The sequence below is a fragment of the Nicotiana sylvestris genome, chromosome 6 (genome assembly GCF_000393655.2).
Source record: "Nicotiana sylvestris chromosome 6, ASM39365v2, whole genome shotgun sequence".
In the NCBI taxonomy this organism is placed as follows: domain Eukaryota; kingdom Viridiplantae; phylum Streptophyta; class Magnoliopsida; order Solanales; family Solanaceae; genus Nicotiana; species Nicotiana sylvestris.
Genome location: NC_091062.1, coordinates 209,184,216 through 209,242,786, shown reverse-complemented (window position 1 = coordinate 209,242,786; position 58,571 = coordinate 209,184,216). Strand labels below are relative to the sequence as shown.

At 37.4% G+C, this 58,571-nt stretch overlaps 4 protein-coding genes across 5 annotated transcripts; 3 read left to right on the top strand and 1 right to left on the bottom strand.

Moving 5' to 3' along the window:
* Window positions 1–23,461: 23,461 nt before the first annotated feature.
* LOC104233409 (PHD finger protein ALFIN-LIKE 3-like) lies at window positions 23,462–28,224 on the top strand. Of its 2 annotated transcripts, none has more exons than XM_009786800.2 (5): window positions 23,462–23,731; window positions 24,026–24,058; window positions 25,790–26,018; window positions 27,090–27,225; window positions 27,707–28,224. In XM_009786800.2, the coding sequence occupies exons 1-5, from the start codon at window positions 23,617–23,619 to the stop codon at window positions 27,974–27,976; spliced, it is 783 nt and encodes a 260-aa protein (XP_009785102.1). In that variant the 5' UTR covers window positions 23,462–23,616; the 3' UTR covers window positions 27,977–28,224. The 2 variants fall into 2 exon arrangements, with proteins under 2 accessions (XP_009785102.1, XP_009785100.1); XM_009786798.2 differs by having other exon boundaries at window positions 23,468–23,731; window positions 27,704–28,224.
* Window positions 28,225–29,158: 934 nt separating this feature from the next.
* LOC104233411 (threonine synthase, chloroplastic-like) lies at window positions 29,159–31,933 on the top strand. Its single transcript, XM_009786801.2, has 2 exons — window positions 29,159–29,450; window positions 30,299–31,933. Exons 1-2 carry the CDS (start codon window positions 29,209–29,211, stop codon window positions 31,632–31,634), a joined length of 1,578 nt encoding a protein of 525 aa, XP_009785103.1. The 5' UTR covers window positions 29,159–29,208; the 3' UTR covers window positions 31,635–31,933.
* A 1,846-nt stretch (window positions 31,934–33,779) lies between these two features.
* LOC104233412 (large ribosomal subunit protein eL20z-like) lies at window positions 33,780–37,563 on the bottom strand. The gene is made up of 5 exons (XM_009786802.2): window positions 37,368–37,563; window positions 36,111–36,163; window positions 34,715–34,841; window positions 34,447–34,564; window positions 33,780–34,178 (listed from the first exon to the last, which is right to left on the bottom strand). The coding sequence occupies exons 2-5, from the start codon at window positions 36,118–36,120 to the stop codon at window positions 34,125–34,127; spliced, it is 309 nt and encodes a 102-aa protein (XP_009785104.1). The 5' UTR covers window positions 36,121–36,163; window positions 37,368–37,563; the 3' UTR covers window positions 33,780–34,124.
* Window positions 37,564–40,096: 2,533 nt separating this feature from the next.
* On the top strand, window positions 40,097–51,962 carry LOC104233413 (U-box domain-containing protein 35-like). Its single transcript, XM_070147849.1, has 10 exons — window positions 40,097–40,597; window positions 40,725–40,816; window positions 41,882–42,003; window positions 42,943–43,143; window positions 43,601–44,213; window positions 49,923–50,006; window positions 50,117–50,545; window positions 50,623–51,375; window positions 51,484–51,607; window positions 51,703–51,962. Exons 1-9 carry the CDS (start codon window positions 40,429–40,431, stop codon window positions 51,529–51,531), a joined length of 2,511 nt encoding a protein of 836 aa, XP_070003950.1. The 5' UTR covers window positions 40,097–40,428; the 3' UTR covers window positions 51,532–51,607; window positions 51,703–51,962.
* Window positions 51,963–58,571: the final 6,609 nt, after the last annotated feature.

Below are 58,571 nucleotides of genomic sequence, written 5' to 3'. Positions count from 1 at the left end.
CATAAAAAGAAAAGGAGTAAATTAATTTCCCAACCCAAGTATCTCTACCCGTTTCCTAACCCTTCGGCCTTATTTCCCCACGTTTCTCCCCATCTTCTTCTCCCCCTCTTTCCTATCGTAACCCTCCACCCCCCCACATCCCCAACCCCAACCCCACCCCTCTACCCCTTGTGGGTAGTTAGCAACGAAATTAATAGTATAAAAAGGAAAAGAATTTTCTTTTAGGGAAGCTAAATAAACAGATCTGTTAATGGAGTTAAAGTTTTTAAAGATATTAAGAAGCTATGGGCAAGTAATTTTCGTGTTCATCAGTCCATTGTGGTCATGGGTTTTGCAAAGGAATCCGGTGAGTGGAGAACTAGGTGGTGGAGTCCGCTAGTGATTATTTTTCAGTGATTTTGTCACACCTCCTTTTTGCGCCCCCGCGAGGGTACAAGGAGTTTTTTCTAATTAAAGGACAATCGAAACGAGATTGGTTTATTTATTTCAGAGTCGCCACTTGGGAGATTTAGGGTGTCCCAAGTCACCAATTTTAATCCCGAATCGAGGAAAAGAATGACTCCATATTATAGTCTGCGTACCAGAAATCCGGATAAGGAATTCTGTTAACCCGGGAGAAGGTGTTAGGCATTCCCGAGTTCCGTGGTTCTAGCACGGTCGCTCAACTGTTATATTCGGCTTGATTATCTGATTTTATACAAATATGAACTTATGTGCAAATTTTATCTTTTAACCGCTTTATTATTATTATTTTTAAAAGAATGTGAACATCGCTTAAAACATGTCTTTGGATTGCGTCACATGAAATGCACCCACAATCCGGAACACATTTTATTTGATGTTTTGGGATTTGGATTTGGGTCGCATGAAATGCACACCCAAGCTTAAGAAAGTAAACTATTAAACACGCGCCTAAAGAGACTATCGCGTTATTATTTTGGGAAGGCCGTGAAATTCACTAAACGGTCCTTCCGAATTCTAATTAAACCATACGTTTCGTGAGGGCCCCGCAATCTATACGTTTTATTTGGCGAGGCTCGGCTCGTTTTTATTTAAAAGGATGAACCTATAGTGACTACATTTTTCTATTAGGTTCGTCTCTAAAATAAAAGAAAATCCCTCAATTAATTACATGCTAAAAAAAGACGTAACTTATTAGTTATTAGTTTACGGCTAATGCAAATGGAAAATTGCAATCGAGTTTGTACCAAGAAAGATTGCTTTTATTCAATATTCTACCATTTACTAATACTAGAACATGAGATAGATACACAATAATATCAAAACAGATTAACTATTCTTCGATTAATTTAAACTAACATTATTAGATGAAGAAATTATACATATGCAACCTCATTACTCATTAATCATTCAACTACATCTTTAAACAAAGAAAGGAAAATTATATTCAAACACAAGTCTAAACAGGAGGAATTCAACAGGAACAAAGCCTGATTAATATTTCATTTCGCTTCAAGCCGAGAGTGTACAAATGTGTACCTGGAAATAGCAGTACAAGAACAAAAGAAGGAGAAGTCAGCAGCAGTAATAACACAGCAACAGCAGGTTCAGCAACACCGCAAAACCAGTAACAACCAATAGAATAACCCAGCAACGGATTGAAAAATCAGCAATGCCAAAGTACAATCGCAGTCAAAGCAGAAGAGAGAAAAGATACAAGATGCAGTAGTTTCTGATTTTTGAATAACACTCGCAGAAAAGCAAACGGAATTGTTCAAGTGAAAATTCAAATTGTCTTTCTCTTTTACCCTCAAAAACTCTCTCTCGAGTGTAAAAGTCTGTCAATAATCTCTCTAGAAAATAATCCTCCTAATAATGATCTTCTCGTCCCCTTCTATGTCAAGAATGACTCTTATTTATAGCAAGACTCTTGTCTTGAATTCCCAACCCCAAATATTCCCCCAATGGCATGCTTTGTCCCCACTAATTAATGTTTTCTTTATTTTAAACTTTGTCCCCCATGCCTACATTAAATAAATGCAACAAACCCAACCCATTACAATTTGTCCCTCATGCCTAACATAAACAAATACAATATTCCCCTCCACTACATTATGATTTGTCCCCCATTATGTTAAATAATTATATCAAAACCATCCCATTATATTTTGTCCCTCATGCTTAACATAAAGAATTAAAATAATGTTCAATTACCAAACTACCCCTCCGACCTTATTGCAATTACCATTTCACCCCTGAACGTACTGCAATTTACCAAACTACCCCCATCAGCTCTAAACAATCAATTAATCATAACTTAACCAAAATATAGCCAAGATGACCAATTTCTCAACAATCTTCAATAACAAATCACATGAACATGATGAACAACACAACTCAAAATTAATGGAATGAATTAACCATATTGGGAACCAATCCTGGTTAATTTAGACCATCAATGGATGAGCAAGGATACAACAATACAAACAACAAAATACATGATTCAAACTAAATCAACAAATCAAAAACAAATTCACATTAAATTACCGGATTAAAAATGAACTTCAAACAAAGATGAACATGAACTAAATCTATTTTTAAACAATAAACATGACGGATTAAATGACTCAAACAACATTAATAATTTTCTGGAAAATATAACAACATGAAACAAATTGAAGAGATAATCAATTAAATTTCAATTTGAATCTAACAAACATTAAACTAACAAATTTTTACCTAAACAATAAAATAAACATGAAATAAACATGAAAAACAACTAATTAAATTTCCATTTGAAATCTGAAAATTAATTCAACAAAACACATGAACATGAACAAAACAAAAAATCAAATATCTACCGATTTTAGATTCGAGAAATATCAGAACGAAATACGGACAAACATAAAACTCAAAATCTACTAACCGGATCGAAACGAAATATGTACGGATATTTTGACGAGCCTCGACCAAAGCTCGAACAAATGACGACGAACACAAATTTAAGAAATTGATGCCGAAGCAGTGGTGATGAAACAGAAGCAGCTGGGGGGTGCGTCTGGTTTGCTTGAAGCTGAAAGCAGAAGAAGCAGCTACGAAACAACTTGGCCATGGTGAGCTCAAGCTCGAAGAAGATGAAGTGAAGCAGCAGCGCGGCAGCAGCAGCGCGGCTTGAACATCAGCAAACGTAGATGAAGCAGCTACGTTCAGTTGGAGCTCGACGAAGACGCAGCAATGGCAGCGCTGGAAGCACTAGCCATGGCCGACGAACGCAGCGGTGGGGGTTGACGCAGCAACGATGGTTGCTCATCAATGGCGGACGTGAGGAGGAGGCTGGTTTTCCGGCGATTGGAGGGGTCACTTAGAGGTGGAGGGTGACGAAGAAGACGCGGAGGGCAGCCATGAACGTTGGTGTTTGGAAGGTTTGGAGAAGAAGAAGGAAAGGGAAGGGGGCGGATGTTTTTTAGTTTTTAGGGTTTTTGTGTTCTTTTTTTTGTTTTTGTTTTGTGTTTTGAAAAAAAATGAAGAAGGGTGTTGGGTATTTGGGTTAATGGGGCGGACCGAGTCGATCCGGTTTGAAGTGGATCGGGTCATGGGGAAGGTTGGGCAATTATTTGGGCCTGTGGTTTGAAATTGAAGAAGTGGCCCAATCCGATTTTTCTTTGTATTTTTGTTCTCTTTTCTTCTTTTATTTTTCTAAAACTAAATTCTAAAAATACTTAAATTATTATTAAGAACTAAATTAAGTTATAAAAATGCAAATTAACTCCCAATAACAATTAACGCACAATTAAGTAATAATTAAGCATAAAATTATTCATTTGGACATTAAATGCTAAAAATGCAAAAGATGCCTATTTTTGTAATTTTTAATTTTTGTAAAACAAATTTAATTACTAACAATTGTGGAATTAAATCCTACATGCAAAATGTGACATATTTTTGTATTTTTTATTAATTTAACAAATAAACAAGCACAGACAAATACAAATAATTATCAAAAAATATCACAAAATCTCACAAAATTGCACACCAAGGAAAATCATTTTATTTTGAATTTTTTGGGAGTAATTCTCATATAGGGTAAAAATCACGTGCTTACAGCTGCCCCTCTTTGCCCGAAGACACGAAGGGTTTTCGCGGCAAAGATAAAGCGAGCGATTTTTGCCCATCCGAGTACTCCGTGTGAAGCATTTTTTTTTGAAAAAGATTTAACCGAACCTTTGCTTCAAAGGTTTCCTACATATCTCTGGCTAAAGGGGAATCAGGTTAATGTAGTTCGGGAAGTTTTGGTAGCTGGGACTACCGTGGGACTGCAATGTTACTGCTGTTGCATGTTGTTATCATTGCTTACCGATCTCCTTATTACAGCGTGCTTAAAAGAAAAACAGAAGCTAGGCTAGACTGAAATTTGTTCTTGTTGCCTTGCTTTCTTGTCGGCTTGTGTTTCCTTCGGTGCTTTTCTTCCGTGAATCTGGGAATGATACTGGCCCTTTGCTTTTCTGAATACCAGTTTTCATCATTTTGCTTGGTCCGCTGGGGACATGGCTTTCTTCATTAAGCTTTTCGGCGGTTCCTCTGGGGGGTACGGCTCTCTTCATCAGATTTGTTATGGTGGGAATGATTTAATGTTCACAAGTCGCTTCTTTCAAGACGCGTCTTTTCTTCCTTTTGACTCATGCGCCTGAATTTGTGCTGGGACCTCTCGTTGCAACCTTTTGCTTCCCGGTGCTGGGGATTTTTATTGTTTCCTGCTGGGGATTCCTGTTGTAACCTTCTACCTTCCGATGGGGTTACTGATTTCAAAATCTGCAGTATAAGACTAAAAAGTATTCCTCTTGTTATACAGGTGGGCGCCTGAAACATGCAATGTAAAGACTGAAATGTATTCCTCTCGTTATGTAGGTGGGCGTCTGACATGAAATGTAAAGACTGAAAAGTATTCCTCTCGTTATGTAGGTGGGCGCCTGACATGAAATGTAAAGACTGAAAAGTATTCCTCTAGTTATGTAGGTGGGCGCCTGACATGAAATGTAAAGGCTGAAATGTATTCCTCTCGTTATGCAGGTGGGCGCCTGACATGAAATTTAAAGACTGAAATGTATTCCTCTCGTTATGTAGGTGGGCGCCTGACATGAAATTTAAAGACTGAAAAGTATTCCTCTCGTTATGTAGGTGAGCGCCTGACATGAAATGTAAAGACTGAAATAAATTCCTCTCGTTATGTAGGTGGGCGCCTGACATGAAATTTAAAGACTGAAATGTATTCCTCTCGTTATGTAGGTGGGCGCCTGACATGAAATTTAAAGACTGAAATGTATTCCTCTCATTATGTAGGTGGACGCCTATTTAAACTAAGACTGAAAATATTCCTCTCATTATTACATGTGGGCGCCTATTTAAACAAAGACTGAAAATATTCCTCTCATTATTACAGGTGGGCGCCTATTTAAACTAAGACTGAAAATATTCCTCTCATTATTACAGGTGGGCGCCTATTTAAACTAAGACATGAAAATTATTCCTCTCATTATTACAGGTGGGCCCCTATTTAAACTAAGACTGAAAATATTCCTCTCATTATTACAGATGGGTGCCTATTTAAACTAAGACATGAAAATTATTCCTCTCATTATTACAGGTGGGCGCCTATTTAAACTAAGACATGAAAATTATTCCTCTCATTATTACTGGTGGACTCCTATTTAAACTAAGACATGAAAATTATTCCTCTCATTATTACAGGTGGGCGCCTATTTAAGCTAAGACATGAAAATTATTCCTCTCATTATTACAGGTGGGCGCCTATTTAAACTAAGATTGAAAATATTCCTCTCATTATTACAGGTAGGTGCCTATTTAAACTAAGACTGAAAATATTCCTCTCATTATTACAGGTGGGCGCCTATGAAAATTATTCATCTCATTATTACAGGTGGGCGCCTATTTAAACTAAGACATGAAAATTATTCCTCTCATTATTACAGGTGAGCGCCTATTTAAACTAAGACATGAAAATTATTCCTCTCATTATTATAGGTGGGCGCCTATTTAAACTAAGACTGAAAATATTCCTCTCATTATTACAGGTGGGCGCCTATTTAAACTAAGACTGAAAAATATTCCTCTCATTATTACAGGTGGGCGCCTATTTAAACTAAGACATGAAAATTATTCCTCTCATTATTAAAGGTGGGCGCCTATTTAAACTAAGACTGAAAATATTCCTCTCATTATTACAGGTGGATGCCTATTTAAACTAAGACATGAAAATTATTCCTCTCATTATTACAGGTGGGAGCCTATTTAAACTAAGACATGAAAATTATTCCTCTCATTATTACAGGTGGGCGCCTATTTAAACTAAGACATGAAAATTATTCCTCTCATTATTACAGGTGGGCGCCTATTTAAGCTAAGACTGAAAATATTCCTCTCATTATTACAGGTGGGAGCCTATTTAAACTAAGACTGAAAATATTCCTCTCATTATTACAGGTGGGCTCCTATTTAAACTAAGACTGAAAATATTCCTCTCATTATTACAGGTGGGCGCCTATGAAAATTATTCCTCTCATTATTACAGGTGGGCGCCTATTTAAACTAAGACATGAAAATTATTCCTCTCATTATTACAGGCGGGCGCCTATTTAAACTAAGACATGAAAATTAATCCTCTCATTATTACAGGTGGGCGCCTATTTAAACTAAAACATGAAAATTATTCCTCTCATTATTACATGTGGGCGCCTATTTAAACTAAGACTGAAAATATTCCTCTCATTATTACAGGTGGGCGCCTATTTAAACTAAGACTGAAAAATATTCCTCTAACTATTACAGGTGGGCGCCTATTTAAACTAAGACATGAAAATTATTCCTCTCATTATTACAGGTGGGCGCCTATTTAAACTAAGACTGAAAATATTCCTCTCATTATTACAGGTGGGCGCCTATTTAAACTAAGACTGAAAAATATTCCTCTCATTATTACAGGTGGGTGCCTATTTAAACTAAGACTGAAAATATTCCTCTCATTATTACAGGTGGGCGCCTATTTAAACTAAGACTGAAAATATTCCTCTCATTATTACAGGTGGGCGCCTATTTAAACTAAGACTGAAAATATTCCTATCATTATTACAGGTGGGCGCCTATTTAAACTACAACTTAGGAGGAAATGCGTCTCCTATAGGTAAAAACAGACTTAGGAGGAAATGCATCTCCTATGGGTGAAACTAAACTTAGGAGGAAATGCCTCTTCTATGGGTAAAACTAAACCTAGGAGGGAATGCCTCTCCTATGGGTAAAAACAAACTTAGGAGGTGCGTTTCCTATGGGTAAGACTTTAATGATTTCAAACTAGGAAGTGCATCTCCTATTAATGAAATCTTCACTTAGGAAGTGTGTCTCATATGCGTGAACCATTTCCTTCTTCCTGAATTATTTACTTACATGTGTTGTCTTCCCTCGAAACTGCTGGGGATTATTTTGATGGGGATGACTTTTCCCCCTTTTTTTCCTTACTCACTCTGGGTTGTCTGAAACTCTGTCGAGGATGCTTCTACATCTCGATGATCCGCTGGGGATAACACTGTTGAGGATAACTCTGCTGAGTAAATATGTTATCTTACTCCTTCCAAAATTACTTCCTTTTAAGTAGGATGTTTCATTCCTCTGCAACCTGCTTCCCTTTTTTTCTCTTTTTTTTAATTCTTTTTTTATTCTTTTTTTTTTTGCATAGCTTCTTCCTTCGAAGACTACCTCCCTTAAGACTCGTTTTGCCTTTCCCCGAAAGGAACCGCTGAGGATACCGATTTTCACCAAACTTGTGTTGGACTCCTCGAAACTGCTGGGGATAACACTGTTGGGGAATTATTTACTTACCTGTTGGGGGGTAAAATGTTATCAGCTGGGGATAACACTGTCGAGGATAACACTGCTGAGGGATTCTGATTCCTTCAGAACTAGTGCTTCACTCTTCGGAAGGCTGTTGGGAATGATGTTGGCCTCTTGCTTTTTCTGAGCTCAAGTTTCATCCCTTTGCTGGGGAACAACTTCCTCCATTGAAACTTATTATGTTGGGGGCAACACTGGTTCTAAGACCACTTCCCTTGAGACTGGCGTTATCTTTATTCTTCCCCGAATGGGTACCTGACTTCCAGAAAATTTTCTAAATTGAAGGAAAATTTTCTGCCCCAGTTTGATAATATCCCTTGTGGCATGCATTTCTGTCATCAATGCCATTTCCTTTACCTGTTTCAAATCAAACAAAATTTGTTAGTTTAAAACGCGGTGGTTGGTTGTGATACTCCTACTGGGATGGCTTTTCCCTTTTTCCTTCCTTGCTCTGCGTTCAACAACTTGTTGGGGATGATATTATTTGCTGGGGATAATCCCTTTCTGCTGGGGATATCCCTCTTCTCTTGTGGCATAGTTCAGAAGCTGGCATTTCCCCGACCTTTTAGTCTCGTATGAATTTCCCCAAATCATGTTCATTGCTCTCCTTGATTGTCCTCGTGCCTTGGCCTTGAGGTTTATAACCTTTGGTTTTGGCAAGGATATCCCTCTTGACACTCGTCAATCCTTTTGTCAATTCCCTTTTGCTGGGGATATTTTATTTTTTTGAAACTGACCTCGCGCTTGTTCCTTGCTGACTATACCACTTGGATGTACTAGTCAGATCTCATCTTGCATAATTGGAAAGCTGATGGCATATTTTGAAGTCAATTCACACTTGTTCTGACCAAACGGACTCTATTGGGGAATTTTTCTATGAAAGGAAAAAGATAAAAGGGAACAGAATAAAAAGACAAAGGAAAAAGATGACTCTTTAACAAAAGAAACTATAAATAAAAAAACCTATCAAACGCAAATACCGACTCTAATGGTCATGACATGCATATGTGGCCTATCCTCCGCCGTCAATCATCTTTCAAGACCTTCAATTGACAATTCTCCATCTGGTTCTCAATCTTATTCGACTTGTAGTGCCCGAAGGTTTTCACTATCAAGTCTATCTCATTTTGGTTTTCTCTCAGCTTTCATCGACTTATGGTGTCCGTGAAGATTTTCACCGACAAGACTCTCTCTCATTTATATCACTTTCCAGCTGGGGATTCGGAGTGTTGCCGGTATGACTCTCTCTGCTGGAGTTTAGAGTCCTTTCTGCTGGGGAACAAAATATTATGTTCGCCGGTAAGAATCTCATTTGTCTGACCTGGCATCTTTTGAAGACTGATCATAAGGTCTTTCTTTGGACCGTAATGTGGGTTTTGGATAGGGCTAGAAATAAAGGGTATTAAAGGCTCAAAAATGCATCGATTTTGGGTTATTAATTACAACCTTCGGAACTAGATTTATTTACAACAAATGCAACCTTTGCCCCAGTTCTTTGCTTGGGGATATTTTAATTGATGATTTTTTTTTCATTTTTCAAAACTATGACTGAGCCGTGAAGCGCCTACGTATCCTCTTTGAGGAATCAGGTCAAACGTAGTTCCCAATTTCTTTGTTTTGTTTTTTTTGTTATCATTTTTCTTTTCTTTTCTTTTCTTTTTTCTTTCTCTTTTTTTCGTTTTGTTGTTTTTTTTTTCGTTGATTCCGAACGAGGGGTATGAAAGAAAATAAATAAGGCTCAAAAGGGGTAACAAAGGATAAAGTGTTTAGGTAGCAGAATAAAATGCCTTCGTCATTCCAGTCTTCAAAACATGCCAAGTGCAAACAACACAATTGAACATAGATTTATAGTCTCTTCCGATGGTGCTGGACTTGACAATTATGTTAAACACTTGCTTTTTCATTTGTCATTTCTAAAGCACTGCTGGGCGACACTCTCACTCTCATGCACGACCCTCATGCCAATTTGGCGAATCTTGCATTTAACGGTTTTCTTTATGTTTTACTTGCCCCAGTTCCACATGACTCGGGCTTCAAATAATCTCAAACCGTTCTTATTTCCTTTAAATGCTTTGATCACCTTCCCAGGGTTTTATGATTAACTTTATAGACTAGGCCCAAACTGTGTGCGCATGTCATGTCCCTAGAATCGGCATTGAACGAAAATGACAAAAGGACTAAATAAAAAGATGACTGGAAATAATAAAAGACCGGCTTTTGTATTAAACTTCCGGCGAAATGGTTAGAAAAACAAACAAAACAACCAGAATAAAATCTTAACACAACATCAACGAGACTTAAACAAACTGATACGACAAAAATGGAAAGATAAGAAGGTTTGACACAAGACAATATTCGGATTACAACCCTAAGAATAATCCGGATAACAGAAATGACAACAAAATAAACCACCAACAGCTTCTCTCTTGCTAACCAAGGAACGGAGCGTCCTCCCATTTTATCAAAATTGGCATCTTAGCCACTAAGCTTTGCATTAGTATTGCCAAGACCATTATCAGCTTCCATATCATCAACCTCCGTCAACAAGTTCTCGATAGGGTTCGAGTGCTCCATGTTACTGTTATCGATCACAATCCGCCCTTCTTGGATCATTTTCTCTACTTCCCTTTTCAAATTACGACAACTCTCAATGTTGTGCCCTATGACATTGGAGTGGTACGCGCATTGCGCTGCCGGATCAAAGTTTCTTGCATGTGGATCTGGAGTATATGCGGGGAGCGGCTCAATCAAGCCAGCATGCTTTAGCCTTTCAAACAGACTTGCATAAGATACTCCGATAGGGGTGAGAGCCTTTCCTCGTTTCAGCAACCTTTCGTTCTTGATCCAGATGGCTTTTGGTAGGCTTGTGTGGGTGGGTAGGCATTTCGTGGAGCCGAGTACCTGGAAAGTGAAGTATGGCGGGGAAAGAAGTGGTGTTGGGGAGAGGAGAAGCATTGGGGAGTGATGGAGCTACTCGGGTAGCTGGGAAAGCTGCCATAAGTGGGATGGGATGGAGAGTATGGGGGATCTTCCATTATGGTGTTGGGTGCTTGGGTAATGACAGAGTTCAAAAGGCTTGGCGGTGGAGGGGGTGGTGCTTTTCCAGTTATCCATGCCTGATACATGTCTACCACATGTTGTCTCAACATTTTCACTTCTTCTACCAACCCGTTGTTCCGTTCGACCAATTGTTGTTGGTCATCAGTACCGACCCACTCGGTTCTGCGGTTCTGAGCCATTGTCTTTTGACTTTGCTTTGCAGGGAGGAGAAACCACAACCAACCACTTTTCTATATATGAACACAGCAAAGGGAAGCCATCACGTTAGTGTTAGGGCATTTGACAAACAATCATATATCAGAGATACAATGCACCTAAGCAGTTAGACAATTGTGCCCCTCTGAAAATTTATCACACTTTCCTTTATTTAATTTTTTTTTTAGTGGTGGTCGAATCTTATGGAGATTGCCTACGTATCATGACCCCGCATGAATCAGACCTTGCGTAGTTCGGACCAAATGAAAGGTAAAAGCAATGAAACATTTTTCTTTATCAATTTTCATAATAAAACAAATTGGGTTTCAAGGGTTTGAAAGATGACCAACAAACTCAAAAGTCAAACAGCCCACATATTCTAGTCAAAATATTTACAAACTCAAAAACAAACGACCAGTTGCTTTTCCCATTTGACAAATGCAACCAAATGGTTATTTTTTGCCAATGTGGCCTCTTCCAAATTTCACATGAATTTGAGGCCGGGAGTGTAAACACGTGATTTTTGCCCTATATGAGAATTACTCCCAAAAAATTCAAAAATAAAATGATTTTTCTTTGGTGTGCAATTTTGTGATATTTTGAATAATTATTTGTATTTGTCTGTGCGTGTTTATTTGCTAAATTAATAAAAAATACAAAAATATGTCGCATTTTTGCATGTAGGATTTAATTCTACAATTATTAGTAATTAAAATTGTTTTACAAAAATTAAAAATTACAAAATAGGCATCGTTTGCATTTTTAGCATTTAATGTCCAAATATACAATTTTATGCTTAATTAATACTTAATTGTGCGTTAATTGTTATTGGGAGTTAATTTGCGCTTTTATAACTTAATTTAGTTCTTAATAATAGTTTAAGTATTTTTATAATTTAGTTTTAGAAAAATAAAAGAAGAAAAGAGAGCGAAAATATAAAGAAAGTCGGAATTGGGCCTCTTCTTCAATTTCAAGCCACATGCCCAAAAAATGGCCCAATCTTCCCTACGACCCAGTCCATTTCGAACTGGGTCGACCCAGTCCATAACCCAAAAGACCCAAAACCCTTTTTCTTACATTTTACAACACAAAACAAAAGAAAAAAGAAGAAAAAACCCTAAAAAGACTAAGAAGTCATACGCCCCCCCTCCTATCTTCTTCTTCTTCCTCAAGTTTCTCCAAGGTCATCCATGGATTCCCCCTCAAAGCTCAACCATGGCTTCCCAACGTCACACTCACACACACACACGCACGCCACCCTCACGACCCCGGCTCAACCAAACGACCTCCGAACGCGACCGAACCAACAACCTTCTCCAACCCCGTCGTTGCTTCGTCTTCGACAACCAACAACCAGTCCGTCGAGCTCCACCATGAAAACCCACAGTTGATATTTCCGCGACTGCTTCTGTCTCCGAGCTACTGCATCACGCTCATCATCTTCAACACCAAGCTCCCCGCGACTGCCCGTCACAGCTTCTGCCATCGTCGTCCATGGTGATTGCTTTCATCTTCTCCGTTCTTCGTCAAAGCTCGAGCTTCGACCTCCATCCATGGCTGTCGTAGCTGCTTCTTCTGCTTTCAGCTTCAAGCAAACCAAACAGACCCATCATGTGAGTTGCTACTTCGCTTCATCTTTTCCCCGTCGTCCTCCTCGACGAACAGCTGCTGCCATCCGCCATAGCTGCTGCCGTGATGTTGTTGCTGCTCGTCGCAGCTTCCCTACTGCTTCGGCATTGTTTCATCCATTCTTTGAGTTCGAGTTCGTCGTTGGTTAGTCATTCGTCGTTTCAATCCGGTTAGTAGTTTTTGAATTTTATTTTGTCCGTTATTTTGTTTTGATATTTTTCGAATCTAAAATCGGCGAGTGTTTGCTTTGTTCATGTCTATGGTTAGATATTTGATTTTTTGGTTTTGTTCATGTTCATGTTGTTTGTTAAATTAATTTTCAGATTTCAAAATAGAAGTTTAATTAGTTGTTTTCATATTCATTTCATGTTTGTATTATTGTTTAAGTGAATATTTGTTAGTTTGATGTTTGTTAGATTCAAATTGAAATTTAATTAACTATTTCTTCAATTTGTTTCATGTGTTTATGTATTGTTAGAAATTGTTAATATTGTTAAGTTCAAGCTTAAGTTCATAATTGTTTATTCGTCGATCTTGTTATTTGTCTAAAAAGAATTTAGTTGTGTTAAAGGAAATATATTGATTTAATCGTTTGAATCCGTCATGCTTGTTGTTTAATATAGATTTAATTCATGTTCATACTTTGTTTGATTGTTCTTGAATCCGAAATTTGTATAGTTTGATTTCTTGTTTACCATTTATGATTATTGCTTGAATTGTTCTCATAATCTTGTTTAAAGTTTAATATAAGAATTGTTTGTTGTAATGTTGTTAGAGTTGATTTTAAGTTCAATATGATTGAATTTAGAAATCTTCATACTTTGTTTGTTGTTGTTGTTGAATCCGAAAATAGGATTGTTTGTTGCTAAAATATTGTTCAATCAAATTTTAGTTGTTCTTTGTTGTTCAATTTGTGTTCATGTGATTTGTTGTTGAAATGTTGTTGAAATCATGTTCATGTGCTTTGTTGTTGAAATGTTGTTAAAATCGTGTTCATGTGATATTGTTGTTATGATGTTCATCCGTGTTCATATTGTTGTTTGAACATTGTTAGAAATTGATCATATTGTCTATATTTTGGTTAAGTTTGATTAATTGATGTGTTATAGCTGATGGGTAGTTTGGTAAATTTGTAATACGTTCAGGGGTAGTTTGGTAATTTCAGTAAGGTCGGAAGGGGTAGTTTAGGAATTGTACATTTTGTAATTGTTTATTTGAAGCATGGGGGACAAAATGAAATGGGGTGGGTTGTGATATGATTATTTAATATAAAGGGGGGACAAGATTTAATTTAAAGGGGTTATTTTATGTTAGGCATGGGGGACAAAATATAATGGGGTGGTGTGATATGTTTATTTAATGTAATGGGGATGAGTGGGAAGATAATGTGTTGGGTAGAGAAAAAGTATTGATTTTAATTAATGAAAAGATTTATGGGATGGGTTATAAGAAGTCTTGAAATCAGAATAGAGATACGAGAAAAAAAATACACAGAGACAGATAGAGAGAAAAAAAAACGGACAGAGAATAGAAGAGAGAAAAAAAAAAGGCTGAACATTTAAGAGAAAAAAAAATTCCGAAAAATATTTAAGCTTTCAAAATAAAAAATAAAAACTAAAAAATCTTCTGCTTTCTTTCTTTGTTTGAAATTAGTATCAATGGTTGTTGTTTCATTCAAAGCTTAAAGCTTTTGTTTTTGAGATTACTACTCCACCGGTCTGTTACTGGGTTGTTACTGTTGCTGGGCAGTTGTTGTTGTTGTACTGTTATTACTGCTGCTGATTCTCATCTTCATTTTCTTTTGCTTCCAATATCAGGTACATATCTGTAAATTCATGTCAGAAAAGCTTCAACATGACAAATTAATGAAGTTCGGGAATTATAATTCTGTTTTCCATTCGTTCAAGTTCATTAGTTTAAAATTTGGTTTTGTTTCAGTTGATTAATATAGTAGTACGTTTGTCGTGATGAATATAAGATAATTGTTACCTCTTAAAGTTCGTATAAGTGTTGTAATAATATCACCTATTTCGGAATTTTCATTAAGTGAAGTCATGATTGAATTATCAAGGTAGGGAACATGGCATAAAATGGGCCATTAATTACATCCCGTAATATTGTTAGCTAAATGTAAAGTAGAATGAAAGTATCAAGAAATTACATTATTAGTATATCTTGTAAAAAATCTGATTTTGGTTTAGATTGATATAAGTTGTATGTTCATATATGGCATGATGATGAGTATATATATAATCATATGTGGAAGGTGAGTTGATATAGCTCGTTACGATGTTAGAATGTTATGAACGGTTCAGACGTACAACTATGTTGCATGTAATGCAATTTTATTGAATCGATTTGTATAATAATTTTTTTTATCAACTTGATGCATATCTACCATCGTAAACAAATTAACCAAACGATTACAACTTTGGATTAAAAACAAGTAATGTAGAAGGTGATTAGGTTTATAGATTATAACATTTTAAAAAATATAAAAAATAGTATTCGCCTCAAATAGAATAATGAAAATTCTTGGAAAATATCATTTCCTTTCTTACATCAATTCTTTCCCAATGTTTATACGTAATTCGCACGTTGTTTATTTGGGTAGGCAAATAATGTATTCACTACAAATGGTAGTATTAATCACGCGTTGTTTATTTTTTACTCTTTAAACTCGAATGGTTTTTGAGGAATATAATTCCCACGCAAAAATATAATTTGCGGTCAACACTTAATGAATTGTGAATTCTTTTCAAGGAATTTAGAGGCATCTCAAATAGTGATTTCTCATGACTTTCACATAAAAATGTATGGATGTAATAAACAATTTGTGGAAAATTTATACTACCATCAAGAATATCTTGTGTGATTAGGGATACGTTCGCGTGACCTGATTATATTTCTAAAGGCGATTCGGATTATGCGTTCGCGCAACTTCGAGCAAACATTTAATAAAAAAGGGGGCTCTTCGAAGAATATCAAATTAATTTCATATAACCCGAGATGTGCAGTTCACTATTTAATCATACAAGAGCGACAGACGTTCTTAATTTTATTTTAAGCACAATTTCGAACTTAAGTCTAATTTTATAATAAAAAAAAATTTCGAAAAAAAATTATTATATTATCAATATCGTTGTGTATACGTACGCGTGACACGATTTTCACGTTTAAAAATATATAATATATAAAACGGATACACGTATGCGTGATTCGATTCGAAGAAGGGTCTTTAATTATAAACAATCGAAACAGAAGCGATAAATAAAAAATGTAAAATCGAGATAATTAAGCCAAGAATAAAAACAGTTAAGCGACCGTGCTAGAACCACGGAATTTGGAAATGCCTAACACCTTCTTCCGGATTAACAGAATTCCTTACTCAGGATTTCTGGTACGCAGAATAATAAACAGAGTCATATTCTCCTTGATTCAGGGATTAAAATTGGTGACTTGGGACGCCTTAAAATTCCCAAGTGGCGACTCTGAAATAAACAAACAAATCTCGTTTCGACTGTCCTTTAATTGGAGAAAACTCTCCACGCACCCTCGCGGGCGCGGAAAAAGGAGGTGTGACAGGGAGGATTATTTTATGACACTTTACAAACTTGTCCATTCTTTTACGAAAATAGCCTTTTGACAATTGAAAGATACTCTAAGGCTATTTCGGCAAGAACGGTTTAAGACACTGCCGAAGCTGGCTCGGCTTATTTTTGACTAAAATCCAAACGGTATTCACCTGACCGCTGACTCTTTGTTTTTTTTCCCAATTACAATAAAAACTTGGTGTTGCAAACACGGCCCTTAAGCGCCTCGGGGACGAAGATTTTTAAGGCCGTGTGGGCCAACTGGACCAAATCTTAAACATGACCCGAAAAGTGGCTGTTTATGCAAAGTCAGTCCTCCGGCGTCCCTTTCGGGAACATTCGGCTATTTTTGACAAAACATCATCACCCGACTTCTTTATGACAAAATTAAAATTTGACATATTTTTTATTATTATTATTATTATTATTATTTATTTATTTATGGCTTTTTAGCAAAAGGTGGGGTTGGACCCGATGAGGGTTGCCTACGTATCTCACACCCGGTGAGAATCAAACCCGCGTAGTTCGGGCAAATCATGCATAAGTAAATGAACTAACTCCTTTTTTTTATTTTATATTATTTTATTTTTTGAAGGAAAGACTTATAAAGAAGAGAAGGGGCATTTTTGCAAAGAAGGATTTCTAAGATTTTTTTTTTTTTGGAATTTTACCTTCAATGAAAGAAAGGCTTCTAAAAGTATTTTTTGAATTTTGAATTTTCATTTCAATTTTGAAAGAACACGGAAAATATTTTCGGATTTTTTATTTTTATTATATATATATATATATATATTTTAAATAATTCAAAAAAAACTTACTAAAGAAGTCAATAATGAAAAATATTTTTGGATTTTTTGTTTTGAAAATTGGGGGTCTAAAAAAACTTTTCTAGATTTTTTTTTTGGCAAGATAAATATTTTTGCAACAAATACATATATATATATATATATATATATATATGTATGTATATGCAACAAATAATAAAACCACTTTCAACGCCCGACTCTTTTTTTTTATTTTTTGGCATTTTCATAAACAAATAAATAAAAAAACATTTTAAAAACAGGACTTTTTTTTTCATTTTCATGGCAATACCAACTATTTTTTCTATATTTTTTGAAAAAACAAGACAGAACAACGACTTTTTTTTTCTTCTATTGTTCCTTTGCTTTTAATAAACAAACTAATAAGACATTTTTTTTTTCATTTTCTCAAAATTTCGGCAGAGTTTTGATAGTATTTGTGTATTGTTTTTTTTTTCAAAAATAAACAATCAATTCCCTAACCGCTATTTCTTTTTTTCTTTTTTTTCCCCTCAATTTCACAATATTCCTGATATTCAAAAATCTGTCAACACCCAAGTCCGAATCGTATAAATGCGCAAGTAGTAGCAAGTAAGATGCATCAGGATGGTCATTTTCATTTTTGATGCACCTGTCCTAGACAGACCCAACCCCTGTGTTGATCCTCCAAAGTCAGATGCATGTAATGCAAACAAACGTTCCTACTAGGGATCCGACATGTGGCTTTGTTATACTACGTTCAGAACCTGGGTGTTTGTTCTAGACCTGGCTTACCCGAGCGGACAGCTCGAGCCGAGGAGGAGGCGGCAGTCCGGGAATACAGAAGCTTCACCGGCTTTGCGACTTATCCAAACCTCGTTCTAAATTGGGACTTGACACTATACAGAAAAGAAGTCGTACGAAGTACACCCTTCTTCATGATTCAGAAGACTCAGAGAGAAGATGGGTTTCGGCACAATTTATATACAGTTCACATAATATCAAAGCGGTAAAAGCAACATTTAGCACATTAGGCTCAAACATGTAAAAATTCAGATAAAGCTGAACATAACATTTTATTCTAAGCTCGATTTCTAACCCTGAACTAGTGGTTCTGGGTTGCATCCCCAGCAGAGTCGCCAGAGCTGTCACACCTCCTTTTTGCGCCCCCGCGAGGGTACAAGGAGTTTTTTCCAATTAAAGGACAATTGAAACGGGATTGGTTTATTTATTTCAGAGTCGCCACTTGGGAGATTTAGGGTGTCCCAAGTCACCAATTTTAATCCCGAATCGAGGAAAAGAATGACTCCATATTACAGTATGCGTACTAGAAATCCGGATAAGAAATTCTGTTAACCCGGGAGGAGGTGTTAGGCATTCCCTAATTCCGTGGTTCTAGCACGGTCGCTCAACTGTCATATTCGGCTTATTTATCTGATTTTTATACAATTATGAACCGGTGTGCCAATTTTAACTTTTTACCACTTTATTATTATTATTTTTAAAAGAATGTGAACATCGCTTAAAACATGTCTTTGGATTGCGTCACATGAAATGCACCCACAATCCGGAACACATTTTATTTGATGTTTTGGGATTTGGATTTGGGTCGCATGAAATGCACACCCAAGCTTAAGAAAGTAAACTATTAAACACGCGCCTAAAGAGACTATCGCGTTATTATTTTGGGAAGGCCGTGAAATTCACTAAACGGTCCTTCCGAAATCTAATTAAACCATACGTTTTGTGAGGGCTCCGCAATCTATACGTTTTATTTGGCGAGGCTCGTCTCGTTTATTTTTAAAAGGATGAACCTATAGTGACTACATTTTTCTATTAGGTTCGTCTCTAAAATAAAAGAAAATTCCTTAATTAATTACATGCTAAAAAAAGACGTAACTTATTAGTTATTAGTTTACGGCTAATGCAAATGGAAAATTGCAATCGAGTTTGTACCAAGAAAGATTGCTTTTATTCAATATTCTACCATTTACTAATACTAGAACATGAGATAGATACACAATAATATCAAAACAGATTAACTATTCTTCGATTAATTTAAACTAACATTATTAGATGAAGAAATTATACATATGCAACCTCATTACTCATTAATCATTCAACTACATCTTTATACAAAGAAAGGAAAATTATATTCAAACACAAGTCTAAACAGGAGGAATTCAACAGGAACAAAGCCTGATTAATATTTCATTTCGCTTCAAGTCGAGAGTGTACAAATGTGTACCTGGAAATAACAGTACAAGAACAAAAGAAGGAGAAGTCAGCAGCAGTAATAACACAGCAAAAGCAGGTTCAGCAACACCGCAAAACCAGTAACAACCAATAGAATAACCCAGCAACGGATTGAAAAATCAGCAATGCCAAAGTACAATCGCAGTCAAAGCAGAAGAGAGAAAAGATACAAGATGCAGTAGTTTCTGATTTTTGAATAACACTCGCAGAAAAGCAAACGGAATTGTTCAAGTGAAAATTCAAATTGTCTTTCTCTTTTACCCTCAAAAACTCTCTCTCGAGTGTAAAAGTCTGTCAATAATCTCTCTAGAAAATAATCCTCCTAATAATGATCTTCTCGTCCCCTTCTATGTCAAGAATGACTCTTATTTATAACAAGACTCTTGTCTTGAATTCCCAACCCCAAATATTCCCTCAATGGCATGCTTTGTCCCCACTAATTAATGTTTTCTTTATTTTAAACTTTGTCCCCCATGCCTACATTAAATAAATGCAACAAACCCAACCCATTACAATTTGTCCCCCATGCCTAACATAAACAAATACAATATTCCCCTCCACTATATTATGTTTTGTCCCCCATTATGTTAAACAATTATATCAAAATCACCCCATTATATTTTGTCCCCCATGGTTAACATAAAGAATTAAAATAATGTTCAATTACCAAACTACCCCTCCGACCTTATTGCAATTACCATTTAACCCCTGAACGTACTGCAATTTACCAAACTACCCCCATCAGCTATAAACAATCAATTAATCATAACTTAACCAAAATATAGCCAAGATGACCAATTTCTCAACAATCTTCAACAACAAATCACATGAACATGATGAACAACACAACTCAAAATTAATGGAATGAATTAACCATATTGGGAACCAATCCTGGTTAATTTAGACCATCGATGGATGAGCAAGGATACAACAATACAAACAACAAAATACATGATTCAAGCTAAATCAACAAATCAAAAACAAATTCACATTAAATTACCGGATTAAAAATGAACTTCAAACAAAGATGAACATGAACTAAATCTATTTTTAAACAATAAACATGACGGATTAAATGACTCAAACAACATTAATAATTTTCTGGAAAATATAACAACATGAAACAAATTGAAGAGATAATCAATTAAATTTCAATTTGAATCTAACAAACATTAAACAAACAAATTTTTACCTAAACAATAGAACAAACATGAAATAAACATGAAAAACAACTAATTAAATTTCCATTTGAAATCTGAAAATTAATTCAACAAAACACATGAACATGAACAAAACAAAAAATCAAATATCTACCGATTTTAGATTCGAGAAATATCAGAACGAAATACGGACAAACATAAAACTCAAAATCTACTAACCGGATCGAAACGAAATATGTACGGACTGTTTTGACGAGCCTCGACCAAAGCTCGAAGAAACGACGACGAACACGAATTTAAGAAATTGATGCCGAAGCAGTAGTGATGAAACAGAAGCAGTTGGGGGGTGCGTCTGGTTTGCTTGAAGCTGAAAGCAGAAGAAGAAGCTACGGAACAACTTGGCCATGGTGAGCTCAAGCTCGAAGAAGATTAAGTGAAGCAGCAGCGCGGCAGCAACAGCTCGGCTTGAACATCAGCAGACGCAGATGAAGCAGCTACGTTCAGTTGGAGCTCGACGAAGACGCAGCAGTGGCAGCACTGGAAGCACTAGCCATGGCCGACGAACGCAGCAGTGGGGGTTGACGCAGCAACGATGGTTGCTCGTCAATGGCGGACGTGAGGAGGAGGCTGGTTTTCCAGCGATTGGAGGGGTCACTTGGAGGTGGAGGGTGACGAAGAAGACGCGGAGGGCAGCCATGAACGTTGGTGTTTGGAAGGTTTGGAGAAGAAGAAGCAAAGGGAAAGGGGCGGATGTTTTTTTAGTTTTTAGGGTTTTTGTGTTCTTTTTTTTTTGTTTTTGTTTTGTGTTTTGAAAAAAAATGAAGAAGGGTGTTGGGTATTTGGGTTAATGGGGCGGACCGGGTCGATCCGGTTTGAAGTGGACCGGGTCATGGGGAAGGTTGGGCAATTATTTGGGCCTGTGGTTTGAAATTGAAGAAGTGGCCCAATCCGATTTTTCTTTGTATTTTTGTTCTCTTTTCTTCTTTTATTTTTCTAAAACTAAATTCTAAAAATACTTAAATTATTATTAAGAACTAAATTAAGTTATAAAAACGCAAATTAACTCCCAATAACAATTAACGCACAATTAAGTAATAATTAAGCATAAAATTGTTCATTTGGACATTAAATGCTAAAAATGCAAAAGATGCCTATTTTTGTAATTTTTAATTTTTGTAAAACAAATTTAATTACTAACAATTGTAGAATTAAATCCTACATGCAAAATGCGACATATTTTTGTATTTTTTTATTAATTTAACAAATAAACAAACACAGATAAATACAAATAATTATCCAAAAATATCACAAAATCTCACAAAATTGCACACCAAGGAAAATCATTTTATTTTGATTTTTTTGGGAGTAATTCTCATATAGGGTAAAAATCACGTGCTTACAGTGATCTGATTTTGCTTTGTCGTGGTCGGTAGTAAAATACTTCCAGCGATGTAGTCCTTTGTTTTCTAGTGATGGTACACTGCTCGTTGGTTGCCCTTTTTGTGTCTCTGTAAATTCTAAGATTACACTGGTAATCTGAATTTTACCTAAAATAGTGAGAGTAAGTAGATGAAGCAAGATAATTTTTTTTAAATCAAAATTGAAGAGTTTTATGTAAATGAATTGGGGTTTAAGATTGTGCTTAGAAAGGGGGAAAGAGGGCAGAACGGTGGAGGCGACTCCGATTTTCCGGTTGTTTTCCGGTGATAAGGGTCACCAATAGCATAAGAAGCTGGTAATGGATTTGAAACATTAACATTATTAAAAAATAATTTTTAAATAAATAAAGATGTGGCATTGATTTATTTGATGTGGACATGATATTTTTCTCCACGTTAGGCAAGTGACCTACACGTAATGCCAGGGGGGGGGGGTTAAAATACATGTTTTGACTGAGTTCATGTGTTTGGCTGAAATTTCATTGAATACAGGGATCGGGATGACAAAGTGACACAAGTATAGGTGCCATTTAGGCTATTCTGCCTGTATAAAATTTTAAGAATTTACCATCATGTATTCCTAATTCATATATTACTATTTCTTACATTATTAATTCATGTATTAATTTTTACATTACTAATTCTTATATTATACTATATCATTAATCCATATATGATATAACTTGCTTCTAATTTAAACGACCACTAACTTCACAAGAATGGCTCATTGTTTAGCAAAAAAGAATAAAATAAGTGAATATCAAATAGTGACCAATAAAGATAGAATGTTAAAACCAAGACAATACACAATAAATGAAAACTGTTATAAATATGTTATATTATGGATGTTCATTTAGTACTCTGTTGTAAATAAGCTTTCTGAAGAGTTTATCCATATTAAACTCCATCGTAATATGTTTATCTATTTTGTAATCTATTGGAAACAAGTATCCTAAAGAAACTTATTATTTCGGCACTCTGTTGTGGATAAATATTATTCATGTATAAGATTATTTATAGCTAGTAACAATAACAACTTACAAGAAACTTACACAGCAGCTTGCAGTAGGAGCTTGCATGCAGCTTACACAATAAATTAAAGTAGTAGCTTGCACGCAGCTTACACAACAACTTACAGTAGCAACTTACACAATAGCTTCATTTCTTATTTCAGTTCATTATGTACACATTATATCAATATCTCTCTAAACTTGTCTTCAATTTATTTACTTTACAATTTTTATTTTATAACAAAAATTTAATTCTTTTTTTTCCCTAATAAATAAAAAAAGAGTTTAATTTGTTACATTACTTAAAATAAATTTTAACTTTTCATAGATGTACTGTACTCGGAGGGAAGGATGCCGGGGGTCTATTTGGAAACAGTGAGATTATACCGGGTTGTTGTTGTTGTTGTTGTTGTTGTTCTACTTGGAACTCCTAGTCAACTGCTACTAATATTAACGTTATCCACTGACTAGGTTTTCCTCCTCGGACTCATCATCTCCCCTTTCAATTCTACTTTAACACATTCAAATCCGTTCCACGTTGTCGTCCTCCCTCCTTTTTTCCCCACAGTGAACCGTACGTACTATACTTCCTTCTACTATTAATTTCTAAATTATTGCTGTAATTCATAATAATGGAGGGTGGAGGAGTAGGAGTAGGAGGAGAAGAGTATAATCCCCGGAGTGTGGACGATGTATTTAGGGATTTCAAGGCTCGTCGTGCTGCCTTGATTAAGGCCCTTACCACAGGTTTCTCTTGCTTTTTTTTCAAAGTTTAATGACTACTCCTTCCGTATTAAAGCCTTTATAATTTTTTTGGGGGTTGAAATTAGGGTAAGATTTATATATTTGGAAATTATATTTAAAAAGTTACAATTTTTATTTTTTCTTTGAAAATTGTAGACCTCCCCTTTTTGTTGAACAAAATCATATATTTTTGACTTCTCATATAGTAGTAATTGTGTCTTCAGATTTTTGTCTATTTGTCTTCATAAAAAATATATTTTTATCTAATTGTGGTTTTTTTTTCTTGTAAAATTCCAGATGTGGAAGAATTTTATCAGCAATGCGATCCTGGTAAGTTTTTTCTTCTAGTTGGAGCTTCCGTGCGAAGTTTGGAAAATTTTCACTTGCATGACCTGTAATTATAGTAACTGAAATTTTGATTGTTGTTTCATTTTTGTTTTGTGTGCTTATTAGAGAATATGATTGCACTAGATAAAGATGCTGTCATTGTGCGTTGGCCGTGAATGTTATCTGCCATTGATGCAGGAATTTATTTGTTCATGAGCAACTTTTTTGTCCATGTTGTTATGTGTATATGTGTATTTTTCTTTTTCCTGAAAAGATTTTGAAGGAAACAGAATCAATTCACTATGAGCAAGTTACACAGATTTGTGCTAGTTGTCAACTTGTCATATGGTGATAACTATGTCTAAAAAAATCTAGAATTGACCCACAGTAACCGTTTTATCTGATTCCCAGCCGTTTACTTGACTTAGAAGTCAATGTGATGTCTGATGCAATCACATGCGGGAAGGAAGCTATGTTGAAGGAGTCAAGGAACATATTATGCCTTGTGAATACAACTTTATTGTTTGATTAGATTAGACACTAGCCACACATCTGCTCCATTTTTCGTTTTTTGCCCCCTCTTTCTTCTTTCCCTTGAACTGGCTTCCTTTTCATTCTATGGGTAATAAGGTGGTGGTGATATGTGATTTTGCTTATATAAGTGCTCAGAGTTGGAAGAAAGGATTAGGGTGTGTTTTGGTCCTAGGAATTTATGGAGCAGCCAATTGATTAGCTCGTTTTTGTTATAATCAATTCGGCCTTTTTCTTTTCTAATTGCTCAATCATTTGTCTTTATTTGTACCACACACAATGAGATCCCTTTGGAGAAAATTAGACTGCATTGGGTTTTTGAATCAGCAATAATGTTAAAATATTTGTATAAATGGTTGTTTAAACATTTTATTCCATCTATTCAAGCCTCTGTAGACAGAGTTATTGGTGCTTATTGCTGGTGGGAGGTAGCATGTATCCTCCGGATGCCATGGTTATAAAAAAAAAGGTTGTTTAAACAGCTCAATGGTTAACAAACATCACTGTTATACATGTTACTTTTATAAATCTGGCGTTGTCACGTTTCAGCGGCCAGCCTGCGTAAAAGAACTGCCATCATACATGTGACTTTCTGCAGCTTACTATGTTTGGCACGTCAAGTTCTTTGCAGCCCCCTCTATTTTGTTCCATTAGCCAAGGACAAAAGAAAAAAAATGATTGAAGAAGTGTAAACGCTCTTGCATATCAATTATTGCCATACTTGTAATAAGTGTTTATCCTCCATAGAAGCAGAAGAACACTTATAAATTACAGGGCATTGATCTTAAAATATTGTTTATCCTGAGTCCTTGCTCCTGATTTTTGCTTTTACTCCCTTGTTTCTGTAGCTCTGCTAAATGAGTGTACCAATATATTGTCCGACATAGTGGTGATTTACGGATGAAAATATTTGCTTAAACTTTTCAAAAGTTAACTTGCTTTGCTGTTAGAGTGTCATATGTATTGTCACTAACTTATATTCTGCTACCGGATGTGTCATATCTTTCTCTTTTTATTGAGTCTCAGTTTGTGGTGATATTTACTAATGCTCCTTTTTCATGCTATGGACCCCCTTCTTAACGGAATGAAAAGCTTTTGTTAACATTAATGTGGTATCCTTTAATTTGGTAATTTAATTCATCTATTATGATGTGTATAGTTTCGGGTTCAAGCTGTCAAACCTGTCCATTGTGTGTTATGCAGAGAAGGAAAACTTGTGCTTATACGGACTTCCGAATGAAGAATGGGAGGTCAATCTGCCTGCTGAAGAGGTACCACCAGAGCTTCCCGAGCCTGCTCTTGGTATTAACTTTGCTAGGGATGGGATGCAAGAAAAGGACTGGCTATCCTTAGTCGCAGTCCACAGTGATTCTTGGTTGCTTTCTGTTGCCTTCTATTTCGGTGCTAGATTTGGGTTTGATAAATCCCACAGGTACTCCTCGTCCAAACATTTTTTATTGTTGCCAGTAATATTTCGATGCTTAAAGACTGTTAAGAGCATTGGTTGATAGAAAAGTATCAGTAGATAACTGAAACTCTGTTTTTGATGTGATCAACCTAGGATATTTTCCATTCCAGTTATTCATTTGATATTTGTTCATATGAATTTTTAAAGTAATCTCTTCTTGTTAATTCTGATTCTCAGTGCTACAATCTGTTGATCTATTTTCCCTGGTTTGTTTTCTTTATCAAATCCATACCTCTATTAGAATTGGGATTGTTGCATTGAGTTTTTATTGAGGTCGGTAATATAGTTCAGACACTCTTGGCATCTAGCTGCTGCTAATAGACTGTGCTACTTTGCCAGAGAAGGTGCAAATATTAAGCCTGTTTAATACTAAGTTGTACGCATGGGTAGAACTGAGCTGATTCGATCAGACCACTAGGTGTTCCAGTTACATGCCAAAAAGATTCTTCCTCAAACTTGGTTACTATTTATTATATGGGCAAATCCCGAATCAGTGTTAAAAAACAATAGACGGTTGACCTCTCGTTACTCGGATTTCTGTATGATTAACATACCTAGTGTTATTCAAGCCTATGTTGGGCTAAATCTAGTCAATCAACCAACATCGAATGGTACTCAAGCTCAAGTATGTTCTTTGAAATTGTGAAAGAGCTCTTATTGAGGCAAGGTTCAATTACTTGATTTAATTTGAATTCATTTCCACATTTTGCGTTTGCTACATGTAGGTTCCTTTTGTCAGAGGGTTTGATAAATTGAAAATGCTCCAACTTTTTCGTTAGAAAAGTAAATCTGATGTTAATGGGAAGTCATGTTCTGGTTATTTTCTCATAAGCCCTACTGTGTAGAGGATATAGTCCATTAGGTCCATTCCTATTAATCTACCCAAGGTTGTGCCTTCTTTTGAGACACACATCAGAATATACATAGTCAATATGTGCCTCGGTGGCGACAGAAGTCATCAGCCTTCCACACATCATGAAGTTTACTGCATTAATTTTCTCCCTTGCTCATAGTTTCCTACTTTTTTTCTCTCAGGAAGAGGCTTTTCAACATGATAAATGATCTGCCTACAATATATGAAGTAGTGACTGGTGCTGCCAAGAAACAACAGAGAGAAAAATCTTCCATCTCCAGCCACAGTGGCAAAAAATCCAAGTCAAATTCCAAAGTGGTAAGGACTATTATTGCACAATATGTTGGTTCCAAGTTAGATGCATCATGATTTTAAATTATTATGAGGCAACTTTGCATTGGATGCATTGCTTGCATGATTTGGGAGATTTTAATTTTTAACTGTCTCTTTCCTCTCCTATGCTTTTAGTAGACTAAACTAGTGAAATATATTTGCACTGCAAGGGTAAGAATATTTGTAATCACTAATTGTTGTAATACTAATACGGGTTTTAGTTTATAAAATACTTAAAGAGTATAATAAACTTTACAACAAAGCTGCCTTGCAACTAATTAAGTTAGTAAAGTTTTTGACTATGAATTCGCACATCACTTGTGCGCAGGACATTTCCTTATTCCTTGCTCGGAGAGCTTGTCTTGAACTAGCTGATTTGGTCTAACCTTGTGATGATACCTATCATTTCTGCACATGATCTTGACTTCTTTGATTTATCATTGTTTTTTTTGGGTGGCAAAAGCAGAGGGCACCAGATTATCAGGAGAAGCTTACAAAGTTGCAGCCTAAAGATGAAGAGGAGGGCTTGGATGAGCAGGATGAGGAGGAGCATGGCGAGACACTGTGTGGTGCCTGTGGAGAAAATTATGCGTCGGACGAATTCTGGATATGCTGTGACTTATGTGAAAAGTGGTTCCACGGCAAGTGTGTGAAGATTACCCCTGCCAGAGCTGAGCATATTAAGCAATACAAGTGTCCAGCTTGTAGCAACAAGAGGGCTCGAGTTGACATATAAAATCGGATAATGTAGCATCTTACTGCCTTTGTTGGATAGGTTATTCAGCTTGTTTGGCTCTAACGTATGGATTTGTAATGGTTAAGCTTCATCTTTGTATACATTTGGCTCTAACATGCGGATGAATTAGGGTTCTAATTGTTGGTTTAGTGATAAATTGTCTTAATTCAGCCAAACAGGTCCACATTGTGATTTTAGATATTTAATTTCTTTCTGTTTTAGTGGGATTGAGTCTCTTTATTGTGATCTATTGAGCTCCCACCTCCTTTCTCTTTTTTCGCAATATTCACTTATATGCAATTAGTCAGTCGGAAACAGTCTCTCTACCTTCACAAGGTAGGGGTAAGGTTTGCGTACACACTATCCTTTCCAGATCTCACTTGTGGGATTATACTGGATTTGTTATTGTTGTGTCACTTATGTGCAATTGTGTTGCCTAGCATTGTAAATAATGGTCATGTTTATTATTCAAAAGATGGTATACTTGCATCGTATATTTCCTTGTCGCCCTCCTCCAAAGGAATCGAATAGGCTCATTAAGGCGTAAAGCTCTAATAAGATATTTTTATATTTAGAGTTCAAATCCGAAAGCTCTAGTTGTGAAGAACAAGTTTTATTGGTTTCTATCTTTATTTTGGAAGTTTTTTGTTGAATTTTTAAAATTGATCACACATCTTAATCTAAAGTGAATCATTTGCATTTGTTTATATAAAAAAGTAATTCTTAATAATCTACTATGTCCACATTTTCTTTTTTTGTATTTGAAATTTTAACTTATATTCGAGGTAAGATACTCTATATTTGTTGGTCAGTAGAAATACTTTTAGGTCTGGGTATGAAAAAATTCTTGGTAGGGAGCACTTCTCCCAAATGGGGCCCCACACCCGATAAAAATTTACACGTGCTGGATATTTATTTTGCGAGTAAGGGATCGTTTGGTTGGAAAATAAGTTATCCCAGAATTACTTATTTCGGAATTAATTATTCCGATATTGTTATCCGACACTATGGGATAAAAATAAGCTACAATCTTGAAATAACTAATCCTAAAATTAATTATATTATAATTTTATTCCAATCAAATATGAAATAATCTCATTCCAAATTTAATTTTGAAATTAATTATCTCTTATTCCTATTGCCAACTCTATACGTGCATTTTCTTATTTAACCACTTGAGCGTACATTTCTCAGCCCTCCTTTATACAATCTCCACTGTCACTGCTTCGACAATGGCGGCTTCTTCAACTTGCATGTTCAGATCCTCTTTCTTCTCTCCCAATCCCTATTCAAAGCAACAATCTCCTGCTAAATCTAACGGCATTCACTTCTTCACTCCTATTAAAGCCACAGCTTCTTCTACGGATGATGCAATCTCCGCATCTACACAACCTCAAAAACACCGACGCCCTGCTGACGAGAACATCCGTGAGGAAGCCCGCCGCCACATCTCTTCCCACAATTTCTCTGCCAGGTATCACCTACCCATTGCCCTTCCACTTCGACGGTGTATTTTAGTTCATGGGTTATTGCTTTATTCCTGTTTTGGTTTCTGTATTATTCGATTGAGTTCATTTAATCTTCAATACATTCAAATGTGTGGTTTTCAGTTCCTGAAACTAACAGACAGTGAAAAAACTTTAACGGGATTGTTATGTTAAATGAAAAAAAGAAAAAAAAATAGCAGAAATAGTGTGGCAATCAAAAAGCGCTCTTTCCAAGGTATTCTTGATTAATCATCCTTCAAGATTCCTTTTTTTTCCATTGTTTTTCAGCTTAATTTGTATCCTATGCGAGAAAATAATTGGGTTCTAAATTATGGGTCGTCCTTGGAATTTTGAGTATTGGTAATGTTAATGATGTGAGAGAGCTTGATAGTTGATTGAGGCAAATGAAGAATGATTCAGAAAGGATCAAACTCCTCACGAGATTTGAAGTAATATAGCTGCATACTCTTAATTTGATGCGCATCTACTATCGGTGCAGGAGCATCAAAGATGATCTGTTGCAGGCAGAGTTTACACCTTATTCACCTTTTATCTTATGTTTGTTTTTAATAATGATTCTGTTAAGTTTTTATACAACGTTAACTCAGGGATCAAAATTGCACATTTGTTTTAATTAAAGGCTGAGTATACTCAGCTGAATAATACGGGAATCAAAACTGGAATAATGGAATAGCAGATCGACTAAATTGCTTTTTCCCCAGCTGATTAACAAATCATATGAATGTATATTTATGTAAAGTTCCTGTCTACTTCACCACTAAGTGGTTGTAATTGTACTAGGCACCTACTTAAAATTTTGCATCTACTTCTACAGGTATGTGCCTTTTAATGCTGATCCTAACTCCAGTGAGTGGTATTCTCTCGACGAGATCATTTACCGCAGCCGCTCCGGTGGCCTACTTGATGTCCAACATGATATGGATGCTCTCAAGAAGTTTGATGGCCAGTACTGGCGCTCCCTGTTTGATTCCCGGGTGGGCAAGACCACTTGGCCTTATGGTTCTGGTGTTTGGTCCAAGAAGGAATGGGTCCTACCTGAAATTGACAGTGATGATATTGTCAGTGCTTTTGAAGGAAATTCCAATCTTTTTTGGGCTGAACGTTTCGGCAAACAGTTCCTGGGCATGAGTGATTTGTGGGTCAAACATTGTGGAATCAGCCACACTGGTAGCTTTAAGGATCTTGGCATGACTGTACTGGTGAGTCAAGTAAATCGGTTGCGGAAAATGCATAAACCAGTCGTGGGTGTCGGCTGTGCTTCCACTGGAGACACGTCAGCTGCACTGTCGGCTTACTGCGCATCTGCAGGCATCCCATCAATTGTATTCTTACCAGCAAATAAGATTTCTATGGCGCAACTTGTTCAACCAATAGCCAATGGGGCTTTTGTGTTGAGTCTTGACACTGATTTTGATGGATGCATGCAGTTGATTCGCGAAGTCACAGCTGAGTTGCCCATTTACTTGGCAAATTCCTTGAATAGTTTGAGGCTAGAAGGGCAAAAGACGGCAGCTATAGAGATTCTGCAGCAGTTTGACTGGGAAGTTCCTGATTGGGTGATAATTCCTGGTGGAAACCTGGGCAATATATATGCATTTTATAAAGGTTTTCAAATGTGCAAGGAGTTGGGACTTGTTGATCGTATCCCGAGACTTGTTTGTGCTCAAGCAGCCAATGCAAATCCACTTTACTTGCATTATAAATCTGGCTGGAAAGAATTCAAATCTGTCAAGGCAAATACAACATTTGCATCTGCTATACAGATTGGTGACCCTGTATCTATCGATAGGGCTGTTTATGCTCTGAAGAACTCCAATGGGATAGTGGAGGAGGCAACTGAGGAAGAGTTGATGGATGCAATGGCTCAGGCGGATTCAACTGGGATGTTCATATGCCCCCACACTGGTGTGGCATTGACAGCTCTATCCAAGCTGAGAAAGACGGGGGTTATTAGGCCAACTGATAGGACCGTGGTTGTGAGTACAGCTCATGGGTTGAAGTTTACTCAATCCAAGGTTGATTATCATTCAAAAGAAATAAAGAACATGGAGTGCCGGTTTGCTAATCCACCAGTGCAGGTGAAAGCAGACTTCGGATCAGTCATGGATGTTCTCAAGAAATATCTATTGAGCAAAAATTCCAAGTTCTAATTTGTTGGCAGAGTAAGTTCTGCTTATATACCAAATCATCATCTTTTGGTTCATCTCGTTCACTTCATGGTGTAGAATTTGGTTAGATGCTGATCCATCTGCTGGTAGAATTAGGCAGTCATGAAAGGCTCAGAGTTTCTTATGAGCGAAATAAACTTTTAAGTAATTCAATGGAACATTTTGGCGGTTGTAACTTTCTGCTATTTATATGCTCCTTTGATTATGTTGGCAAGTACCAGAATTGTTACTGAAAATTTTGTAGCATAGCATCTGCCTAATTTGAGTGGTTTTTTCCAGTACTTTGAGGGGATATTACCCTTGTTCATTTATATCCTACACAGAACATGAAAACAGAGGAAAAAGCCCCTCAAATGGGATTGTTTATCGTCTGGAATTTCTATGTTACCCCAAAGTGCTTTGATAGCTAAAAGTGAAAATCCAACCTTTTCTTGGAAGGGGAAACAAGTTTATTTTACATGTCGATGATCACCTCAGTAGGGTCATCGATATCTTAAAGAGGATTCATTTTTAACACTGTTTTGATTAGTTTCTCTTTGAGCCGAGGGTCTATTGGAAACAACCTATCTTATGTCTATTCTCACAAGGTAGGGGTAAGATCTGCGTACACACTATCCTCCCAGACCCCACGGATTTGATTAGTTTCTCTTTGCATGTAACTCTCTTGCTTTCCCAGAAAGGCTCTCAGTTGGTAACTTATTAGAATTTCTCACCAAAATCTCTAATCTTGAACCACACAACAATGTTCTTTTGCATGCTTTCTGTTACATTGTTCTAAATGGGGAGAACGCTGCATTACTCAAGTATGCTCTCTTTGGCAACTGGAAGAACGGACATACTATTGGTCCCTGTGCTCTATTTAGTTCTGCGTCAACTGCTTTCTACATTTAGTTTAGTTGTTCTCAATCACTGGTTTTAAACTCTGCTTCACCGGAGTCCCTAACTTTAGTGCTGAAATAAGAATTAGTATTTGATTTGCGCATATGATTTGGGTGGACTGGAATTGTGGTTAATGCTGCTCGATGTGCTGAGAGAGTACTCAGACTGGGGGTGTTCATGGTTCGGTTTGGATCGATTTTCCCTAAAAAAAAACCAAACCAAGTAAGTCGGTTCTTAAATTATTGGAACCAAACCAAATCAATTGAGTCGGTTTTTTAGCGATTCGGTTTTTGTCGGTTTTTATCACGGGTTTTTCGATTATTTATCGTTTTTTTTCTTCTTATTATGAGATATACACTACCAAACACATATTTCGGCGACTACATTTTCAACGTAACACTATCAAACCAATTGCTCTTTGAGAAATCTATCATTTGCCATGATATTTTGATAATTGAATCAAATAGTGATGAATAATTTAAGTACTCAATTAAAAATCAATTATTTTTAACATGAAATAATTCTTGTACTTGGCAAAAGCAAATTGCCAATCAAGCTAGAATGTAAAAGCAAAGAATTAGATTATTGTAATAGCAAATAACTAGACTTAAAATACAAACGACTAATTAATATGTACCATAATATTTCAAAAACTTTATATAAAAATATACATATATATATATAGGTGTAATAATAAATTTAAATAGCTACTTCTATAGTCGGTTTGGTTCAATTTTTCTAGTTATTTTTTAATTAAAACCAAAATCAAACCAAACTTGATCGGTTTTTAAAATTCAAAACCAAAATCAAACCTAAAAAATATCGATTTTTTTGGTCGGCTTGGTTCAGTTTTCGATTTTTCGAATTTCCGTGAACACCCCTACCTCAGACGTTCTTGCATATCTATGACTTGACAAATTGGCGTTTCCCACTGGCATTGCTGCTGAAACTGTTGCCTGATTTTTGAGGTTAAATATTATTAACGGCACTAATAAGTAATCTGCTGTATTCTGGAGATAGATCGAGTTTATTCTTATAAAAGGGCATATGTAAAATATTCCTTTTTTTTTTTTTGGATAACTGGGAAATTCATTGTTTCAGCCTCAAAACTCTATAAACAATAGGCCTGCCTCTTTCACCTTCTCAACCTAAATATCAGACTTGCTTCCCCAAAATAACTTAATGGATTTAGAACAACATAATACTGATGGACACACAACTCCTCGGTAGCACCATGAAAGAAGTTAGTAGTGAAAATTAGTACACATTATATTTCAAGGAGCAACTGAAAACATTTTTTTTTTGGTTCCTCTAGCAGAAGATTGATCGATGACCAACATATTACAGGACTAAGCCATATTCTCATGTAATAGACAGCACAACAAATGGATACTAGTACAACATATATTTACATATTCATAGCCTGTGTAATGGCCTCTTTTTCTCTCATTTTCCATGTGGTCTGCACTGTTCCAGTAGACATCACCTTTCTGTATGTGTGCTCAGGTGAAGCTACTTTCTCCATAGGAGAGTCATCTCTAAGTTCTCTGATTGTGGATATCAGCTAATATACTAGAGCATTGCAGATGACGACTAAAGTAGAACAACGGCAACTGCAACTAGCACTGCTACAGTAAATATCAGAGCCTGCAGTAGTGATCTTATTTGAGATAAATGTACAAAGGTAAATAGATTGAGAACTTTTAGGACAAAAATGCTGCCGATCCTACAAATAACCGACGATTAGATTTCCTTGTTTTTTTTTTTACTTAGGAAGGTGAGAAAAAAGTGCAATAAAGAAATGGCACTAAGCTTGTGCTGAGAGAAACTAGATTTCCTTGAAATTATCAGGAGTTTTAGGTGATCAAGCTGAAATCAGAATCGATGTAACTTGCACTTAAGGATGGTAACTCACAGCTATCGCATTGGCAGCAAGCCCTGCTCGCTCCCTTGGATCTTTGTGGTAGTAATTCCCAAAGTAAAGAATTGTTGCATAATACCACATGAATGGGAATACAAAACCAAGCAGCAGACTGCAATTATAATAGATAAGAGGAGAAGAACGCAAGTTAGAGCATGGTAACATACTGATAGAAAAAGAAGCCTAGATTAGGATACAAATGATACAATGATAGAAGAGAGAGGATGCGAACGAGAAAAGGAGCAACAAGCACGACACTCACGAAAACCATCCTATTCCACAACCAAAGCAAGGAAGAGGTCTGTCAAAGATTCCCAACCGATTGTCTTCCACATCTTTGAGGAGCATATAGTTGTCTCTGGGATGCTCTTTGGCATCTTGCAGAAGATCTGTATGCATAAAATGACTAAGCAACCACTACTGATATAACCAATAATACAAAGTAGGTCGACAGTGGTCAGATGGAGTAGACTGCAGCAACAGAATATATTAAGATCCAAGCTACCAAGTAAGTATCTCCATTTATTTACTTAAAAAATTTATTTTGAAAAGTAGTATCTCTCTCCATTTAATATCAAAAGGTAAATCTTCAAGTTTGATTAGTAACAAATATATGAACGTCAAAATACTTCTTCAGTAAATACTTTTCTGAAGTCCTAATTCATGCTTGACCTTGTATTCTGAATCTTATAGAGAGGTTAAACTTTAGTATATTGAATCCAACCCTGAAACATATGTATCCTTCAAGGGCTAACAAAGCTCAACATATGATGCCTAAAAGGCTATTGGGTCTTCTCATTACCTTTGAGGTAAGAGTACAAAAGAAACAAATAATTGATCATGAGCTTACTATAAGCTTAAAAAGCAGAAGTACAGAATTCTATTTTCTTGAATTTAATGCTAATTAACGATAGACACTTATGGTCCGGCCCTTCCCCGGACCCCCCGCATAGCAGGAGCTTAGTGCACCGGGCTGCCCTTTTAACCATATAGGAGATAAGAAAGTCAGATGGCTTTACTCTGTCAAAAATGCAATAATTTTGTGACGCTTTAGCAAAGAGCTAAAAGGACAGTGTTCATGTTAATACTGTATACCATCACTGATACTAAAGCATGAATGCACGATAGCATTCAAGTCATCATCTAACTTATTCTGACCAATGTGTCCTCTGAACATGAAACAACGAGAAAAATGGACGGGTTTATCCTGAAGGACATATTAAACCAGAAAATTCAGTCCTTGTTTTTCTTTGTACAAAGACGAGGTCAATCACTAGTGCAACCGGATTACATCTTAAATCAATAACCACAGCATCTAACAATGCATCGCAGTACCAGATAGTCAAAATAGAGAATACACCTTATTGACATATTACAATCCCAGTCATTGTAGTCAAATGTTTTCAAAATAATGCAATTCCAAGATAGAGTGATTACTACCATTACCCATCTCCACAATATAATCCAACTTATCAAATTTCAAACAAAGAACATACATTGGATTTTGTATCATCCATGCTTGTAGAAGAATTGTATAAAAGGCCAGACTCATAATGTTACCCAAAGGCAAAAACATCAGATTTAAGAAATTGTTTTACGAGATTCATTAAGAAAACAAAGTATGGATCTGGCTACTAATATCAAAGACGGTTACATACTCTGATCCATTTGCTATTCTGGGTTCTGATCCTCAATTCCTCCTCCACGACTCCTGCAACAAGTGATATTTGCAACTTTAACAGCCGTTGCTCTGGTCTAATTGTGCTAAAACTCAATAGCAAATGAAGTGTTGGACAAGGAAATAATACCATCTTTGAAACAAAAATACCATCTTTTGGAAGAAAATTCAACAGAACCTTCATCAAGTGGAGTCAAATAAGCATCTAACTTATAATTGGTCCATCTAAATGGATAAAAGAGGTTGGGTTTAACTTCAACCAAACATGATATTAGTAACCACTCAAATTCCCAGGTAAGGTTGAAATGGAAGACCTCTAATATTCCTCGAAAACATGACTTCAACACCGATTGCAATTCTGCTATCTTATAACAAAAAAAAAAACTCAAGTTTTAGGCCACAGTTGAAGTTTTTGAAATTGCTAACAACTCTCTAAACTCACAAGACTACACTCAACTCTTAGTCAAACACCATTAAGAAACTACTTAACCCATAAGACCTCACTATCAAATGTCTAGCCTCTTGCCTAGTTTATCTTCAGGCATGTGTGCATGAAACAAAAACCAAACAAAGACAGAAGCAGAAAGCAGAAGCACATTGTTTCAAACCTCCACAGCTTTTATAATTCTCACTCCATAAGTCCTAGCCAAACGAGACCACGAGTAGAGCTACAGTAGAACCAATAACAACTCATAATTAATGAGATATCTCTTTCGGACAATAAAGCACAATCCAGATAAGTCCCTCTATTCCACTATTGCTCATACTTGGAAACAATTCACTGTCTTCTCTAGTAATTTTTCTTTTAAACCCAAAAGCATAAGGATACACAAAAGAGAACTGCAACGGGTTCAATTACATCGTATATGAAAATTACAACATAATTTACCACTCTTTGAAACCTTTCAAATGCAGCTCCAATAGATGACCAGGGCATATGCAAGAAGACCAAGAATGAAGGAAATATTCCCTAATGTTCTATATACCTAGTCTTATAGAACCCTAATTTATCTTAAAAACAATTTACTTATCAGTATTAGAATGAAATGAACCTGATTAGAGCAAAAAGTATATACATATATACACATAGTTGAGAGAGAAAATATAGAGGATTCATATCAAAGACTTCAACTAATTAGGAATTTAAGCTTAATTAATTGATTGACTGATTGGCATATATACCGAACCCAAAACCAAAGATAAAGAAGAGAATAAATGAAATACAAAAATGTCTTACCCCAAACTGAAGAGCCGGAGAGGATTGCGAGAAAGTCTCAAAAATGCGAATGGAAAAAAGGAAGAATCAAATTTGGTCACTGAAAGCAGCGACGACCGCTTTCTCCTCCGTAATCAGTATGCTCCGCTCTGGAGTTCGTGCACTGAACCGGTGGTTTTGGACCGGCCAGTTAAAGACTGGTTGTTCACAAAAAAGCAGCGTTCAATTACGAGTTTTATTGAGTAATTACTTTTCGAACCCCTAAGGTTTAATAAAATACACACACTATCCCAGTCCCCGGGTAAGTTTTTTTTTTTTCTTTTCCCAAACTAGGAGGATCTATAGTGTATCCATACTTCCTCTCCATGGTGACTCGAACCCAGGACCTAACGATCGTAGGTGGAGGTGCTTTTACCAACTGAGCAAGCCTCACTTGTCTCCCCGGGTAGGTACAAATGGCCGAATTGACATTATTTTTTGGGTGCAAAGGATAACTATTTATATTATGTTAAGGTGGAATAGTACAAGGAGCATAAGGAAACATAATTATAGTCCTAGGGGGCGGCCTCATGTTGGATCGTGACAATAGGGGAAGAGGTTGGGCAGAAGGAAAAACTATCAGACAGATTTTTCTATCGATTGAAGTTATTACGCTGACTGATTAAATCTCTTCCTAACGCCTTTAGGAAGGGGGGACCGGGGAGAAACTACTACTAGTGGATCCCAAATCTTGAGGAATATAAAAAGATTGTCCAAAAGGACTTTGCAAACAGTTGGAGGGCGGAAGAGCTAGTGGTGCCACTCTTCTAACAAAAAGTTTGTCTGATTGGCAGTCCTCCAAAGCTTTGCAAATAAAAGGTGGTAGTTGTCCAAAGCCAGTGATACCTGTTGAACTATTTATATGACTGCCAGTTTTTGCTAGTAAATCAGCTACTTGGTTTTGCTCCCTATAATTGTAATGTATGAGTGGATCATCTAGTTGTACGAATAGAAACCTGCAATCATGTATAAGATTAGCATATAGAAGATGCGATGCCTGTAATATAGTAATGACTGCCTGTGCATCCAGGTTAACTTCGGATGGTTTGTATCCATGAATAAAAGCCAATTGCAAACCGTGATATAGTGCAAGTAATTCAGTTTCAACACTCCCATGCGAGATATGGTGTCCCAAACTATGAGCCAGGTACCTGACGAGTCACGTATTACCCTGCCAATTCTGCCCTGACCTGTATTCAATCTAGTTGAACCATCACTGTTTAGTTTAAAAGTTGCAATATTAGGGGGTGCCATTTGAGAGGTAGAGGTATACGATTATGTAGAAAGGGTGGTCGTACGACAATGTAATAGTACTCTGCTTCCATGTTAAGTATATGAGTCGAGGAGAGTGATGTTGTATGTGCACGAAAGACTTTTTTATTTCTAGCTAGCCATATATGCCAGAAGCAGAAAGGTATGAGTATGAATTTTGGGATATTGAAGGAGTTGGGAACGTCGTTGTGTAACATGATTCGTTTCAGCCACTGGATTGGGGGGTTCGCAAGAGTAATCAGTCTAGCGGTTTCTCGGAGCATATTAAGGTTAGACCAGAGTTGTGTGGATATTGGGCATTCTAGGAGGAGATGGGTAATATTTTCGGTATTACTGAGGCAGTGGACAAGTATCAGTGGTAAGTATGCCTAAGTGATGATAATGCGCTGTCGTGGGTAGTCCATGCCACAGAAAATATTTTATTTTCGGAGGTATTTGGAGTTTTCAAATCTACTCGAAGCAGGGGTGGATTTAGGGGGGCGCAAGGGGGGCGCAACCCCTTCGTCGAAAAAATACACTGTATATATAAGGCAAAATCTGTTTTTTACCTCTATATATTAAGTTTTGAACCCCCTTAACACAATCCAAAAGTGTAGTTTATTGGTCAAGGGGGTTCAAAATCTACATAAGGTCATGAGTTCAATTCCCACTAGATACAAAAAAAACTTTTTGAACCCCCTTCATGAAGATCCTGCCTCCGCCGCTGACTTGAAGGAGTGAGTAGGGGCTGGAGGGAGTAGATGGCAGTAGAGTGACCATGGGAGAGATCGGTTGAGATAGTAGTTGTACAGGATATGTTGAGACAGTAGTTGTATAGGCTTGACGTGGTAGTGGCCCAATGACAGAATTGCGAAGTGGTGTATTGTAGTTTAACCAGGAGTCTGTCCAAAAACTAGTAAGAGAACCATTACCAACAATTCATTTTATTCTTTTTTGGCATAGTTGCCATCCAGTGACAAGGATATGAGAAATTTACGATCAAAGAATAATTCTTTTGACTCTCGAAATTCAAACACAGTAATATGAATTGGGACAAATGAAATAGTTTATTAGTTTAAGTATATGTTTGAGAAGTATTCTTATCCATTGGAACTGTTTTTTTAGTTTAACTTCTATTTACTAATATTGTAAATAAGTTACTCCTATATTATTCCGTTAATTAAAATTTAAAATAATATAATCTAATAAGTGAAATATATAGTAAAATGAAAAATAAGACATAATTTACTGCAATGTATATGGGCTAAATCTTTCCATAATTGGCTTTGTTCTAGTGGAAGTCAAATCAAGTGGCATTATGATTTGAATTAAACTCACAAAAGGACTAACCAATATTGAGAGGTGGAGATTTGAAGTAGCCTCCTAAAACTTAGAGCATGCATAAGTAAAGGGAAGGATCTGAATAAAACAACAAGAACGATGTCCCAATCACAAACAACGTTGTTGTTCCATATATCATTTTTCATAAATATTTTTTCAAAAACATTCACATATATTCATAACAAGAAATTTTCTGTTTTTTTGGTAGTGGTGGTGGTGGTGGCACATGCATGCATGGATGTGTTCCGCCCTGTAATGGCCAAACCAAACGGGTGCAAGTGGTGCTCGTGTTGGTTTGGTAGCGACCAGAGGCGGATATAGAGCGGATCAATGGATTCAACATCCATTGCTTCGCTCGATCCATGAGTACACAAGCAAAAAATTAACATATTCTGAACTCACGGGTTATAAATCCTAGATTCACCCTCTGCCAACCATATATTTAAATAGCATGGTAAAGAGTGGAAGTTCCCGAGATGAAACCACCGTAGCTGTGGCCATAGACAGAGACAAGAACAGCCAATATGCTGTCCGATGGGCGGTTGATAACCTCAATATAAAGAATGGCCAAATCATCCTTATCCACGTTCATGTCCAAGAAAACCTGCATTCCCATTCTCGTATATATCAGAATTAATCCTCTAGAAACTGATTTCAATCAACTTAATTTTTGTGTAATAATTTGATTGTTTTTTACGCTGGTTGTCACTTTGTATTATGTTGTTCATTGTGTCATATACATTGCAGATAGCATGATTCCTAAAGAAGGCCATTCTCCAACGCTGGCTGAAATGAATCAGTTCTTTCTTCCTTATCGTGGAATTTGTGCTCGAAAGGGGGTAATAACCTTGTTCTCATCCAATTTTTTCCCTGCTTGATCTCTTTAAATCAACCTTGTTAGTATTCTAATCCACTTTGTGGAGATTATGAAGGAACACGAAAAGGGCTAATCGATGATTTGATGCTTTAACAACTTATTTGGATGGTTGTTATGTATCGTTTCATAATGTATCGTATAATATGTATTGTATTGTACTGTATCATCTTGGTATATACAATGTTTGCATAGATTGTATTGTTTTCCGTCATTTCATGATGTCATGTACCAACAATATGAAGAATAAACTTGCAATATTATTAAAAAAAAAGTAAGATAAGAGGTAATATTATTATATAAAAAGGTAGGGTAAATGATAAAATATGATTTTTTTTAATAATAAAAAAGGGCAAGATGAGAGAAAAAAAATAATAAAACGACGCGACCACACCAAATCGGTTGTTCTATAAAGTGACATTTTTTGTCGTTACGTAATGACGGATTTAACGATACAATACAATAAAATTTAAGTAACAATAAAATAATACGATACAATACAACAGGTAACAACCAGAGGGGGACCTATGATTTGAAGGTCAGGAGTGCATTTCTGGATTCAATCAAAATTTACTTTGTATATAGGGTGCCCACTACTAATATATTACTACTAATTTCTAAAGACATATACATGAATACATGGAATTTTTGCCGAATTCTACGGGTTCCGGTGACCCCTCTCGGTATAGCATCGGTCTGCCTCTGGTAACAACCATCCAAACAAGCTGTAAGTTAAACATTATTTGGTGTTTGGTTTAATTTTGGGTTTTTTCTAGCAATTAGCATGATATTCTGGCCTTATCAGTTGTATATTAAGTTAAAAACTGTGAGGAAGACAAAGCATTAAATGGTATTATAGCAAAGTGGCTACAAACAGTTTTCTTCATATTTTAAGGTGAGAAGATCCAAACATGTTGGAAATCACTTATATATGCAGTTGTGAAATATGAAGAAGATCCAAATATCTTGGAAATCACTTATACATGTAGTTGTGAGCATTCTGTAAATGTAATTACTTTGATCATTGCAGATTCAAGCAAAGGAAGTAATTCTCCAGGACGACGACGTTGCACATGCATTAGCTGAGTATATCACTCAGACCTTCATCACCACCATTGTCGTTGGCGCTTCAACCCGGAATGCCCTAGCAAGGTATAACTTCTATTAGTTTCCATGTCCTTAGTTGTGCTTTTGGGAGTCCACAGTATGTTAAGCAGGAAACTTAAGCTCCTTTTTTCCCTGTTTTTGAGCACTTGTTGAGTCATGGAACTCTTAGAAACTTGTCTCTCATAGGTTTTTTAAGCAGGGTCTCGGGGGTTCGAGCTGTGGAATCAGCCACTGATGCTTGCATTAGGGTAGACTTTCTACATCACACCCCCTTAGGGTGCGGAAGGACCCTGTGTGAATATGGGATGTTTTGTGCACATCAATTGCTTCCTTGGTTTTTCTTTGTATTTAAAGGAGTTCTAATATGCTTTCATGAGCCGAGGGTCTATTAGAAACAACCTCTCTATACTCAGAAGAAAGGGGTAAGGTCTCCATATGCACCACCCTCCCCAGACCCCACGGTGTGGGATAATACTGGGTAGTTGTGGCAAAATAGTTAAAAGAAAACAGTTAACCACCCATATTATCCACTAAAAAATGGATTGGATAATGAACTATTTTTAAAAAACGGGTCAAATATGGATAAGAACCATATTATCCATTTAGAAAATGGATAACCAACAGGTAACCAATGTATAACCAATGGGTCTAACTTTTAGATTTATAAAACATCAAATTGGGGGTTCCTCAAGATAGGAAGACTAGCAATTCTTCCAAAAGTGATTATATGCAAGAAGTCATGTATAATATGGGTAATCATATTATCCGCCGGTTAATCTGTTTTTTATCCGTATTAAAGATGGGTTGGATCGGAGAATTTATCCATTTTTCATTACCCGTTTTCGGCTCGAACCATATCCGACCCGACCCGACTGTTTGCCACTATACTGGGTATGTTGTTGTTGTTGTTAAAGGAGTTCTAATTTGCTTCCTTGGTTTTTCCTTGTATTTAAAGGAGTTATAATTCTTGGCTTTCTATGTCAGAGCATTTAAAAACCAAGATGTGCCAAGCTCTTTAACCAGATCAGTGCCTGAATTCTGCTCAATATATGCAATATCAAGAGGAAAAGTTCTAAAACTTAAGTCAGCAAGTCAACCTGCCACACCTAGCAGTAAAGCAAGCTCCGGCCAATCATCTCAAACAGGATCTACACAAGATTCCCCAGTTTCTCAAGCACTTACCGCGTAAGTATATTCACAAAATCTTCCATATGATCAGAGGCGGATTCAGAATTTAAACTCTATGGGTTCAACCTTTAAGGTTCTTAGTATTAAACTCATTATATCCTTAAAGTTATGGGTTCATATCTATAATTTATTGCAATTTCAGTGAATTTTTACGCATAAATCTATGCTTTGTATCGAAAGTTATGGGTTCAATTGAATCGTTGCTATAGGGCTACATTCGCCCCTGAACATGGTCGATGAAAGTACGATTCTTCATGGTTTAAAGCGACTGTATAGACTATAGAGTCTAGACTCTTTTTAGCTTATTACTCCAAAAGATTTTTTCTTCTCATGATTAGTTTCTAAATTTGATAATGCTGGATCAAACAAAGAAGTATAAAAGGGGCTAAGTCTCAAACATGAGGCATGTATGTCTTGACATCTTATTTCATGATTTTAATACACAAATTTTCAGCCAGGGGAGTTGGAGAAGTACAGGATCTTCTGAGTTTATCGGTGCAGGTAGCCAGAGCATATCATTTGATAGCAGCAGTGCGTCGGATAGGCTTCCTGTGAGCCAGAATGCTTCACCAAACTACAGCAGTGCCAGTGAGGGTACGCCACAGGCATTCTCGGACAGCCAACACAGCAGCACAGCTCCTTCACCAAATCATCAATCTGTTAACAATATCGATGAACTTATCAAGAAAACTCAACTAGTGAGACAGCCTGGCAGCAAGAATCTTACTCCTGCACAATCATTGGATCATAGTGGTGAATTGGGTGAAGGGATGCCAAAACCAGAACTGCCCGGAAGCAGTGAAAATTCCTCTCAGAATTCAAATACGGATTTTATTCAAATACTACATGACAGACACCTTGATCATGACCTAATACCTTCATCCCAGCGCCCAGTCAATAACCTAAATCTTCGTATCCACACTAAAGAGAATTCATCCTACTCTACATCTGGTTCAAGTAATCTTTCTGGCTCCTCAAATTTCCGGTCCTCTGATATGTCCTTTGAGCATTTGGACTCTTGTCACATTTCAGATGCTTCTAGGTGCTCCGTCTCCCCCCAAAATGCAGTAAGTTCAAATATGTTCCATTGATCTGGCAAAAATGAATAAACCTTGGATTCACTAACCATTTTAGCTGTTTGCAACACTTGTTATTACACTAATTGAAAATGTGGAATTTTGCCAAGGTGGAGATTTGTTGAAGTTTGGCAAAATGCCAAAGTCCCACATTGGTTGGGAGTTAAGTTTGGGGGGGATTTTTCCCCTATAAAAGAAGGCCTAATGTTTAGGATTGAAACACACCTCTCATTTGCCTTCTCATCTGTTTAAGGCATTTGTATCTTCTCTCTTTAGTATTATTTCACTTGTATTTTTGGAGTGGAATAAAATATTTGGTTGTGTCCGAGGAGTAGGCAAAATTAGCCGAACCTCGTAAATTCTGGTGTTCCCTTTATTATTGCTTTATTGTCTTATTTATTATTTGGTGGTTGTCATAATTTTTGGTATAGTAGTTGTGACTTATTCACACTCTATACATTTGGCTTCCGCAACAATTGGTATCAGAGCCAAGGTACTGTCTAAGTATGCTCTGTGGTTGCAGCATAGTCTGATCTTCCACATCAGAAAAGATTTATCTTGGTAACTGAGTCAAGGTTCTGTCTGAGTATGCTCTGTGGTTGCAGCTTAGTCTGATCTTCCACACCAGAAAGGAAATAATCTTGATTTGTGTCGTCAGCTATTAAATAATATTTGTGTCAAAGATGGGAGACAATAAACAAGAAGAATCTACATCAAGTGTCAACAATACGTCATCATTGGCATCTTCGCTTATGACAAGAATTGTGTCAAATGCGAAATTTGCGGTCGAAATATTTGACGGGTCCGGACATTTTGGGATGTGGCAAGGCGAGGTTCTAGATGTCCTTTTTCAACAAGGGCTAGATCTGGCCATTGAAGAAAAGAAACCAGATGTTATTGGAGAAGAAGATTGGAGAATTATCAACCGTGTTGCTTGCGGTACCATTCGATCCTACCTTGCTAGAGAGCAGAAATATCCATACACAAAGGAAACTTCTGCAAGTAAATTATGGAAAGCACTGGAGGATAAATTTTTGAAGAAAAACAGTCAAAATAAATTGTACATGAAGAAGAGACTGTTTCACTTCACCTATGTTCCTGGTACCACGATGAATGAACATATCACCAGTTTCAATAAGTTGGTTACAGATTTGCAAAATATGGATACAACTTATGATGATGGTGACTTGGCCTTGATGTTGTTGGCGTCACTTCCTGATGAGTACGAGCACCTTGAAACTACTCTACTCCATGGAAATGACGAAGTTTCTCTCAGAGAAGTTTGTTCGGCTTTGTACAGCTATGAACAAAGAAAGCGAGAAAAACAGAAGGGCGGAGAAGGAGAAACACTATTTGTGAGGGGTCGTCCTCAAAATCAAACGAGGACAAAGAAGGGAAGATCCAAGTCAAGATCCAGACCCAGCAAAGATGAATGTGCCTTTTGTCGAGAAAAAGGGCACTGGAAGAAAGACTGTCCGAAGTTGAAGAATAAGGCCAAACATAACAATGGAAAGGCCATTATGGATTCAAATGTAGCTGATTGTGATGATTCAGACTTCTCATTAGTTACAACAGAGTCATCAACATCATCAGACATATGGTTGATGGACTCGGCTTGTAGCTATCATATGTGTCCCAACAGGGACTGGTTCATGGAATTTCAAGAAGGAGAATATGGAGTCATCCACACAGCGGATAACAGCCCTCTTACCTCATATGGCATTGGTTCAATACGATTAAGGAACCATGATGGAATGATCAGAACATTGATAGATGTTCGATATGTACCGGATTTGAAGAAGAATCTCATCTCTGTGGGAGCCCTAGAATCAAAAGGGTTCAAAATCATTGCAGAAAATGGAGTGATGAGAGTATGCTCCGGTGCACTAGTGGTAATGAAGGCTAATCGGAAGAATAATAATATGTACCGCTATCGTGGCAGTACAGTTATTGGGACAGCGACAGTAACATCCAGTGACGACAAAGAGGCAGAAGCAACCAAGCTATGGCACATGCGCTTGGGACATGCTGGAGGAAAATCCTTGAAAACTCTATCAGATCAAGGATTGTTAAAAGGAGTAAAGGCTTGCAACTTGGAGTTTTGTGAGCATTGTGTCAAAGGGAAACAGACAAGGGTTAAATTTGGTACAACGATCCATAATACTAAAGGCATTTTGGATTATGTACACTCTGATGTTTGGGGTCCTTCCAAAACACCTTCATTGGGTGGGAAACACTATTTTGTAACCTTTGTTGATGATTTTTCTCGAAGAGTGTGGGTGTATACAATGAAAAACAAAGATGAAGTGCTGGGAATTTTTCTCAAATGGAAGACGATGGTGGAGAATCAAACAGGCAGGAGGATCAAGTGTATTCGCACAGACAATGGAGGTGAATACAAAAATGATCATTTCAATAAGGTCTGTGAAAATGATGGCATCGTCCGACACTTCACTGTTAGACATACACCACAACAGAATGGAGTGGCAGAACGTATGAACCGGACCTTGCTGGAGAAGGTACGGTGTATGTTGTCCAATGCTGGCTTGGGCAAAGAATTTTGGGCTGAGGCAATTACATATGCATGTCACCTCATTAATCGTCTACCATCTGCTGCTATTGATGGCAAAACACCATTTGAAAAATGGTACGGAAAACCTGCTGTAGATTATAACTCTTTGCACGTGTTTGGCTCAACTGCATATTATCATGTGACGGAGTCAAAATTGGATCCAAGGGCAAAGAAGGCTATTTTTATGGGAATTACTTCTGGAGTCAAAGGATATCGCTTATGGTGCCCTATGACAAAGAAAGTAATATTCAGCAGAGATGTTACCTTTGATGAATTTGCTATGGTAAATAAGGTAACAGAAGATACCAAACAAAATGAAGGTGCTTCTAAGCAGGTGGAGTTTGAGGGAAAATTTATTTTTCCTACACAAGAAGCAGAGGAGGAAACAAATGAAGATTACCCTCTGGAAGGAGAGCCAGTAGAGGAGATTCCAACTCAGGAATCTCAACAACAACTTGAATCAATAGCAACCAGCAGGCCAAAAAGAACAATAACGAAACCTGTTCGTCTCATAGAGACGGTTGCTTGTGCAACCTCAATTGTAGCTGATGATGTTCCTACTACTTATAAAGACGCTGTCCAAAGTTCAGAAGAAGATAAGTGGAGGATTGCCATGAATGATGAAATACAGTCCCTTCATCAGAATCATACATGGAGATTGGCCAATCTCCCGAAGGGAAAGAAAGCAATTGGGTGCAAATGGGTATTTGCAAAGAAGGAAGGATTTCCTAACCAAGTAGATGTTCGCTACAAAGCAAGATTGGTGGCCAAAGGATATGCTCAAAAGGAGGGAATTGATTACAATGAAGTGTTTTCTCCAGTTGTAAAACATTCCTCCATTAGAATTATGTTGGCTTTGGTAGCACAATTGGATTTGGAACTAGTTCAGATGGATGTAAAAACTGCGTTTTTACATGGAAACTTGGAGGAGGAAATCTACATGACTCAGCCAGAAGGATTCAAAGTTGCTGGAAAAGAAAATATGGTGTGCAAACTTGAAAAATCGTTGTACGGATTGAAACAATCTTCTAGACAATGGTACAAGCGATTTGACGAGTTTATGTTGCGGCAAGGGTACAAGAGAAGCAAATACGATCATTGTGTGTATTTGCACAAGCTTAAAGATGGTTCCTTTGTATATCTTCTCCTATATGTTGATGATATGTTGATAGCTTCCAAGAATTCGGAAGAAATTGATAAGTTGAAGATTCAACTGAAGAAGGAGTTCGAGATGAAGGATTTGGGTGAGGCAAAGAAAATTCTTGGCATGGAGATAATTAGAGATAGACGTTCAAAGAAACTCTGTTTATCTCAAAAGGAATATTTGAAGAGAGTACTTCAACGTTTTGGCATAGATGACAAGACTAAGCCAGTTAGTACTCCACTTGCTTCCCATTTTAAGCTAAGTACTACTATGTCGCCAATGGATGAAGCTGAACGAGAGTATATGTCAAAGGTACCATACGCAAATGTTGTTGGTAGCTTGATGTATGCAATGGTTTGCACAAGGCCTGACATTTCACAAGCTGTTGGAGTTATTAGCAGATATATGCACAATCCAGGGAAGGAGCATTGGCAAGCTGTGAAGTGGATTCTACGGTATATTCATAATACTGTAGATGTCGGGTTAGTTTTTGAGCAGGAAGACAATCAGTTTGTAGTTGGATATTGTGACTCAGATTTTGCGGGTGATATGGACAAACGAAGATCAACTACTGGTTATGTGTTTACTTTTGCAAAGGCACCAGTTAGTTGGAAGTCTACTTTGCAGTCAACAGTTGCTTTGTCTACAACAGAGGCAGAGTACATGGCTATTACAGATGCTGTGAAAGAGGCAATTTGGCTTCAAGGATTGCTAAAGGAGCTTGGTGTTGAACAAAAAGGTATCACAATTTTTTGTGATAGTCAAAGTGCTATTCAATTAGCGAAGAACCAAGTTTATCATGCAAGGACGAAACACATTGATGTTCGGTATCATTTCGTACGAGAAATCATAGAAGAAGGTGGAGTCACGGTGAAGAAAATTCATACTACAGAGAATCCTGCTGATATGCTGACAAAGGTGGTGACTGCGGTCAAGTTTCAACATTGTTTGGATTTGATCAACATTGTTGAACACTGAAGATTGAAGATGAAGACACAACCAAAATTTGTTATTGAGAGAGAATTGAAAATGTGGAATTTTGCCAAGGTGGAGATTTGTTGAAGTTTGGCAAAATGCCAAAGTCCCACATTGGTTGGGAGTTAAGTTTGGGGGGATTTTTCCCCTATAAAAGAAGGCCTAATGTTTAGGATTGAAACACACCTCTCATTTGCCTTCTCATCTGTTTAAGGCATTTGTATCTTCTCTCTTTAGTATTATTTCACTTGTATTTTTGGAGTGGAATAAAATATTTGGTTGTGTCCGAGGAGTAGGCAAAATTAGCCGAACCTCGTAAATTCTGGTGTTCCCTTTATTATTGCTTTATTGTCTTATTTATTATTTGGTGGTTGTCATAATTTTTGGTATAGTAGTTGTAACTTATTCACACTCTATACATTTGGCTTCCGCAACAATGTTGTCGTCTACTCTTTGCTTTTTAGGAAATCCGCAGCAGCTATTCTGCTAGAAATCTGTCCAAATGGACATGTATAGCTAGGAGATAGTTGTGCATTGGACAAAAGAATCACAATACCAATTAAATTTGAACTTCTTTTCTGTTTTCCTTGGTAATGACTATCCCATGCAGCGGCGAAGCTACATAGCCGAAAAATTACACTGTATATATAGATAAAATATTATATTTTAGAAGTATATAATATATATTGAATACCCTTTATCGAATTTTTTTTAACTTCTTTCAAGTTTGAACCCCCTAGATGAAATTCCTGGCTTCACCACGGATCCCATGAGTAGATAATAGCATCAGTACTCAGTTTATTTTACGATAGTAAAACTTCATAGTGTTCCTAAAAACTATACTAAATACCCATATGGCCGATCTGTTTTACGGTTTTGCCCATGTCATAAGATAATTAAGTTTTAAGTGTCCTTGAACTTACAAAAAACTGCCCATTACGTGACGTGAAAGATTGCAGCTAACATAGATCAACTGACTAGTCTTTGCTCATATTTGCATGCATTGCAGGCAGAGTTGGAGGAGGAAATGAAAAGGCTAAAACTTGAACTGAAGCAAACCCTGGATATGTACAATGAAACTTGCAGAAAACAGGTCAGAATTTGGCAGTCACATATTTTTATCAGCACATGAAGTATTTATCTTCATTATTCATAATAAATACTTTAGACCATATCGATGAAACTTATTTTTCATTTTTAAAGGCAAGAGAGATTGATCATTTGAAGTCAGAAGAGGCATGCAAATTAGAAGAAGCCAAGGAGGCTCAAGTGGCTGCACATGCTATGGTGGAAAAGGAGAAGCAGAAGTGCAAGGCTGCTTTAGAAGTAGCACGGATGGCGCAGCAAATAGCAGAATTGGAATCTCAGAAGCGAAAGCGTGTAGAACAGAAATTTCTGCATGAAGCAGAAGAGATGAAGAAAGCACAAGATGCATTTGCCTGCAGTACAATTCCCTATAGGAGATACTCAATTGACGAAATTGAAGCTGCAACAAATTACTTCTCCAATTCAAAGAAGATTGGTGAAGGTGGATATGGTCCAGTGTACAAAGCCTATCTGGATCACACTGCAGTTGCTATTAAAGTTTTAAGGTCAGACATGTCACAGGGACAAACACAGTTTCAGCAAGAGGTACTTTTCCATGTTTTTCGTTACAGATAAAGCAGACGATTTGGAAATCCATTACGATTAGGTCCCTTTTATTGCAGCTTGATGTTCTAAACCGTTTGAGACATCCAAATGTGGTTCTCCTCTTGGGAGCTTGTCCGGAGTATGGTTGCCTTGTCTATGAATATATGGAAAATGGCAGCTTAGAGGACAGGTTGTTCTGTAAAAACAGAAGTCCTCCTATACCATGGCCTGCTCGTTTCAGGATAGCTGCGGAGATTGCTGCTGCCCTTCACTTCTTTCACCGATCAAGACCAGAACCCATCGTGCATCGAGACCTCAAACCTGCTAATATTCTCTTGGATACTAACTACAAAAGTAAGATTAGCGATGTTGGCTTAGCCAGATTGGTTCCAGCGTCTGTCTCCGATAGTGTCACTCAGTTTATCATGACATCAGCTGCTGGGACATTTTGCTATATTGACCCAGAATACCAACAGACTGGGATGCTGAATCCAAAATCAGATATTTACTCTTTGGGTATCATGTTATTACAAATAATTACAGCAAGGCCTCCAATGGGATTGACACACCACGTCGAGAGGTCAATTGAAAAGGGAAATTTTGATGATATACTAGATCCATCAGTAAATGATTGGCCCTTGGAGGAGGCTCTATCCTTCGCTAAATTGGCTTTGAAATGTTGCGAACTCAGGAGGAAGGACAGGCCAGACCTCGGTTCAGACATATTGCCTGAATTGGAACGACTAAAAGATTTTGCATTAGACTATAGACGCAGAGGTCGGTTTACTTCACGTCCCACAAGTTCACAAGAAAGCTTAGCAGTGACTGAGGTTGGCTATCTACGCTAAGCTTCCTTTTATGTTCAAGGATATTTATGTTTATGCATTCATATAGAAATTACATGTACTTAAGCTGTTCTATGTCCTTTTATCTCTCAGGAAGTAAGACGCGGCATTTCTGACAACCAATCAGATAAAGTACCATAACCGCACGATGGCTGTAAGGGGTAAAACGCCTGAATTACTTTCAACAAGCACTGGTTTACTAGTACCTATTGGCAAGGTAATGATTTCCAGAAGCATTCACTAAGGTTACTTTCAAATAGTTTCTGAAATTTTTATGCCAAGATAAACTCATACTACTATTTTCGGAAACAGATGATGCCATTCAGCTGTGGTTTCCACCTCAATATTCAAGCATATTTTGGCCTCTACTATCCAGCAAGAATGTGAATACTAAATGTACAGAGATACAATCTATAGTCACCACCACAACGCCCGTTGTAATTTTGGAAACAGGAAAGATACAATACTTTTTATTGACATTAATACAATATTTTTGACCAGTGAATGTCAAAGTAAATGGAAATCTTGTACACCAACTGATATTCTAATGAAATCTTGTCATTTTTTGTGAATCCTGTAAATGAGCCTATGCAAAGAGCACAAGAACAGACATACTTTTGGTTTCTCCAGAACATTAATTAAGTTTATGACAAACATGGCAAAAGTAAATCAAGCAGTTGAGGCAATAAGGTAAAGAAACAGCATTGCAGATTTGTATATGTCAGTGCATACATATGAGGACTTGCTTCATGTAACTTGACTTCAGGTGCAAAAACAAAGTATATCCATCTGTTTGACCTAAAATTTAGATCTAGGTTTAAACAATTAGATTTTCTAATAGAATAGGGTTAATTTTAGCTAATATTAATATCCAAAAGGCCGTTTGACTGATTTCGTGGCAAAATGGCTCAAGTGCCGCCGGATAATAATAAATATGCAGCAAAGACAGTATTTAATGACCCAAGAACAAAAAGACAACATTCAATAGTAATAAATGAAATATAATGGTATTTATGTAAATAAATGCGAGTGAGATAACCGAAAAAGGGTTGGATTCGCTGATATCTCTCCTGACAATGATAAGTGATTGATGAACCTTTGAATATTAATATTCTTCTTGGATCGTGGAAGAAAAGTTAGAATCAAATCTGGAAAAATGTATATTGTGTATGTATATCAAATAAGAACCTTCAGAGAATATCAAAGTGTTGTTCTTTTACAACAAGTGTCCCATCCCCTTCTATAACTACTTATAAGGGAACATGAGCCATAAAACCCTAATAGTATAGATTCTAGAATATTCATTGGAATATTCTCTTTAAAGTTTTATCCCTAAAACTAGCTGTTATTGTTCTGTTAAGGACCTCGATATGACTCCTCGATCTAGCATTCGTCCTTTGTCAGGTCACTTCGACCTTATCTTCGTCTTTTGTTGAAATCATATTGATGACGCGTGGCAGCCTTCGAAGGTCTTTTAATGTCGACGTGGCCCAAATATAACTAGGATAATTTTTGGCCCATACACCTTCCTCATTGATGTTTAGATTGCCCTCTCGAATCTGCAAATGGAGAGTAAAAAGGAACCTGAGAACAAGAATTGTCAAAATAGGCATGTATCCAGTACATAACCACATTGAGCTAATCTTTATGGGGTAAGTCCAAGAGAATTGATCTAGTGGATTAGTTAAGTGACTAGGCCCGTGCTCAATATGAGGTGAGCAAAGTGCACAGTGGTTCACCAGGTTCTATCATTCACTTTATCCAATGACTAGATTTTATTAGAAAAAAATTCTATAATTTTAGACTTAAATTTAATACTTCATCTGCTACGGTTTAATAACATGTAGATTAAAAATTTGTAAAAATAGCACGGACTAGCCAGTTTTTGGACTGGTAATTGAAAAATAGCCAGCATTTACAAAGTCATTGAAAAATAGCCAGTATTTTGCTGCAATACAGAAAGTTCCAGCATAATATATTGGAGATTGGTGCACATGTGTATGACCTTTCAGCATATTATGTTGGAACTCCAACACACGAAAAGTTCCAGCATAATATACTGGAGATTGGAGCACTTATGTATGAACTTCCAGCATATTATGCTGAACCGGTATATTTCCAGCATAATATACCATTGGAGTTCCAGTATATTATGCTGGAATATTTTTCAAATCTTGAACGGTGTTTTCATTTAGATTTATCTTTACATAAAAAGTGGCTAAATTTCGATTACTTTTGAAATTGTGCCTATTTTTTTGGTGACCACTTGTAAATCTGACTATTTTTTAATTCTCCCTAAAAAATTAATGCCACATGGTAATTTTTTTTGATAAGGTAAATTGTATTAATCAAAAGGGAGAGAACTCCCGTATACAAGAAGTATACCAAAAAGTAGAGAATTTATATCAGAACATGATTCTCTACAAAAGATGCCCAATCTTCCATACAAATAGGGGCTATATGAGTGCACCAAAAAGCGATCAAAGACAAAAGACTATTCTTAAGATGTGAAAAAGGAGACTCAATCCCCTCAAAAGCTCTCCTATTTCTCTCCCCCCAAACTATCCACATTAGAGTTAACGGGGCGAACTTCCACGCCTTTTTCTTTCTTCTTCTACGAAAACCAGCCCAGCTATATAGCATTTCCTTTACAGTGCTTGGCATCACCCATTGAACACTGAAAAGGTTCATGATCGCCTTCCACAAAGCTGAGGACACATGGCAATGCAACAAAAGATGATCAACTTTTTCCCCTGAGCTTTTATACATATAGTACCAACTAACAAGTGTAATTCCCCTCTTTCACAGATTCTCAGCAGTCAAAATCACTCCTCTCGCCATTAGCCATGCAAAAAACACACCTTCGTAGGCGCCTTAGGAATACAGATCGAGGAGTACGGAAACGAGGCCTCCTCTCTCACTAACATACTCTGGTAAAAGGACTTTATGGTGAACAGACAATCGCCACACAAACCCCATCTCCAAGAATCACATGATGGCTGAGGCCTGTCTTGCCCATATAGTGTCAATAAATCTTGGAGCTCCGCAATCTCCCAATCTTGCATGTTACTTCTAAATGAAAGGTCCTATACTACCCCCCTCCCCCTACATGCTCCTTACGAATCTGTTGGACCATCAATTCCTTCTGGTTTGAAACTCTGAAGACGTGGGGGAAAAAGACCCTCAGAATATCCTCTCCACACCACCTATGATTCCAAAAGCTGATTATCTTCCATCACCCACCCTGTAAGAGATGTTGCCACTGAAGGATTCTCAATTCTTCATGATGCTCCTCCACATGCCACACCCGAAAAGTGTTGTGATTGCCTTGGTCCTCCAACCCCCTCCCATGGAATCGTACTTTTCTACTATGACCTCCCTCCATAGAGCATGCTCTTCTACCCCGAATCTCCACAGCCATTTCCCCAACAAAGCTCTGTTGAATACCCTAAGATCTTTTACTCCAAGTCCACCCTACTTCTTTGGGGAAGTGGCTGTCTGCCAATTCACTAGATAGTGATTGTCTGCCAATTCACTAGATGATACTTTCTAGTTCCATCTGCTGCATCCCAAAGAAAATTCCTTTGAAGCCGCTCTAGTTTTTCTGTGATGCTCATATGAGCTTGCAACAGGGACAAGTAATAGGTGGGCATACTCGATAAAGTGCTTTTAATGAGCACTTCCTTTCCGTCTTGGTACTTTTACCGTTTCTGCCAGCCTGCTAATCTTTTTTCAACCATTTCGATCACTGGATTCCAAAACGTAATATCCTTATGTGAAGCGCCCAATGGGAGACCCAGGTAAGTAGTGGGAAGGGAACCCACCTTACATCTGAGAGCATAAGACAAAGCATCGATGTTAGCAACCTCACCTACTGGGAAAATCTCACACTTGCCGAGGTTGATCTTGAGACCTGATACTATCTGAAACCACTGTAGGACCTGCTTCAGGTAGGTCAACTGATCCATATCGGCATCACAGAAAATCAGGGTGTCATCCACAAAGAGAAAATGAGAGACTCTTCGGGCACTGGGCACCCCGATCGGGGCTGAGAATCCTCTCAAAAAGCCTCCGCCCGCCGCTCGATCCATCATTTTACTCAAAGCATCCATCACTAGAATGAATAGCATGGGGGATAGGGGGTCTCCTTGCATGAGACCCCTGGAGCTGCTAAAGAAACCACATGGGCTACCATTAACCAGGACAGAGAATCTGACTAAGAAAAATGCAGAACTTGATCCATCCCCTCCATCTTGCCCCAAACCCCATCCGCATCATAATGAAATCCAGGAACTCCCAATTGACATGGTCGAAAGCCTTCTCAAGGTCCAACTTGCATAGTAAGTCGCGATCTCTATTTTTCCTTCTGGAGTCTACAGGTTCATTTGTCACCAAAGCGGCATCCAGGATCTGCCTACCTTCCACAAACGCATTCTGGGAAATTGAACCAGACACGTCAAAAACCTTCTTGAGTCTATTGGAAAGCACTTTAGAAATAATCTTGTAAATGCTCCCCACGAGACTAATAGGCCTGTAGTCACTGATAGAAGATGCATCTTCTTTCTTAGGCACAATAGTAATAAAAGAAGCATTGATACTTCTCTCAAAAACACCATTCACATGGAAGTATTCAATGGATTCCATCAACTCCCCCTTGATGGTGTCCCAACAGAGCTGGAAGAAGGCCAAGGAGAAACCATCAGGGTCGGGGGCCTTATCACCAGCACAACTCGACATAGCCTCGTGCACCTCCTCCTCCTCGAAAGCCCTTTTTAGCCACTCACTGTCTTCCTCCCCTATATGGTTGAACTCTATTCCCCCTAAAGTCGGCCTCCAACTAACTTCCTCTTTGTATAAGTTCTCATAAAACCCCACTATCGCTCCTTTTACCTCCTCCTCTCCCTCAATCCTCACCCCATCCACAACTAAGGACTCTATGAAGTTTCTCCTTCGATTTGAAACTGCCTCCCTGTGGAAAAATTTGGTATTCGAATCCCCTTTCTTTAACCATAGCGCCCTTGATTTTTTCCGCCAACTAGTCTCCTGAGCTATTGCTAACTCGACTATTTCCCTTTTTACCTCCCCCAATCTCTCTTTCTCAGATTCATCTAACTCCCTCGCCCCTTCCCCTCTCTCTAGATCCCCCATTTCATGCATAAACTCCCTCATTTTAACCTCTACCCTACCAAAAACTTCCTTATTCCACCTAATAATATCACCCTCGAGCAATTTAAGTTTCTTCAAAGGACGGAATGAAGGTGTCCCTGATACTCCATAGCTTGTCCACCATTCTTTCACCTTGTCACCAAATCCTGGCACCTTCAACCACATGTTCTCGAATCGGAATGGAGCACGCACCCCCTCCCTCTGCATCCATCTAGCAAGATAGGCAAATGATCCATAGTCAGCCTAGGTAAAGGAATCTGCAACACATTCGGCACCAGCTCATCCTAGGAAGGCGATATTAGAAATCTATCAAGTCTAGACCTTGAGTTGGAATCCTTCGCCCTGGCCCAAGTAAACCTTTCCCCTGACAGAGGAAGATCAATGAGAAAGTGATCATTGATGAAGTCAAAAAACTCCTCCATGGCCCTCGAAAACATACTACACCTTAATCTCTCCTCCGGGAATCTAATAGTGTTAAAGTCTCCCCCCATAACCTATGGAAAGCCGCATTCCCCCATCATATTGGCCAGTTCCTCCCAGAAAAATACCTTGGACCCTTCTCCTACCGGTCCGTACACTCTCCCAAATCCCCACTCCACCCCACGCACTCTATCTTTGACAAGAGCTGCTAAAGAAAAAACTCCCTTCTTAATCTCCTTTACCTCCAAGCTTATATCATCCCACATTAGAAGAATGCCCCCGGCACTTCCCACTGCTGGAACCCAGTCATATTTTACCTAACTACCTCCCCAGACACTCCTCACAATCACATCCGACAAAACTTCCATTCCTGAAAGCAAACTAGGTTAGCACCCCACTTTCTAACTCCCACTTTGATGATGACCCTTTTGTTTGGGTCATTCATCCCCCTCACATCCCATGAAAGAATCTTAACTTCCATAATAAATAATATCCCCCTTCTCCCCACCCCCTCTAACCGAGCTCCCTTCCTCCCTGTCACACACTCGGCCCCTTCTCTGGTACACCACTACATCTCTTAAATTATTTAGCTTAACACCTTGACCCAACTCCTTCCCTGCACCATCATAACAAGATTGTTGCTCAATCTCCCTAAACAGTTCTAACACCCTATCTTCCTTCCCTTCAAAAGAAACACCAAGAAACTTCCTAAAGTTTAATAGTTTATCCTTCATCCAGAAAGACATATCCCCTCCTTCAATCTGTGACGAAATTGGACATGCGTCTTCTATATGTATCCTTTCCTTGCCCCTACCGGAGGAATACAAGACCATAGCATTGCTAGCAATAGGAACTTTAGGTGCCGAAAGGATCTCGCCATTTCCTTGAGGGGTATCAGTCTCTGAAATTAGCACCCTACTGCTATATGAATGACCAGGAACACCAGTAGGGTAGCAGGAAAGAGGAGAGCATGGAGCCCTTGGCGGCATCTTAACTGGAAATACTGGTCCGACACTAACATCAGATGGGGCATGCTCAACGATCTTCCCAGAAGAAGAAGAAGCTTGAAGTGTAGTCTCAACACAACTAAGCCCAGGAGCATATGAGGGGGCGATAGAGCTGGGTCCATCTGAGGCGGGAGGCCATGAAATATCAGCACCATCTATAGCCAGTGCCGCCCCTGAAGCCGCGGCCATCGAAGAAGGGCGAAGGTCACTAGAGCTCGGTGCATAAATGCCATTGCGTGTAGCACCATTGGCAGAAGAAGTAAGAACAACTGTTTCCACATGCTTAGTGTAAGCACGTGATTTTTGCCCTATATGAGAATTACTCCCAAAAAATTCAAAATAAAATGATTTTCCTTGGTGTGCAATTTTGAGAATTTTTGTGACATTTTTGGATAATTATTTGTATTTGTCTATGCATGTTTATTTGTTAAATTAATAAAAAATACAAAAATATGTCGCATTTTGCATGTAGGATTTAATTCTACAATTGTTAGTAATTAAGTTTGTTTTACAAAAAATAAAAATTACAAAAATAGGCATCTTTTGCATTTTTAGCATTTAATGTCCAAATATACAATTTTATGCTTA

Excerpts from the sequence above, each read along its gene's own strand:
- LOC104233409 (XM_009786798.2), top strand. The coding sequence starts at position 23,617 with ATGGAGGGTGGAGGAGTAGGAGTAGGAGGAGAAGAGTATAATCCCCGG. Across the intron at positions 23,732-24,025 it reads GATTAAGGCCCTTACCACAG|ATGTGGAAGAATTTTATCAG; the intron begins GTTTCTCTTGCT and ends GTAAAATTCCAG. Across the intron at positions 26,019-27,089 it reads GGGTTTGATAAATCCCACAG|GAAGAGGCTTTTCAACATGA; the intron begins GTACTCCTCGTC and ends TTTTTCTCTCAG.
- LOC104233411 (XM_009786801.2), top strand. The coding sequence starts at position 29,209 with ATGGCGGCTTCTTCAACTTGCATGTTCAGATCCTCTTTCTTCTCTCCC. Across the intron at positions 29,451-30,298 it reads TCCCACAATTTCTCTGCCAG|GTATGTGCCTTTTAATGCTG; the intron begins GTATCACCTACC and ends CTACTTCTACAG.
- LOC104233412 (XM_009786802.2), bottom strand. Across the intron at positions 34,565-34,714 it reads TGTGGAATAGGATGGTTTTC|TCTGCTGCTTGGTTTTGTAT; the intron begins GTGAGTGTCGTG and ends TTATAATTGCAG. Across the intron at positions 34,179-34,446 it reads TTGCTGCCAATGCGATAGCT|GCTCTGATATTTACTGTAGC; the intron begins GTGAGTTACCAT and ends TCACTACTGCAG.
- LOC104233413 (XM_070147849.1), top strand. The coding sequence starts at position 40,429 with ATGGTAAAGAGTGGAAGTTCCCGAGATGAAACCACCGTAGCTGTGGCC. Across the intron at positions 50,546-50,622 it reads AAACACAGTTTCAGCAAGAG|CTTGATGTTCTAAACCGTTT; the intron begins GTACTTTTCCAT and ends CTTTTATTGCAG. Across the intron at positions 51,376-51,483 it reads AAAGCTTAGCAGTGACTGAG|GAAGTAAGACGCGGCATTTC; the intron begins GTTGGCTATCTA and ends TTTATCTCTCAG.